This window comes from Gossypium arboreum, chromosome 10, assembly GCF_025698485.1.
Source record: "Gossypium arboreum isolate Shixiya-1 chromosome 10, ASM2569848v2, whole genome shotgun sequence".
Classification (NCBI taxonomy): domain Eukaryota; kingdom Viridiplantae; phylum Streptophyta; class Magnoliopsida; order Malvales; family Malvaceae; genus Gossypium; species Gossypium arboreum.
In genome coordinates, this window is record NC_069079.1 from 124,894,441 (window position 1) to 124,966,529 (window position 72,089).

General features: G+C 34.0%; 3 protein-coding genes and 1 long non-coding RNA gene across 4 annotated transcripts; 1 reads left to right on the forward strand and 3 right to left on the reverse strand.

Annotated features, from left to right (window-relative positions):
- Positions 1 to 1,315: 1,315 nt before the first annotated feature.
- On the forward strand, positions 1,316 to 1,888 carry LOC108488201 (uncharacterized). The gene has a single exon (XM_017792494.1). The coding sequence runs from the start codon at positions 1,316 to 1,318 to the stop codon at positions 1,886 to 1,888; it is 573 nt and encodes a 190-aa protein (XP_017647983.1).
- Positions 1,889 to 11,979: 10,091 nt separating this feature from the next.
- LOC128282272 (uncharacterized) lies at positions 11,980 to 14,399 on the reverse strand. Its single transcript, XR_008272493.1, has 3 exons — positions 14,190 to 14,399; positions 13,232 to 13,273; positions 11,980 to 12,225 (listed from the first exon to the last, which is right to left on the reverse strand). It is a non-coding gene; the product is annotated as an uncharacterized LOC128282272 (long non-coding RNA).
- Positions 14,400 to 37,241: 22,842 nt separating this feature from the next.
- Positions 37,242 to 43,109, reverse strand: LOC108488200 (ankyrin repeat-containing protein BDA1-like). The gene is made up of 3 exons (XM_017792493.1): positions 42,525 to 43,109; positions 42,224 to 42,432; positions 37,242 to 37,314 (listed from the first exon to the last, which is right to left on the reverse strand). Exons 1-3 carry the CDS (start codon positions 43,107 to 43,109, stop codon positions 37,242 to 37,244), a joined length of 867 nt encoding a protein of 288 aa, XP_017647982.1.
- Positions 43,110 to 48,355: 5,246 nt separating this feature from the next.
- Positions 48,356 to 50,364, reverse strand: LOC108488882 (ankyrin repeat-containing protein BDA1-like). Its single transcript, XM_017793160.2, has 2 exons — positions 49,673 to 50,364; positions 48,356 to 49,594 (listed from the first exon to the last, which is right to left on the reverse strand). Exons 1-2 carry the CDS (start codon positions 50,267 to 50,269, stop codon positions 48,668 to 48,670), a joined length of 1,524 nt encoding a protein of 507 aa, XP_017648649.1. The 5' UTR covers positions 50,270 to 50,364; the 3' UTR covers positions 48,356 to 48,667.
- Between the last annotated feature and the right edge of the window lie 21,725 nt (positions 50,365 to 72,089).

Consider the following 72,089-nt stretch of genomic DNA (forward strand, 5'->3'; position numbering starts at 1 on the left):
GGGCTTAATGGGCCAAAGATCGGGTTCATGGGCCAACGCGCCCAATTCGTAAGTATCTTGTGATAAGTGTTCGATAGTACGTAAATAGTTAGGATATGCATGAAAACCCTAAAAGCAGCTAAATTACTATAATACCCCTATGTATGGAAAATTACTGTTATACCTCTGGTGCAAAATTACCGTTATACCCCTAGGGTTAATTTTGACTGAAAAGCATGACGATCTGATTCTGTATGATGTATGCCATGATTATCTATCTGTTGCATTGGGACATGGGTTATATTATGGAGGAAGCGTCCAGGTGGCTGTGCCACAATTATCTGATCTGGTGTCTCTGCCACATATATCTGTTCTGGTGGCTATGCCACGATTATCTGATTTGGTGGCTCTGCTACATATATCTGTTCTGGTGGCTCTGCCATAATATCTGTATCTGGTGACTTCGTCACAATATCTGGCAGCCTCGCTGCGATTTCTGTGGTGTGTAGCGGTTGGGTGGTTCGAGTAGTCTCCCACATGGTGTAAAAATGGTGCGGGGTGTTATGGATGAATCTGGTTGGGTTTACGCATAAACATGTAATATCTGTTCTGTTCTTTTATGGGCCTATGGGATTTATTCTGAATTCTATTCTGGGCTAAGACCAACTTATTCTATTTCTATGGTTTGAGCTGATATAGGCTATGGTTGGGTTAATTTACACACTGAGTTTCCCCAAACTCACCCCTTTTATTTTCATCCACGCAGGTAATCCCCAACCATAGTGGGCTTGAAGCTGTGAGGGAATTCGGAGTGGCCACCCGTTCTGAACGTTTGATTTTCTTCTGGTGAACTAGACATCCTTTTATTTACGTTTGAAGTTTTGGGTTTTTAAATGTAATAAGGCCGCTTAATTATTTTTGATGGTTTTAATATGTATTACTAATATAGGTATTACTTATTTTAACTGTTGAAATTGGATAGCTTTAGGGCGCATTTTCAAAAACAACAATTGATTTCAAAATAACACGACAACAAGCAAAGCTTCCGCAATGAAAGTAGTTTCCAAAATTAATCACTTTTCTTAAAAATGACTTAATCAAATCGGTTTCCTAGAAATATCCATGACGTTAAGGTGTGGCAATGGCGGTATGCATGTCTAGGATTGGATCCGAAGGAGCTTGGTACTTAAGCGGTCCGATGGACTCACCACCTCTTTTACGGTTTCCTACCTGGTGCACAGCTTCCATTCACTTTAACCTATAATGAAATCATCTTTTAAAACACTCAGTAAGTTTTCTTTTTGGATCGGAAATGTTTTGAATGCTTCAATGTGGCATGTCGGAAATATCTTCTATCGCAGAAGGAGTTGATTTAAGACAAAGACGGTGGATCGAGCTTCTGAAAGATTATGATTGTGTTATAGACTATCATCCGGGAAGAGCTAATGTTGTAGTTGAAGCATTAAGCAGAAAAGCTGTAATTGAATTAAGAGCAATGTTTGCACGGCTTAGTATCACTGATGATGGGAGTCTTTTGGCCGAATTGAAAGTAAAACTGGTAATGTTTGATAAGATTAGATCAGCTCAGTTGGAAGATGACAAATTATTGAAGAAAAGAGAGATGGTACAGAATGGCACAGCAGAAAATTTTAGTATTGATGATTGTGGATGCTTGAGGTTTCGAAATCGAATTTGTATTCCAAATACTTCTATGCTTAAAGAGTTGATTCTACGGGAAGCTCATGATAGTTCATTTGCTATGCACCCCGAAGGCACGAAAATGTATCGAGATTTAAGAGAATTATACTGGTGGCCAGGGATGAAAAGAGACATAGTAGAATTTGTAAGTAAATGTTTGACTGGCCAACGGGTAAAGGCAGAACATCAGGTTCCTATTGGATTGCTTTAGCCTATTAATATTCCTGAATGGAAATGGGATCACATCACGATGAATTTTATTACGGGATTACCGTTGTCAACAAGCAAAAAGAATGCTATTTGGGTGATAGTTGATAGACTTACCAAGTCAGCACATTTTATAGCAGTCAGGACTGATTGGTCGTTGTAGAAGCTTGCAGATGTGTATATTCGAGAAATTGTTAGATTACATGGCATTCCGATATCAAAATTTCAGATCGAGATCCTTGGTTCACATCGAGATTTTGGAGACAGTTACATGAGTCGTTGGGTACTAGACTTAGTTTCATACAGTTTTTCATCCCCAAACTGACGGACAGTCCGAACGGGTAATTTAGGTACTAGAAGATATGCTTCGAGCTTGTATTATTGATTTTGAAGCAGGTTGGGAGTGATATTTGCCACTAGCTGAGTTTGTCTATAATAATAGTTTCCAATCTAGTATTCAGATGGCTCCGTATGAAGCGTTATATGGTCGAAAATGTAGATCACTAGTATGTTGGACGGAGTTGAATGAAAGAAAAGTAATTAGGCCAGAATTAATTCAAGAAGCAGAAGAAACAGTCAAAAAGATCAAAGATAGATTAAAGGTAGCTTTTGACAAAAAAAAGTCTTATGCCGACTTGAAACGTCGAGACATTGAGTATTTAGTTGGAGACAAAGTATTTCTTAAGGTTTCTCCTTGGAAAAAAGTTTTGAGATTTGGTTGGAAAGGTAAATTGACCCCACGTTTTATTGGGCCGTATGAAATAGTGGAAAGAATTGGACCAGTTGCATATCGATTGGCTGTACCTTCTGAATTACAAAGGATTCATGATGTTTTTCATGTTTCGATGCTACGAAAATATAGATCAGATCCTTCTCATATAATTTCTACAGAAGATATTGAAGTTCGACCTGATCTATCATATGAAGAAGAGCCGGTTCAAATTTTAGCACGGGAAGTGAAAGAATTAAGAAATAAAAAGGTTCCTTTAGTGAAAGTCCTATGGAGAAATTATAATGTTGAAGAAGCAACTTGGGAACCAGAGGAAACTATGAGAATACAATATCCTCATCTCTTCTCAGGTAAATTTCGAGGACGAAATTTATTAAGGGGGGAGAAATGTAATGACCCGAAATTCACGGGCACCGGAAAAGTGAGTTATAGGGCCTCCGTCTTAGTGAAATAAGTTCGAAAATAATTATCAAAAATATTTATGAGCCTAGTGGTGTGTCTAATTAGAATCTAATTAGGTGAATTTAGCTTAATTTAGAGAAATTAGTAAAAAGAACTAATTTGAATAAAGGGTAAAAGTTTAATTATAAAGCAATAGAAAATAAAAGGATTAAAATGGCAATTAAGCCATTGACTACAAATGAGGCGACATATTGGTGAAATAAAATCAAAGATTTTTTTAGGTTTTATATATTATAATGATTATTATTATGGTTTTATATTAAATTATTATAATTATTAATTAACATTATGGTTTTATATTAGATTATTATTATTAGCATTATTATTAAATAAATTAAATAGTGGATAATTGTATGGTAATAAAATATACATGTGTAAAAATTACATTGGTACATTTGTAATTTAAATACTTAATTACTTATAATTTAAGTAAAAAGATATTTGTTAAATAAATAATTAAATTATTAAAATTATGAGATTTTTGTTTGAGAAACAAATTAAATAGTGACAATGGTAATAAAATTATTGGTCCAAATGTAAAAATAAATATGTATCCAATTGTAATATTAGTATTTGTTATGAAAATAGATTAATTAAATATAAAATATAACATAAAAGAAATAAAACAAATGAAAAGCAAAAGAAAAAAAAAAGAAAAAGAAAAAAAGTTACAGAGAGCATTCGAAATAGGGGAAAGAAGAGAAGAAAAAGAAAGAAAAAGGGAAAATAGGGTTTTTGAAGCTTGGAGTTAATTTTGTAAGTCAATTAAGTCCTTTTTAGTTAATTTTGAAGTTTTAGAAGCTTTAAAACAAGATTTTGATGAAATTAAGTTGATAGTTCAAGAGTTCATATGTTTCCAAATATGGTTCATGTTGGACAAATTATGGAATTAGGGATTTAATTGAATGAATTCTAAGTTAGAATTGATAAAGGGTTAAATTGTAAAAGAAGCTATAAGTTTTGTGTTTTAGGAAATTAAATTCAAAGAAATTTTAAATTAGGGTTTTATAATGAACATTAGATTGTTAGGGTGAACACGGAAGAAAATTGAATAGAAATGAAGTATAAATTAAGTTAAACAAATAATAGAGTTAATTAGGATTAAATGAGAATTAGGGAATAAATTGAATAAAATTCAATTAATTATCAAATTAATGCTATAATTAATAATGTAAATTGTTATTATTATTTTTTCAGTAGCTAACAAGGAAAACGAGGCATCGGCATCCAAAGGAAAAGAAAAGATCGTTGAGGAGTAAATTCGTATTCCGGGTTGTATTACTATAACTCAAACTATTTATTAAATGTATATTGAATTTATAGTTATGGAATAATTAAGATAAGGTAAGTATTAAATTTAAATTTAAATATAAATATGTGTGAAAATTAATTTGTATATGAATTAAGATTATAAATATTTGAATTGATTGAGTATTGAAAATTTTTGTGTAAATGAAATTGAAATTAGAAAAAGTAAAATAATACCCTATTAATATATCGGACTAGATTTGATACAAATGGCATGCCATTGGATTTGTGATTGGATGAGGAGATTTGTAGTTCGGCCGAGAAGATGTTTCTGTTATTATATACTTCGGTTTATCTGAAGAGGCATTTAATGCCTTATTGGTGTGTTTGGGAGGATATATTATACTGGTGTGTTATGGAGGATTTACAATATTCCAGGTGTGTTTGGGTTGGATATTCTGGTGTATTTGGATGGAATCCAGTATACATCATAGTCCGAGCTTTGTTAATAGGGTAAATAATTGAAATGAAATTTTGAAAATGAGATTATTTATTTTAGCACTATTGAAAAGTACGAGAAAGAATGTATGAACTAAATTATGAATTGAGTTAGTATGAGAAAAATGAATTATGAATTTAAGATTTATGAAGTAAAATAATTATATATAAAAGTAGTTTAAATAATTATAAAATTTATGGTTGATGTTTGTAATTTATTAATGTTAAATAGTCTTGATTTATAGTAATACCACCGAGTATATCCATACTCAACATCGGTTGTTTCCGTGCCCGAGTTAGTAGAAGTCAAGTGTCCCTCGACATCCGAACAATCCCGACTCAACACAAACTTGGTGATATATATTTTTCTTTTGGGTAAATGTGGCATGTACATAGATGTTGTTTAGTCACTTGAATATGTATATTACTCTGGGTAGTGAAGGATGAATTATAAGATTTAGATGGTTAAATGGAATGGTAAGGAAAGTACATGATATTTTGATACATGAACATTAAGTTGTTAAATGAATGAAGTTTTTAATCAATTTTGAATGATGCTATGATAGTTATTAAGTTAAAATTTTGTTAATGATATAAATATTAGTTATATGAATGTGAAACATTGGTGTTGGTTGTTTTGGTTTAAATTTGCAGGAGGTTTAGGTAAAAATAAGCAGAAATGCTGCCGAAATTTTTATAAAAAAAAAATTTCAGAATACTCGAACAAGTCCCGTTCTACTTTTAATACGTGTTTGAACTTCGAGAGTCCAAGATAGGGACTTAATTATTATATTATACTATGAAAGTTATATTAATTGTAAATTATTCGTAAATTGTCTGATATGTCCAATAATTGTAGCACCCCAAACCCAGCCCAGAAGTTATGGCTGGATCCGGCATGCCACATCAAAAACGTTAAAAAAAATTTTGCATTCTAAGTCCAGAAAATCGTACTTGATGTTCAAAAGATTAATTTCATTATAGGTTAAAGTGAATGGAAGTCATGCACCGTAGGAAACCGGAAAAGAGGTGGTGAGTCCATCTGATTGCTAAAATACCAAGCTCCTTCGGATCCAATCCTAAACATGCATACCGCCATTGCCACACCTTAACGTCATGGATATTTCTAGGAAACCGATTTGATTATGTCATTTTTAGAAAAAAATGATTAATTTTGGAAAATACTTTCATTGCGGAAGCTTTGCTTGTTGTCGTGTTATTTTGAAATCAATTGTTGTTTTTGAAAACGCTCCCTAAAGCTATCCAATTTCAACAGTTATAATAAGTAATACCTATCTTAGTAATACATATTAAAACCATCAAAAAACAATTAAGCGGCCTTATTACATTGCCCAAAAACTTCAAACGTAAATAAAAGGATGTCCAGTTCACCAGAAGAAAATCAAACTTTCAGAACGGGTGGCCACTCCGAATTCCCTCACAGCTCCAAGCCCACTATGGTTGGGGATTTCTGCGTGGATGAAAATAAAATGGGTGAGTTTGGGGAAACTCGGTGTGTAAGGAAAACCCATTCAAAGCCCAAGTCACTCAAGCCTATTGGGCCAAAGCCCATTCAGTAATGATGGTCTTGGGCGAGCCCTTTCAGATTACAATAAATTGGGCCTTAGCCCTTATTCAGATAACAAGATGGCCCATAGGCCCATTTCAAAATACATGCAACATCAAGAAACATATGCAAGCCCATTTGGGTAATAGGTGGTCTTGGGCGAGCCCTTTTCATTACAATAAAGCGGGCCTTAGCCCTTATTCAAATAACGATATGGCCCATAGGCCCATTTCAAAATACATGCAACATCAAGAAACATATGCAAGCCCATTTGGGAGACTACTCAACCCACCAACCATTACACTCCACCCGTACCAGCCATACACTCCATGTGGGGAATAGCTCAACCCACCCATTAACACTCCACGATTCTTGACCTTTGTCGCTCGATTAACGATAAATTGAGGCAAAGCCTCCAATCGTGGACAAGCCACTTTCAGATACTTCCTCCGTCAATATCCCAATCCCATGCATCGATGATAACAACATGGCATGCGATAAATAACAACGATCAAACATGCATTTAAGTCAATTTAACCACAGGGTATTTCGGTAATTTTGCACCTAGGGGTATAACAGTAATTTTCCATACATAGGGTATTATAGTAATTTAACTACTTTTAGGGTTTTTCATGCATATTCCTACTTTTCACGTTCTAACAGAATCACGTACCGAGGGTTTTTACCGAATTGGGCCCGTTGGCTCATCATTCCAATTTTGGCCCATTAAGCCCAAAAATATCGAGGGCACAGAAATCATGCACTTTGCAATCCAAACATTGCAGCTTACCAAAAACATTAATCGATTTACCTCACGAGCATTCGACATTTCAAAATCTACAAAATACCGATTTTGGCATTTCGACTTTTAAACTTTTGCCGATCTAGACTAAGAAAGAGGGTGTTAGTTACACACCTGTTTGCGACGATATGCTGACGAGATTCACACACGAACCGCCTACAATTGGATTACTAAGACGTTAATCTAACTATTCAAATACAAACTACGTATTAACCCCTTACAATATTCAGTCAACCACACCTACATATCATAGTAAGCTTATAAGAAATCAATAAGCAACTCATTAACAAATTTTTGTCAATGTTTACCACATAATCATAATTTCACTGCAAGCTGTCTTTCTGAGCAACAGTAACTAAATCATTTATACCTGGAGCTACGAAATTCAAAATCAAGTGCCGTTAATTTTCCCTGAAAATAGACTCATATATCTTCTATCCATAAAATTTTCAGAATTTTTGGTTTGTCCAATCAATACCAGATTTTTCTTAAAGCTTCCCATGTTTCACTGTTTGACTAATCTGATCACTCTTCATTACGAATCAAATTTCTCATTGTACAGAATTCAAAATATGTTCTCGTTTATTTCATTAGAAACTAGACTCAATAAGTTTTAATTACATAATTTATTCAGCTTCTAATTCTTCTCCCACAATTTATGGTGATTTTCCAAAATCACGTTACTGCTGCTGTCCCAAGCAGATTTATTACCAAATCACTCTTTCACACATACCTTGCATGCATGTTATTTAAACATGTATATCACCAATCAATCATCACATATCTATGATTTTACTTAAGTATAATCTCCATTTCATCATTTGAAAGCACAACATGTTAGCTGATTTTTCCCTTTAACATCTAAGGCACATGCATGCTCATTTGTTTGGCTCAACTTCACCTATCTTCCATTTTTCATCAAAAGAACATGAAACAACAACCATTTCCTTCATTTTAATTCATGACTAAATGCTCACAACACAACTAAAAATCAAAATATACTTCAAGAGTTAAGGTAGAATCAAGAAGAATTCATGAACCTCAAAATAGAAGCAAGGTACCAAGAACTTACCTTCAATTTTCCTCCTCCTAATGACCAAATACTCAAGAGCTTTCTCCTCTCTTTTCTCTTCTCTAACTTTCAGCTATGATGAACAAAGATGGACAAAACTTTGATCTTTTCACCCCTTTTTCTTTTAATAAAACTTCATATTTCATCCATTTAATTTTTTAATACAAAAGACATGAAATTCTTATCATGAAACATTTACCTAACCCATTATCATGAAACATTTACCTAACCCATTATCATGGAACATTTACCTAACCCATTATCATGGAACATTTACCTAACCCATTATCAATTTGTATCAATTTGTACCATAAATTATGGATATCAAGTGCACATTTTGTCTACAACAACATGATGGCTGGCCACTTCGTGTAAAATGGGAGGTTTGTCATGCAAATCCTCCTATTTTGCACTTCTATTTATTTGGCCACTTCAATTTAGCCTATAGCATTTTCAAACATTTTCACATAGGTCCTATTTCATAATTTCACCCACTTTTTCTTATGGAACAAAAATTAACTAAAATTGCCGGGTTCTATCTTAAGCTTAGGCTTTCTAGAGGCCCACTAACATAATTAAACCTATGCCAACATTCACAAGATTTCCGAAAATTGGGGCGTTACAACTCTACCCTCCTTAAAGAAATTTCGTCCTCGAAATTTACCTAATCAAACAGATGAGGGTATTCTTTGTTGCAACGTCTCTTCCGCTCCCAAACTCGAAGTTTGCCCTTCCTTAACTTGTTGAAAACGAGCGACCAAAGACTCATCGTTCAACTATTTTTCCTTAATCTGATCCACCCAGTTGGCCTCACTTGCAACTCACCAGCAGACTTCCATCATCATACGAGACTCAGACGAGCAAACATTGCTCTCGGATCGAATCTGATTCTACGACTTAGAGCATCGCTACCACATTAGCCTTACAGGTGATACTCGATCGAACAGGCATAATCCTTAAGCAACTCAATCCATCTCCTTTGCCTAAGGTCCAGCTCCTTCTGAGTCAACAAATACTTAAGACTCTTATGGTCAGTGTATATAATACACCTTTCTCCGTACAAGTAATGTCTCCAAATATTAAGTGCAAATATTACTGCTGCCAACTCTAAATCATGAGTCAAATAGTTTCCCTCATGAGGCTTAAGCTATCGTGATGCATATGCAACCACATTACCCTCTTGCATTAACACGCAGCCCAAACCCACGTGTGATGCGCCACTGTACATAGTAAAATCATTCCCAAACTCTGGCTAAATTAACACAAGTGCTTCAGTCAGAACTTTCTTCAACTTCTCAAAAGCTTCTTGCTACTTCTTAGTCCATACAAACGGTACTCCTTTCCTTATGAGTTTTGTCAGAGGTGCTGCCATCACAGAAAAACCTTCCACAAACTTTTTGTAGTATCCTGCCAATCCTAGGAAACTCCGTATTTTCGACACCGTCCTAGGTGGCTTCCACTCCAAAATTGCTTCAATCTTTCGAGGGTCCACCTTAATCCCTTCGGCAGAGACCACATGTCCTAAGAAGGTTACCTCCCTCAACCAAAATTCACACTTGTTGAACTTCGCAAAAGTTCCTTCTCCTTAACACTCATGACACTATACGGAGATGCTCATCATGTTTCGCTTCAGTTTGAATATACCGGGATATCGTCAATAAAGACGACTACGAACTGATCTAAAAATGGTTGGAACACACGATTCATCAAATCCATAAATCTGCAGGAGCGTTAAATCACCAAATGGCATAACCAGAAACTCGTAATGACCATACCGAGTCCTGAATGTCGTCTTATGGATATCTACCTCCTTGACCCTTAACTGATGATATCCAGATCGAAGGTCGATCTTGGACAATACAGAAGCTCCTCTAAGCTGGTCGAATAGATCGTCAATCCTTGGTAGTGGATACTTATTATTAATCGTCAGTTTGTTCAATTGGCGATAATCAATGTACATCCGTATCGTACCATCCTTCTTTTTCACGAATAGCACTGGTGCTCCCCATGGAGACACGCTTGGCCCAATAAAGCCCCTATCCAACAACTCTTGAATTTGAGCCTTTAACTCCACTAACTCCTTCGGTGCCATCCTATACGGTGCGATGGACACAGGTGCCATTCCAGGCAACAAGTCTATTCCAAACTCAACTTCTCAATTCGGAGGCAATCCTGGAAGCTCTTTTGGGAAAACATCTTGGAACTCCTTTACGGTCCTAACCTTATCCACTGTCAGTCCCTCCTCTTCTGGCTGACTTACAAATACAAATTAGGCCTCACAACCTTTCCGAATCCACTTTTCGGATCTTAATGCCGTCACCACATTGGACAAATAATCCCTTCTCTCACCTATCACCATAACCTCCTCATCCTTTGTAGTTCTTAACACCATTCGTTTAGCAGCACAATCCAGAGTCGCCTTATGCTTAACAAGCCAATCCATTCCCAGAATGAGGTCAAACTCTCCGAACGGTAACTCCATCAGATCTCTAGGAAAAACCTTACCTTGAGTTTCTAAGGGTACATTCCTATACAGTTTGTCTACCCTAATCGAGTGACCCAAGGGACTTAGTACAGGTACCCCACTCACAATCTCCTCAGAGCAGTCCAAGTCGTCCATAATCCGTTCTGTGGCCTCCAACCAATATTCTGCCACATTCGGGGCTATACCAGACACGCCCTTAAAGATCTCCGTTCCGTTAGTCCCGAAGTCATTCAGAAATTGATCCCTGAATTTCATTGCCCGAACTTACTCCGGCAGCCCTTTCCAGAACACGAAGCATTGCCTGTGACAGGGCATCATCAACGGCACTGCGGTCATGAAACTCTACCTCTGTTGCCGGTGGTACCGGTGCATCCACCGCCGGCATATGTTTCGAAGACGAAGATCTCGCTTGAGCACTTCCTCGGCTCCGTCCACGGCCACTTGTACTCATATCGTATTATCTTGATTAAGAATTTTTATGCTTCAATTAATATTCTAGTGTTTATTACAGATGTTTTATGAATCAGATAGTAGTTCAGAGTTTGTTTTCGCAGAATCGAAGTCTAGCTACAGTTTCAGTCTCTTATCAGATTTTCCTATGTTCAGAATCATCCTATCTAGAGTATCCTAGTAGGGTTTCAGTACAGACAGATAATTCAGGAAAATATTCAGAAAAATTCAGAATACTTACAGACTTGAGCCGGAGATTCGGAATGCCACCTTCTAAAGATCTAGATTTTGAAAATCAAGTTTTTCGTATTCTTTAAAAAATTTTCGTTTTCAAAAATCTTTGTTTTTGTAAACCCATTCCACAGCCGAGTTGTTGCAACCTAGGCTCTGATACCACTAAATGTAGCACCTAAACCCAAATTTGAAGTTATGGTTTGGATCCGGCATGCCACATCAAAAACGTTAAAAAAAATTTTCCATTCTAAGTCCAGAAAATCGTACTTGATGTTCAAAAGATTAATTTCATTATAGGTTAAAGTGAATGGAAGTCATGCACCGGTAGGAAACCGAAAAAGAGGTGGTGAGTCCATCGGATTTGCTTAAGTACCAAGCTCCCTTCGGATCCAATCCTAGACATGCATACCGCCATTGCCACACCTTAACGTCATGGATATTTCTAGGAAACAGATTTGATTATGTCATTTTTAGAAAAAAATGATTAATTTTGGAAAATACTTTCATTGCGGAAGCTTTGCTTGTTGTCGTGTTATTTTGAAATCAATTGTTGTTTTTGAAAACGCGCCCTAAAGCTATCCAATTTCAACAGTTAAAATAAGTAATACCTATCTTAGTAATACATATTAAAACCATCAAAAAACAATTAAGCGGCCTTATTACATTTAAAAGCCCAAAAACTTCAAACGTAAATAAAAGGATGTCCAGTTCACCAGAAGAAAATCAAACTTTCAGAACGGGTGGCCACTCCGAATTCCCTCACAGCTCCAAGCCCACTATGGTTGGGGATTTCCTGTGTGGATGAAAATAAAATAGGTGAGTTTGGGGAAACTCAGTGTGTAAGGAAAACCCATTCAAAGCCCAAGTCAGCTCAAGCCTATTGGGCCAAAGCCCATTCAGGTAACAGTGGTACTGGGCCAGAGCCCTTTTCAGATTGCAATAAACTGGGCCTTAGCCCCTTATTCAGATAATAGTATGGCCCATAGGCCCATTTCAAAATACATGCAACATTAGTAAACATATGCAAGCCCATTTGGGTAACAGTGGTACTGGGCCAGAGCCCTTTTCAGATTACAATAAACTGGGCCTTAGCCCCTTATTCAGATAACAGTATGGCCCATAGGCCCATTTCAAAATACATGCAATATCAAGAAACATATGCAAGCCCATTTGGGAGACTACTCAACCCACCAACCATTACACTCCACCGTACCAGCCATACACTCCATGTGGGAATAGCTCAACCCACCCATTTAACACTCCACGATTCTTGACCTTGCTGCTCGATTAACGATAAATTGAGGCAAAGCCTCCGATCGTGGACAAGCCACTTTCAGACTTCCTCCGTCAATATCCCAATCCCATGCATCGATGATAACAACATGGCATGCGATAAATAACAACGATCAAACATGCATTTAAGTCAATTTAACCACAGGGTATTTGGTAATTTTGCACCTAGGGTATAACAGTAATTTTCCATACATAGGGGTATTATAGTAATTTAACTACTTTTAGGGTTTTCATGCATATTCCTACTTTTCACGTTCTAACGAAATCACGTCGAGGGCTTTTACGAATTGGGCCGTTGGCTCATCATTCAATTTTGACCCATTAAGCCCAAAAATATCGAGAACGAAAATCATGCACTTTGCGGTCAAACATTGCAGCTTACCAAAACATTAATCGATTTACCTCACGAGCATTCGCTTTTCAAGAATCTACAAAATACCGATTTTCGGCATTTGACTTTTCGCTTTTGCCGATCTAGACTAAGAAAGAGGGTGTTAGTTACACACCTGTTTGCGACGATATGCTGACGAGATCCACACACGAACTGCCTACAATTGGATTACTAACATGTTAATCTAACTATTCAAATACAAACTACGTATTAACCCCTTACAATATTCAGTCAACCACACCTACATATCATAGTAAGCTTATAAGAAATCAATAAGCAACTCATTAACAAATTTTTGTCAATGTTTACCACATAATCATAATTTCACTGCAAGCTGTCTTTCTGAGCAACAGTAACTAAATCATTTATACCTGGAGCTACGAAATTCAAAATCAAGTGCCGTTAATTTTCCCTGAAAATAGACTCATATATCTTCTATCCATAAAATTTTCAGAATTTTTGGTTTGTCCAATCAATACCAGATTTTTCTTAAAGCTTCCCATGTTTCACTGTTTGACTAATCTGATCACTCTTCATTACGAATCAAATTTCTCATTGTACAGAATTCAAAATATGTTCTCGTTTATTTCATTAGAAACTAGACTCAATAAGCTTTAATTACATAATTTATACAGCTTCTAATTCTTCTCCCACAATTTATGGTGATTTTCCAAAATCACGTTACTGCTGCTGTCCCAAGCAGATTTATTATCAAATCACTCTTTCACACATACCTTGCATGCATGTTATTTAAACATGTATATCAACAATCAATCATCACATATCTATGATTTTACTTAAGTATAATCTCCATTTCATCATTTTAAAGCACAACATGTTAGCTGATTTTTCCCTTTAACATCTAAGGCACATGCATGCTCATTTGTTTGGCTCAACTTCACCTATCTTCCATTTTTCATCAAAAGAACATGAAACAACAACCATTTCCTTCATTTTAATTCATGACTAAATGCTCACAACACAACTAAAAATCAAAATATACTTCAAGAGTTAAGGTAGAATCAAGAAGAATTCATGAACCTCAAAATAGAAGCAAGGTACCAAGAACTTACCTTCAATTTTCCTCCTCCTAATGACCAAATACTCAAGAGCTTTCTCCTCTCTTTTCTCTTCTCTAACTTTCAGCTATGATGAACAAAGATGGACAAAACTTTGTTCTTTTCACCCCTTTTTCTTTTAATAAAACTTCATATTTCATCCATTTAATTCTTTAATACAAAAGACATGAAATTCTTATCATGAAACATTTACCTAACCCATTATCATGAAACATTTACCTAACCCATTATCATGGAACATTTACCTAACCTATTATCATGGAACATTTACCTAACCTTTTATCAATTTGTATCAATTTGTACCATAAATTATGGTTATCAAGTGTACATTTTGTCTACAACAATATGATGGCTGGCCACTTTACATAAAATGGGAGGTTTGTCATGCAAATCCTTCTATTTTGCACTCCCATTTATTTGGCCACTTCAATTTAGCCTATAGCATTTTCAAACATTTTCACATAGGTCCTATTTCATAATTTCACCCACTTTTTCTTATGGAACAAAAATTAACTAAAATTGCCGGGTTCTATCTTAAGCTTAGGCTTTCTAGAGGCCCACTAACATAATTAAACCTATGCCAACATTCACAAGATTCTCGAAAATTGGGGCGTTACAATAATGCTTCATAACCTCGTCCCGGCGACGCTTTGGTGTTAGGGGGTGTTACATTTTCAAATTGGGTGACCAAATCAGAACGATGGCATAGTTGAGTGGCCGTTTGTATAGTTTACCTTAATTTTTTAAAATTTAAAAATATTTTTATAATTTTTATACTTTTTAAAATAACTTTAATAGTTTTTAATTTTTAAAAATATTTTTATATTTTTGAATTTTAAAATTAAAAATTAATTAATTTCTTACATGACAATCCAATGTATATCATATCAACAAAGTTAACAAACGCTAATTTTTCTATCCATTTTGGGGTGATTTAATAAATAACACAAATGTAAGGGATAAAAAATAAAAATTTAAATTAAAGGCTAAAATGACTTTTCCTGTAAAGATGAAAGGTCAAAAATTATTATACCTAAATTTTATTATATAATAATAAATTTTCTTTTATATATATTTGATGGAGGAAAATGGAATTAGATGAAATTGAATCAAGATTTTCATATTTACAACATATCACTCTTGCTTGAATTGAAGGGTATAAGAAAGTAGAAAAAAGGCAGCTTTTTGTTTTGGATATTTGGAGGAGTTTAAGGTTTTCAAATTTTAAAATTAAATTTATTCGAATAAAAATATTGAATGATTTCGAAATTTATGAAGAATTTTAAGAGAGGATTTCGCTTGGCTCAAATTCTTCTTTTTGTTTAATTCTAATATATTTTCAATATTTTATTTCATTAAACATATTTATAGATTTACAAATCCAATGATTTACATATTAAATATTTTTGTATTATTTTATTTTTAATATATATATATATATAATTATTCTTTTTAATAATTAGTTTTAATTCAAACAATTAGGATTGCTGACATTTTAAATTAATAAATTAAAAATTTTTAAAATTTTAAAATTATTCAATCAAACACACCATATTCTTTAAAGTATAGTTGAAATATTTAGTATTAATGTTATAAAATTACAATTAAATAAATAAGAAATAATAGTATAAAGCTGTGATACATATTACTCTTTTATCTCTTTCCAATAAAAGAATAACAATTACCGAGATTATTATTTGCTAATAAATGGTGGGATAAGACTTGAAATTAATGATATTGAAATCAAACGGAGCTTTATTTTGGGTTAATTGTAGGTTGGAAAAGTTAGTGTTACAACATTTATTAAACTGTTTTATGCATAATCGACAAAAATGAAGTAAGAACCAGCATCCTAGTAGTTCAATCGGGTATCTGGAGCTAATACCATCAACATCATTATCAATACCAATGAAAGGATCTATTTTAAAGAATAAACCATAACCTACAATTAAAATACTTCCTTTTAAGTACTCATCGGATAGAATAAGGAACAACGACAATCCTTGAATTACATCTCCAACTATTTCTCCACCTAAAATGGAAAAAAAACAAAGAAAATATCCAACATCCCACTATCGAAACACTGAATTTTGACACCTGATATGCGATGCACATGAACACCATTAAAATGAAAATAATTGTTGAAAATATACAGAGTATTCCCGATGTTAGAAAGATAGGGGCTATGAAAGATATTGATTGATCGAAGCACATTGCAAGAAAGGCAAGTAGTACCTGAGGTGCTATCCTGAAACCATGGGGAAATGGTTTAAGCAGGGCTAGTATTAGGAAAAAGGTTATTATGAAGACAATTTAAGTTGGAATATAGAAATGAAGAAAACTAGATTGATCCATGACTGATTTCCCTGGTATTGTTGAATCATATGATCCTTTGGACGTTGAGGTATTTTCACCTTGCCAAACACCACCAGGGGGGCTTAGACTGGCTTGGTAGGTTGCAACTAGAAGTAGTCTTAAAATTACTAGTAAGGCATTGCGGTCCTCGCCTGATATATTATCTATATTGTGAAAAATTAGTGATGATGCCTGTTGTTCCAATAGGGTTGGAAGCGTGTAAATTATTGTACTAAAAAATCACACAAAGTTCAATTCTCAGGAAAGAGAGGTGGATCACAAAGATCTCTTAAGTACCAAGTCTTTCCTTAGTCAGAATATCCCTTCTATCGTAATTTAATAACACAATTAAATACTACTATTATACCCTCAAATATTGAAAGAAAAATAGGACAAGAAAGAACACAAGAGATTTAACGAGGTTCGGTAAATTATACCTACGTCCTCGGGCACTAACACCAGATGATAACTTCACTATCTCCAAAATATTACAAACAAATAGAATTCCTTAAGAATTCTCAAATGGGAGAAGAGAGAAAACTAAGTGAGAAAGAATAGTTAAGATGTTTTGAAATGAGAAATGGGAAGGCCTATTAATAGTTAAAATTCAAGGACCAAACCATAAATAGTCCATTATCTCAATGACCAAAAAAGAAATTATCCCATGTCAAAATTTCAAGTCAATTTTAGGTGCAAAATCTGCACCTCCTATTCTTGACATTTTAGTCAAAATTGATGGCTACCCTTTAATTTTCATGCAAATGTTGCAAAACCATGCAATTTTCAACAATCTCTACCTTGAAGATTTGATTGGTATAATCACATCTTCACACACTTCCTTCAACTCCCCAAATCCAATAAAGCTATCTTTTGTAGTGCCTCCAAATGCGCTCATGAGCGCCATACACCTGAAGGTGCTCAAATTCTTAGGATGTTAATCAAGTTCAAACAATGATTGAACTTGATTGTTGTTACCACCTGTTGTAGGCCAATTTTGGCCCACTTACACCTTAAACCCGAATGACCCATTTTAACCTAAACCCACTAACCTAAAATAAGACCCAATTACCCATTAGCCCAAAACCAAACCCAAACTAATTAAAAGAAAAAGAAACCTAGCAACCCAACCTAACCCTAGCCCAAACAAAATCAAAAAAAAAAAAAAACCCTAGCCTTCCCCCTAGCTGCCACTTCTGTCCCATCACCTCTGTCAACCCCCATTCCACCGTTCCACCACCACCTGTAAAACAAAGAGAACACGCAAGCAGTAAAAACAGATTAGAGAGCAATGTAGACGGCTATATAAGCCGAACAAAGTAATGTAAAAAGGGGATTTTTTTATAGGATTCGGACAAAAAAATTGAATACAAAAGGAAGAATAGATTCAAATACTAAAAACATAGCAAGCTGATCAAAAACCAATTCATCACACAAAGGTCTTGTTCTTTTTAGTTTATTTTTTATCTTTACTTTCTTCTTTCGCATATATACGCCTATTTCTTTTATTTTTCTTTCAAAAAACACATATATACATAGACATAGATAAAAAAAATAAAAGTAAAAAAATAAAAAAAATAAATTTTTTTACCTTTTTGGCCATGTGTACAGTGGCTGGCGCCGTTGCCGGCAACTGTGGATGGCGGTCGGGTCGAGGCCGGATTTCCCACCAGATTTCCCACCAAAAATCGCCCAGCTCTCCCTCTCTCCCTTTTTTTTTTTCTGATTTTGAGTTACAAATGATTTTTTTCTGATTTTTGAGCTATTTATAGTGCTTAAAAACGACGCCGTTTTAACATTAAAACCCAGGGTACAAAATGACGTCGTTTTGCCCTGGGTCGGACCAATCCGACCATACCTGCTAGGACCCGCGTGTTTTTTTAAGGAAAGGGTAATTTCACTTTTAGCCCTTCCGCATTTTCATACTTTTACAATTAAGTACTTTTTCAATTTTTAATTTGGCCCCATAATTTTTCACGGTTTTCAATTTAGCCCCCACTGATACGCTGCGTTTTGATGGGAAGGAGTAATTGCTGTTTTGATCCTCCTAGGTTACGTGCGTGTTGTATTTTGATCCTTTTTCTTTATTTCTTTTTAAAATTGCCCCAAAACTTCGCTTTTGTTTCAAATTTAGTCCTTTTTTCAGATTTAAGTTTATTTTCATATTGTCTCTGCTATTTTATTTTATTTTAAATATTATTTATATTATTCTCATGATTATCATTCTTATTATTACTGTTATCTTTATTCCTTTTATTATTTATTATCAATATATTATTACTATAGCTACTATTATTATTTCTAATATATATATTACGTACATATTTTAATATTATAATATATTTATGTGATATTATTAATAAGTTGTTTTTAACATTATTAGTATTTATATTATGTATATATTATGTAAATATTCTAATACTATATTATATATATATATATATATTCATATTATTATGTATATATGTTTTAATATCATATTTTTATATATTGTTATGTATATACTTTAATATTGTTAGTTATATATCTTTTATACTATTGTACGTTTATTTCTAATACTATATTGTATATTCCTAGCACCATTATTTTTATGTATATATATACATACTTATGTAGCATGTGAATAGTTTTTTATATACGATTATCATTTCTAATATAGGTATATATTGTATATATTTTATATATATATATATATATATATATATATATATATTATGTACATATTTTAATGTTTTCATGTATATATTTCTTATACTATTCTATGTACGTATTTTGATTATCTTATGTCCATATTTATTATTAATATATATTTTCTTTCTTATGTTTTTATTATTTCTAATGTATTGTATATGTTCATTTTATATATATTATATATACATCTATTATGTATATGCTTTAATATTATTATTATGTATACACTTTCCATTTCTATTATTACATATATTAACACACACATAATATATATATATATATATATATATCTAGCATTATTAGTATTTTTTTTAATATTAAGTTTACGTCACATTACTTATTATTCTTATATGTTTATATGTGTTCGTTCTTATTTCGCGTTTAATAATATTGTCATCATGTTTAATATCGCATGCATTGTTATTGTTTTAATATTATTATCGTAGTTATTATTTGTTTCGACGTATTTCTAACTCTGTTATGTTTTGTTACCTCCCATTTTTTTATCATCTCGCTATTCACCGCTTTAAAGATTTTTATTCATGTTTTTTATAATTTCAATAAATAAGGCAATGTACCAATTTAACATTAAGCCATCGATTTCATCGCTATGTTCGGTGAAATTCGCCGGCTCGTGTTAAAGACGAAACACCCTTCTAAAAAACCGAAAACTAAAAATTCTCATTTTTTAATTAGATCACGATTAAATGTTAAATTGAATTCTTTAATTAGATCACGATTAACTGTTAAATTGAATTCGTACTTTTGAAAATCAAGATAACACGAGTTTAATAAAGATACCAATTTTGGGCGTCGCGAGGGTGCTAATACCTTCCTCGTGCGTAACCGACTCCCGAACCCTATTTTTCTCTGGATTTTCACGTAGACCCAAATTTGGCCTTCATTTTTGTTCAAGAATAAATTTTCTTTTCAAAAAAGATGATTTATTAGGTGTCCGATCTCACCTAGAAAAAAGATCGGTGGCGACTCCCTTTTTAATAAAACCGAAAGTTGGTTTTCAAATTTCCAATAAGTCACCTCAATTAGCGATAGAAAGCAAAAAAAAAATTACGTCGCTACAGCTGGCGACTCCACTAGGGACCCACTTTTGAGAGTCGAGTCGAATTAAACACGTGTTGTCAAAATTTTTGAATTTCCTTGTTCAAATTAATATTTAGTCGTGATCCTCAAATTTTGTTTTCAAAAAATCACGCATTTGCATCATGTCGTAAATATTTTTCTAACTTGTTTTATCTTTGCTTTTCAGCTCTAAGTTTTTATAGTTTTAGTTTCGTAGTTTTAAAATAAAACGTAAAGGTTTGTAAGTTTCTCCCCACGCACCGCGCACTTGCATTGTTGCATAACATGAGCTCTCTACCCGGGCTCCGTCCGTTTAAGTGGAAGTAAACGTTATGCCTTCGTGAGTTAACTCGTCCCTCCGCACAGGCCTGTGAATACTTACGGATTACATATGACTTATGCTTTCGTGAGTTAACTTGTCCCTCCGCATAGGCATAAGTAAATGTAATCCCTTGAATTGAACTCGTGAGCCTGTGATGGGCTACGACCGAGGCTTCGTACTAATCTTAGTAGATGACAGTACGGATAATTCGAGTACCTATCTAGAACCAAAACCGCATATAGTAAACCATATGAGCCACCTAATTAGCGCCATACCGAACCTTTGTCCGTTAATAGTCACCAAAATAAGTACATGGGAGAAACGCCTCTTACCTTTTATTTCTTTGACATTTACACTTTTTATTTGGATTTTTCGTAATTCATATTTGTTGTACTAACCAAGATATTTGTCTTTGTTTTTATTTTGCATCATACATCATAGGCATCATATCAAGAGGGTGTTGATTAAAGATCGGTTGCCAAAAACGGGTTTCTAATGGAAGTGTCGATTATACAAACAACCGAGAAAAACACTGTGGTCCGAGATTGGTCTCTAAGAACCCAGAAAGAAAAAAGGGACAGTCTAATGGAAGGATGTATTCCCAACCTACTCGAGCACGTAACTACAAACGTTCGTCAGAATAACCTTGATGACTTGACTCGGATTTGGAGATAGTGGGATTCGGACACTAAAGGCATCTTCACTGAAAGGTATGGGGATATAGCCAGCCTGATCGCCGTCAACATAAATGAAAGATTGATTCAGGCCATGATCAGATTCTGGGATCCGGTTTACCAATGTTTCATTTTCAATCAAGAAGATATGACCCTAACTGTGGAAGAGTACGCTACTTTACTTCGTATTGATAATGTGCAATTCTACAAGATTTATGTAAAGGAGCCGAAACCGATGACTTTAAAAAAAAAGCTGGTAAAGTTGACTGGCTTGACCGACACATGGGCCGAGAAAAAAATAAAGAAAAAGAATGAAATCAGCTGTATTTCGTGGTTTTCCCTGCGGGATTTAGTCCTAAATCATCCCGATAATTTGAAGAGAAAAAATCTATTTGCGTTGGCCATTTACGGATTGGTGGTCTTCCCAAAAGTTCTGGGACATATAGAGGTTGCAGTAGTTGACTTCTTTGAAAAGTTAAAACAAGGAATCAACCCTATCCCAACTATTTTGGCCGAGACCTTCAGATCCCTAAGCAGTTGTAGGAGGAAAGGGGAAGGACGCTTTATCGGATGTGCGCAATTGCTTAATGTTTGGATTTTGAGTCATTTCTGAAAAGTAAAGCGCACACCGTACCACATGTTTTCAAAAACCTTCACCCCGTTGGAAGCCTATCTTGAGAGAGAATGGCCAAAGGATGTCACCGAAGAGCATTGGGTTTCAATTTTTCAGAACCTTCGAGCTGAAGATATAACCTGGAGAGCACCGTGGATCCGCCCTTCGGTTCTATTATACAAGGTTGGAAACCAAGATTGGGTACCACTGCTCGGATTATGGGGAGGAGTAGGTTATGCTCCGTTATTGGCCCAGAGGCAGTTTTCTTCACGACAATTCATACCCGCCACTGGAGGATTAGCACAGTCCGAATTTGCTTTCGCAGGTGAGGGTTATATGAAAAGGGTCTGAGATACGGCGAAGTCTTGGAAGAAAATTTATTTGATGGAATTGGCTCTATACACTGATACTTTCACCCAGGATTATGATGTATGGAGAAAACAATGAATGAATAGTCAGCAAGTCTCGTCGATGAATTATACCTTCCAGAATCCTTTCTCGAAAGAAATGCCATCCGAGCTAAAAATGGCAAGACTAGAATTTGAACGAGAAAAAGCCAAGATTTCACAGGACCTTAGTGCTCTTCAAGAGGAAAATTACCAGCTAAAGATTGATGTTCAAATTGAAAGATCTAGAGCCGAGAAAGTTCAAAGAGAAGCTGAGATCGTAAGAAATGACTTAAGAGATCTTCATCTGGAAAATAAGAAATTAAGAGGCACTATAAAGAATAGTGGGCTGGGCAAGTCATCAGCGGAATGGAAAGAAGAATTAAGCTACATCAAAGGTGGAATGGAATTCTGGAAAGGGAAAGCAAAGAAAGAAGAGGGAAAAACTGCAAGGGCTATGTTAGAGCTAAAAAAGAAGAATGCAGAATACGAAACCATGTCTACCGAATTAATAGCTAGTCGATCTGAAGGTTGAAAGCTAAGAGAGAAAATACGGGAATTAGAAGAGACGCTGCAAGCTCGGCAACAACAGCTAGATACTCTCCTAGAAACTTTGCAAGAAAAGAATAGTTAGTATGATAGAGATACTCGCGCCTACGGAAGAACCCTCTATGAAAAGGACGAGAAATTGAGCTATTTGATCAATGAAATTCGTAAAGCAGCCATGCACGTGGTACAACTATCAGATGAAGCCGAAGTTCTCAGTTGCCAGTTCCTCCCAAGCCGAAGATCAAACATATCAGAATTCTTAGAACGAGTGAAAAAATATAGCGATATAGCCAGAAAGTTTGTATGATGACGACAAAATGTTTTGAAAAAGACTCTTTTGATAAATGAAATGCCTAAATAGGGGCTATCTTGAAATCAACACCAAATTCTTGCATATGCATTCATGACTAACATTCACTTGACATTTATTTATTCATTCATTCATTGCATGAACATATCACCCTAATCATTCACTGAGGCTAAAACCGTATAATCCGCAGCTGCGACACTACAAGCCTGGAATCACGTCACTCATATAGGACGTGTTGACAAGTTAGAGTGATGGAGTGTAACACCCCAAACCCGGCCCAGACGTTACAACCGAATCCGGCGTGTCACATTGAAGTGTTTTTCGAAAACCATGTTTTCATTGAAAACCCTTCTTGATGTTTAGAAACTTTCATCGTTTAAACTTGAATAAAACCTTAGCCTTATTTTTTTCCAAAACGTGATTCATTGTAATAATCAAAACATTGTTAACAACCTTGTAAAATCTTATGGGAAACTTTGAAAACTTGTAAACCTTTGTAGTGGCGTAATCATGTTATTTTAAAAAACAGTTAAGTATCAAACCTTCTTTGTCATGGCTTAAAGTGAATGGATACTACGCACTGTAGGATTCAAGAAAGAGGAGGTGAGTCAATTAGACTGCTTAAGTACCTAGCTCTTCCATGATCCAATCCTAGACATACATACATCCATTGCCACACTTTAAGCTTATTACTTGTCCACGAACAACAAATTAAGTTTAAGTCTATTTAAAATATTTATTTCCTTTGAAAACATTTACGCTATGGAAGCTTTGCTCGGTTATCGTGATATTTTAAAATAAGTAACTTTTATAAAACGCGCCTAGAGCTAACCAATTTAATAACCCAAAATATTAAAAATAATAAAAAGAGCGGCCTTATTACAACTTTAACCAGAATAAAAATAATCAAAATAATAAATGCAAAACTTATTTTAAAGAAAACAAAACTTAATCTTCGTGGCCACTCTGAATCCCGCCCAACTCCAAGTCCATCGATCTAAGGCTCACCGCAAAGATGGGAAAAAGGGGGGTGAGTTTGGAAAACTCAGTGTGTAAAGTATCCCAACCAGAGCCCAAATCAGTTCAAGCTTTACTGGGCCTAAGCCCTATTTAGAATTTAGTGTTAACTGGGCCTTAGCCCATATCAATATTAATCGGGCCATAGCCTATTACAATATCGAGCATCTTGGGCCTAGCCCATATCAATTATCGATGCGGGCCGTAGCCCTATTACAAGTCGAGATATATTGGGTCTTGCCCATATTAACACAGTTGGGCCCATTTTAATACAGTTGGCCCATAATAAAATAGTATCATATGATTAATGCATGATAACCCCATCCAACCCTGCACTTGCCTCCGTCCATCCCTACACTTCCTGTGGGGAATAAATCACCCACGCCATCCCTACACTTACAGGTGTTAGCACCGATTGCGGCACTAACTATAATCCGTAGCAAAGTTGCTTATATCGGAATATGTGGCACAGCCACCAGAACGGGTTCTTCCTCCATAACAAAACCCAACCCCATGCAACAGATATACATGTCATGGCATATAACAAACAGAATCAGAATATCATGTATTTCAGTCAAAATTAACCCTAGGGGTATAACGGTCATTTAGCACCTAGAGGTAAAACGATAATTTTCCTACTTAAGGGTATTCTAGTAATTTAAATATTTTAAGGTTTACATACATATTCTAACCATTAACACATTAACAGAAGCACTTACCGAGCGTTTTTACCGAATCGGGCCTGTTGGCCCACTAACCTATTTTCGGCCCATTAAGCCCAAATATACCGAAGTGCATGAAATTATGCACTCTGCAATCATACTGCTTGCGATTATCAAAATTAACAACCAAACCACCTCACAAGCGCTCGCACGCTCGCAAGTTCATAAATGTCGGCTTTTCGGCTTTTACCGATCTAGTCTATGAGTGGGTGTCGTTTACACACCTAATTTGTAACGGTACGCTCGCGCGATCCACTCATGAGTTGCCTACAATCAAGTTACTAAACGTCAGTCTACATGCCAAGAACAAACTACGTACTATTCCCCCTTACCAAATTCAGCCAACATCCCTTACCCTAGAGTTCTTACTTTTTTGCCGAAATATAGATTAGATCTAGAGATCCAATCCGAATCAGTCTTCACACCCTTCACTGCACGCCCCCTTTTCCACGCTAATTCTTATACAATGAAAAAGAAAAAAAAGCACCAACACCCTTAGTCCAAACATTAGCCACCCTTAAGGGGTTTCGGCTTTTATCTTAAACCATGAATAACTAACACAAGTGATTCGAATACTTACCAATGGTTGTTCTGCCCAAGAGAGTGCTCTTATCTATGATTCTAATCCCGATCTACCATAGTCAGAAGAGACAGGTTCAAGTAGCCAATGATTCAGCTTCCTACACCCCAGATATGAAGGTTTTCGGCTTTTGAAAGAAAAAGGGAAAAGGATAGAGATTCAGCTATAGCAAGATTCAGCTTTTTGAGAAATAATGAAGAAAGGAAAATAAGGGAAAAGATAGAAAGAAAGGAGTATGGGTTCGGCTATGGAGAAAAGAAAATATGAATGCAAGAGAGGCGAGAAGAGAGGAGAAACAATGAAGGTCGATCTCAAAAATAACCGTAGATATGAATGGCCCCAACCTAAATCTATTAGTTACTTAAAAATACCCAAGACTAACACCAAAATTTTAAGAGATTTTTCGGCATTTAATTGCCTATAGCCGAATTGGTACTCTGCGATAAATCTTATTTCGACATAAATTCCTTCCCAAATTTAAATTCCATACTTTTCTCCTAAATTTCAGCCCCCACCAATTTAAATCTTATCCAACTTCCTTGCACCATCAGCTGTAGTCCACCGCTTGACCGACTCAAGCCATGGCTAGGAGAGTTTCGATCAAACTCGACTCTCCCCACGTGAGCAGCAAAAATCCAAGCCTTCCGTCGCGAGGTGAGGCTTGAACCCCTGCACTCCGTCTACTCTTGTGCCTTCGCCTCTTCTTGCCCACCGCACCATGCTTCTCTCTTTACTTATATATGGTCACAATTAATTATAAACCTTACTTTGAAGCTCTAGGTTACTTAAAACAAAAGGAAATTTTTGCTGCTTTGTACATCTCGAACTCGCGACCTCTTAAACACACACATAAGTTGCTTGCCATCGCGCCACGTGCTCTCCTTGTGTCAAACTTCATTCGCAACTTCCTTTAAGGCCTATTCCAACCGCAACTCTGCATACTAAAAAACCCAATTTATGCTGCCGTGCCTTGAACCTGTGCACTTCCCACGGCCTCCTAGCGTGCTTAGCCACTAGGCCGATGCTTGCTTCGACATGAATTAGCTGAACAATTAATAAGGCCTACAGGACAACCTTTGGTTTTTCTAAAATAAAACTCACATTTGTGCACGCAGGAATCGAACCCCGCTCCTTCCTATCGCTAACATGCCTAACCATTAGGCCGATTCCTCCTTATGTCCAGTTTAGCCCAACTTATTAATAAACCTTAATGCCCAGATCTCTAAAGGAGCAAAAATAATAATTTTTGCTAAAGTCTTGGTCCAAAATTTTCCCACACTTTAAATACATTGTAATTTATTTAAAACTAAAATAATAATAATAATAATAACCATAATAATGAAAATTTCAAATACGATAATATATATATTTTCCTAATAATAATAATTATAATTTCCATAAATCAATAAAAATAGATACGAGAAAATTTTCTAATAATATGTTAATTTAAACACTAAATTAACAACAATAATTTTATAAATATATTTGTATCTAATAATTATAATGATAATAATTTTCATAAAAATTAAAATATTAGTAATAACATAAATATTTTATCAATATATATTTTTTAAACACTAGTAATATTTAAAACTTCTCAATATTCAGGTTTTCTTCTATCCGAATCCCAGACTCAAAGCCCAACTCTTCTAGGCCCAATTTTTGGGGCGTTACATGGAGGTTGAATTTAACGAAAGGATTGAGATGGAAAGAATACAAAGGGTATTACAGGAACAGTTGGCAAAGTCACAACAAGAAACCAAAGATCTGATGGTGAGATCTCGAGAAGAATCGCTCAAACAAAGGGACCAAATGGCCAGGATGATGGAAATGATGTCGGTTCTGGTAAAAGGAAAGGTACCTATGAACCCTGACATTGTGGAACCACAGTCAAGGGTTAACCTCGATCAGGATCCGCCCTATCCTCCAGGATTTACTCCACCGCACGCCCACACAACACAAAAAGGGTACGCTCAATGGGAACCTATAGGCCTGGAGCAACGACCTGCGCCACCTGCTAATCTAGGGCAAGGAATATTCCTATCAAACCTAGGGCCTAGTCCTACTGATCCACCCGTTTCAGATTTGGACGATCCAGCAGAGATAGCCAGGTTGAAATTGGATGATCACGATGTAAAGGAGAAATATAGAAGCCTAGAGGAAAGGCTCAAGGCAATAGAAGGCACTAAAGTCTTCTCTGCACTGAGCGCTAAAGAGCTCAGTTTGGTACCCGATTTAGTTTTGCCTCCAAAGCTTAAAGTACCAAATTTTGAAAAGTACGATGGGACAAGATGCCCAAAAGCGCATCTCATCATGTTTTGCCGGAAGATGACCAGCTATGTGAATGAAGATAAGCTGCTCATACACTATTTTTAGGATAGCTTAGTCGGATTAGCTCTTCGATGGTATAATCAGCTTAATAGAGAAAAGATCCGGTCATGGAAGGATTTAGTGTCAGTATTCTGTGAATAGTACAAACACGTATCCGATATCGTGCTTGACCAAATAACTCTACAAATGATGGAGAAGAAACCAATGAAGAACTTCAGGCAATACGCTCAAAGGTGGAGAGATATCTCGGCCCAAGTGGAGCCTCCACTGACTAAGACTGAGATAACGGTCCTTTTCATCAACACGTTGAAAACTCTATTCTATGATAAGTTGGTAGGAAGTGCCACAAAGGACTTTGCGGATATTGTGATATCCGGGGAACTTAATGAGAACGCCATCAAGAGTGGAAGGATAGAAGGTTCTGACAGTTCAAGAAGGGCAGCACCCGTAAAGAAAAGAGAGCCAGAAACCCATATGGTGGGAGTTGGAAGCCGCTATACTCCAAACTCATACCCAAACCAACCACGACTGCGATATCACTTATCCCCAAACATCTATTTTTCTCCCCAAAACCCGTACTACCAAGCACCACCTCCTTCCTACCTCGTATATGCCATGAACAACCAAAGACCTGTCGCCACATTCTTACAAAGCACTGTATCCGCTCAAAGCCAACCCAGAAACGAACCAATACCAGCAAGGCCCAATTTTGAGAGACCGTAATTTACTCCTATCCCTGTGTCATATGGGGAATTGTACCCAAAACTTTTGGAGAAACAATTGATATCTCCTCATTATATGGCACCCCTGAAACCCCCGTACCCGAAATGGTACGATCCTAACGCTAGTTGTGTATACCATACTGGAAACCAGAAGCATTCTACGGAGAATTGCCTTGCCTTTAAGAGGAGAGTTCAATGACTCATTGATGCGGGCATCCTGCGAATCGATAGTGCTAGTAATGCAACTGGAAACCCGTTCCCTGATCATGCTGAAGGGAATATGAACGCGGTAACGGAGGAGGGTAAGTGGCAAACAAAAAGCTATGTTTCTGAAGTAAGGACGCCTCTGTAGAAAATCTGGGAGGTATTGGTTGAGAAGGGATTACTCTGTCGCACCAGCAAAATTCTTGGAGAAGGAGGTCAAGGTTTTTGTAATTTCCATGGTCTTGAAGGGCATAACATTCAATCCTATGAAGAATTTAGAAAATTATTACAAGACATGATGAATAATAAGGAGAATAGGATTTTTAATAAAAGGGAAGAGGCCGATGAAGGAGAAGTATGTGCCTCTGACAATCAATCGTTAGGTCTCCCGTATAGCGCCGATCGACCATTTGTAATTTATTATGATGCAAGGAAGGAACCGGTGAGACCAAAGATGATCATTGAAGTACCATCTCCTTTCCTTTACAAGGACGACATGGCGATACCGTAGAAATACGACATCAACATCGTCACACCTGAAGGTGAAAAATCCAAAGCCACAACTGGAGATGTTGGGGAGGTAGGCCATTTTACCCGCAGTGGGCGGTGTTATTCTAAAGAGATTGAGCCGATAAAGAAGAATAGTGACTGGAAGCAAAAAGGAAAGGCAGTGATATACGAGGCCGAAGTCAAGCAGGAAATTCCATCCGTGCAAGAAACTAAAAAGCCTGTGGATGAGGAGGAAGCACAGGAGTTGAATACAATGTGGTGGAACAACTGAATAAGCAACCAGCACGAATCTCGATTTTATCTCTACTGTTAAATTTAGAGCCACACCGGAACGCTTTGCTGAAGGTGTTAAATCAAGCTTATGTAGCAAACAACATATCTGTTGAGAAGCTTGATAGGTGGGTGAATAATTTGAGCACTGACAATTTCATCTCTTTTAGTGATGATGAGATACCGCCAAACGGTAGAGGCTCAGTGAAAGCACTGCATATTATGACTCGCTGCAAGGGATACATAACACCGAACGTGCTCATCGATAATGGGTCGGCACTCAACGTCATGCCTTTGAATCTGTCCTATTTAAGGCCCTATCATTCCATAGTAAGGGCATTCGATGGGACAAGGCATAAAGTCATGGGAAAGATTGAGATCCCTCTAGAAGTGGGCCCCTACATTTATAATGCCGAGTTCCAGGTCATAGACATCACACCCTCGTATAACTGCCTTTTGGGAAGGCCCTGGATCTATTCTGCTGGAGCAGTTTCGTCCTCTCTCTATCAAAAAGTGAAGTTTATCATGGATGGCTATTTGGTCACTATCGAGGGAGAAGAAGACATTGTCGCATCTATCTCTGCCGATGCACCATACCTGGAAGTGAGCAAAGATGCAATAGAATATTCCTTCCGATCCTTTGAGTTTGTCAATACCACTTTTGTCGCTGAGGGAAACAGAATTCTGGTGCCAAAACTATCAAGGAATACCAGATTGGGCGTTAAGATGACTGTGGGAAAAGGAGCCCGAGCAAGGAAAGGTTTGGGAAGGTATCTATAAGGAATAGTCAGGGCTCTAAAGCCAGTGCACCACAAGGCCCCATATGGTTTGGGGTTCCAACCAGACATGCGTCAAAGAAGAAAATAATGGAAGAAAGATTAAGAAAGAAGGATCGCAAGAACCTTAGGCCGAGAATTAGAATGGGAGCCCATAACGTACCCTCCTTTGTCAAAAACATTTACATCTGCAGGAATGATATACCCTGGGCAAAATAATCCACGAAACACGCTGTTATTAATTGAAAGGGGTCTCAGAATGTCAATATAAATGTCATTGACAAAGGAAATGATGCAATTAAAGATGTTTCAATGATACGCCCTTGTCCTCCTAGATTTGTTTTGAACAATTAGACTGCTGTGGATCTCCTTGTAGTTTCTAAGTCTTCTCCAGAATAATGCTCAATGTTAACACTCTTCTTTTTGTGTGCCCCTAAGTAATAGTAGGGATTCTTTTGTAAGAGCTTATGATTTGCTCTTTATCATTTAAATAGAAATTGGATGCATTTTGTCATGGTCTTTTCATTCTCATTAAATTCATAATTTTTTTCCTCTTCTCACAGCCTGTCATTGCATATATCTCACATCATGCCATGCTTGTTGGTCCCAATACTTTGATGCTCCTCTATAGTTTTCTTTTCCATTCAATTTTCAGGTGCTCAGATATCAACGATATGAACAAACCCGTTACAAATCTTGAAATCAATTTCGAGAAGGCTATTTGTTTAGGAGAGTTCGAAGCTGAGGAAAATGTTGAAGACTGTATCTCGTCTCCTGACTTACTAAGAATGGTAGAACAAGAAGATAAACAGATTCTACCTTATCATGAATCTGTTGAGATAGTAAACTTGGGAAATAAAGAAAAGAGGCAAGAAGTGAAGATTGGGACTGCCATTTCAGACAACACTGAACATGATTTGATCGCTTTGCTTCATGAGTACAAAGATGTATTTGCATGGTCGTATCAGGACATGCCAGGATTGGATGAGGACGTAGTAGTCCATAGACTCCCACTGAAACCAGAATGCAAACCCATTCAAAAGAAGCTAAGACGAATGAGACCTGAAATACTGTTAAAGATAAAAGAAGAAGTCAAGAAACAATTTGATGCTGGCTTCCTACAAGTTTCCAAGTACCCACAATGGATAGCTAACATAGTCCTAGTACCGAAGAAAGATGGCAAGGTACGAATATGTGTGGATTATCGCAATCTGAATCGAGCAAGTCCTAAAGATAATTTTCCTTTGCCACACATCGATACATTGGTGGATAACACAGCCCTGCATTCATTGTTTTCATTCATGGATGGATTCTCGGGTTATAATCAGATAAAGATGGCTCCTGAGGATATGGAGAAAACTACTTTCGTAACGATGTGGGGAATATTCTGTTATAAGGTGATGCCGTTCTGATTAAAGAATGCTTTGGGGCAACATATCAGAGGGCCATGGTGATGTTGTTTCATGACATGATGCACAAAGAAATAGAAGTCTACGTCGATGATATGATCGCCAAATCCAAGAGGGAAAGAGAGCATATTGGGAACCTCAAGAAGTTGTTCGAAAGACTGAGAAAGTTTCAGGTAAAGCTTAATCCAGCCAAGTGTACGTTTGGAGCTACCTCGGGAAAATTGTTAGGCTTCACCGTCAGCGAGAGAGGCATTGAAGTTGATCCAGATAAGATAAAAGCCATACAAGAACTACCACCTCCGCATGCAAAAAGAAGTGAGAGGATTTTTAGGGAGGTTGAACTACATCGCTCGGTTCATTGCTCAACTTACCAACCAGTGTGACCCAATTTTTTGAATCCTTCGAAAATATAATCCGGGAGAATGGAACGAAGAGTGCCAAGTGGCTTTTGACAAGATAAAACAGTATCTGTCTAGTCCTCCAGTGCTAGTACTGCCAACTCCAGGAAGACCGTTAATATTGTATCTGACTGTGTTAGAGAATTCAATAGGTTGCGTACTGGGGCAACATGATGAGTCAGGGAAAAGAGAAAAGGCGATTTACTATCTCAGCAAAAAGTTCACAGAGTATGAGGCAAAGTACTCGTCAATTGAAAAGTTTTGTTGTGCTTTGATTTGGGTAGTTCGGAGGCTCAGGCAATATATGTTGTATCATACGACATGGTTAATTTCAAAGCTGGACCCAATAAAGTACATGATGGAATCACCTGCACTCTCAGGAATAATGGCACGATGGCAGATCTTACTATCGGAGTACGACATCGTCTATGTGAGTCAAAAGTTGATAAAAGGAAGCGCAATAGCTGACTTCTTAGCAACTCGAACAACGGATAAATACGAGCCATTGAGATTTGATTTCCCGGATGAAGACTTGATGTGCATTACAGAAAAAGAGTGTGAGTCATCAAAAGAGAATTCATGGAAGATGAGCTTGGATGGTGCATCGAATGCATTGGGGCATGGGATTAGAGCAGTCTTAGTATCGCCAGAAGGGAACCATTACCCGTTTACTGCCAGGCTAAATTTCTTCTATACCAATAACATAACAGAATATGAGGTCTGTATCATGGGACTTCGTGCAGCTATGGAACAAAACGTCAAAACTTTAGAGGTATATGGAGACTCAGCGTTGGTGATTTACCAAATCCGTGGAGATTGGGAAGTAAGGGATCCGAAATTGGTTAAATACAGTGATCTAGTGGCAGAGCTGATTAAAGAATTCGAAGAAGCAACTTTTAATTATTTTCCACGAGAAGAAAACCAATTGGCTGATGCCCTAGCCACTTTGGCTTCAATGTTCAAATTGAATAGAGAAACAGAAATAATGCCTTTGCAAAATGAGCATATATGAAGTCCCTGCACATTGTTTCAGCATTGAAAAAGAGCCAGATGGACGCCCATGGTTCCATGATATCTTAGAATATGTCAAGAATCAAAGGTATCCCGAACAAGCAAATGAGAACAACAAAAGACTAATCAGAAGAATGGCAGTAGGATTTGTTCTTGATGGGGACATTCTGTACAAAAGAGGAAAAGATAAAGTGCTCTTGAGTTACGTAGATACTGTTGAAGCTAGAAAAATACTTGAAGATGCCCATGAAGGAATTTGTGGGACACATGCCAATAGTTTTACTATGGCCAGGAAGATCATGAGACTCGGTTACTACTGGCTGACGATGGAAAGCGACTGTATTAGCTATGCACGAAAGTGCCGCAAATGTCAAATTTACGGCGATGAAATTCATGCAGCCCCTTCGCCCCTTCATGTCATGACTTCTCCGTGGCCTTTTTCCATGTGGGGCATGGATGTTATAGGGCCAATTTCCCCAAAAGCTTCTAATGGACATCGATTTATTTTTGTGGTTATTGATTACTTCACAAAATGGATAGAGGCCGCCTCGTTTGCTAATGTGACAAAGACTGCAGTTTGCAGGTTTTTGAAAAAAGAAATCATTTGTCGATATGGTTTGCCTGAAAGAATCATTTCAGATAACGCTTTGAATTTGAACAACAAGATGATGAAGGAAGTGTGTAAGCAATTTCAAATAAAACATCATAACTCATCACCCTATCGCCCGAAAATGAACGGAGCTGTTGAAGCAGCCAACAAGAATATTAAGAAGATTATTAGGAAAATGACCGAGGCATATAAATACTGGCACGAGAAGCTACCATTTGCTTTGTATGCATATCGCACATCTGTACGGACATCTACGGGAGCAACTCCTTTCTCTCTGGTCTATGGAATGGAAGCTGTGCTACCTATCGAAATTGAGATCCTTTCTCTACGAGTCTTAATGGAGTCAAAATTAGAGGAAGCAGAATGGGTTCGAGCTTGATATGACCAGTTAAACCTCATCGAAGAAAAATGTTTGAAGGCAATTTGTCATGGACAAATGTACTAGAGGAGAATGATCACGGCCCATGACATGAAAATACGGCCAGGAGAATTCCACGAAGGAGAACTTGTGTTGAGAAAGATTCTCCCAATACAAAAAGACTTGCGAGGAAAATGGGCACCAAATTGGAAAGGACCATATGTCATAAAGAAAGCCTTCTCAGGTAGAGCTTTGATTCTAACTGAGATGGATGGGAAGGAGTTACCGAATCCAGTGAACTCAGATGCTGTGAAGAAATATTATGTCAAAAAAAAAAGAAAGAAAGAAAGAAAGAAAAGAAAAGAAAAGAAAAAAGAATCAAGGTGAAAACCCGAAAAGGGCATCTTGATTAACACAAAAGATTAGGATGAAAACCCGAAAGGGCGTTCTAATGAAGCAAGCACTGGCTTAAAAAGCAAGGCGTTTTGAACGGTGGGTCAAACAGTGAGACTATAGTATTTGAAACATTTCTGAAAGCTCGAAATCTTCTACGCAAGAAGCCATGCTCAAAAAGATTCTTGATTGAGGAAAGTGGAAGAGTTCATGCGTTGAATATTTAGAGCATTTGTATCCGTTGAATGCGATCCTTTTTCTCTTTATGACATTTTTTTACTATCATTGGTTAACTTTCTTTGTTTGCTACATTTGAAATAAATAAATGTGAGGTACCCCTTTTGTCCCCACCTGGCCATTTTCATGTATCTCATTATGTGGTTTATTTACATGATAAATAGTGAAATGACATACTTTAAACAAAAGAAATGTTAAGCATTACCCGAATAAGAATTTGATAAGTAGAAGAGCCTCAAAGCAAGGACAAAGTTCAACTAGGGGAAAAAAAGTGATATCTGAGAAACGCAGATTGTTTGTGAAGCTTGAGGATGGGTACAGGGCCTAAAGAGAAAGTCAAGAGCCGAAGTAATGAATGCAGATCATCGCAAAAATCGTGACAAAAAAGGACATACGACAAACATGCCTAAGGCGCATAGCATAATCATGTAGGCATAAAGGCATTTAAGACAAACATGTGCATATCATGATAACATCATGCATGACATATACAGGTACTTCAATAGAGCAAAAGGATGTGATGATAGTTGTACTGAATCAAAGGAAAAGACACTTGAGTTCCACCGGATGATATGTTTTGGTATTCTAATGTTTTATTTCTGTTTTCAAAAATCAACTCATATTGCGAGAGGTGAGTTGTGCCTTAGGGCACGCTAAGGTATTCTCAATTTCTGCTTTTCAAAAATCAACTCATATTGCGAGAGTTGAGTTGGGCCTCAGGACACGCTAAGGTAATTTCAATTTCTGTTTGTCAAAAATCAACTCATATTGCGAGAGGTGAGTTGAGCCTCAGGGCATACTGAGGTATTTTCAATTTCTGCTTTTCAAAAAAATCAACTTACATTGCGAGAGATGAGTTGGGCCTCAGGACACGCTGAGGTAATTTCAATTTCTGTTTGTCAAAAATCAACTCATATTGCGAGAAGTGAGTTGAGCCTCAGGACACGCTGAGGTATTTTCAATTTCTGCTTTTCAATTTCCACTTTTCAAAAAAATCAACTCATATTGCGAGAGGTGAGTTGAGCCTCGGGACACGCTGAGGTATTTTCAATTTCTGTTTTTCAAAAAAAAATCAACTCATATTGCGAGAGGTGAGTTGAGGCTCAGGGCATACTGAGGTATTTTCAATTTTTGCTTTTCAAAAAAATCAACTTACATTGCGAGAAGTGAGTTGGGCCTCAGGACACGCTGAGGTAATTTCAATTTCTGTTTGTCAAAAATCAACTCATATTGCGAGAAGTGAGTTGAGCCTCAGGACACGTTGAGGTATTTTCAATTTCTGCTTTTCAATTTCCACTTTTAAAAAAAATCAACTCATATTACGAGAGTGAGTTGAGCCTCGGGACACGCTGAGGTATTTTCAATTTCTGTTTTTAAAAAAAAATCAACTCATATTGCGAGAGGTGAGTTGAGCCTCGGCTCACATGCTGAGGTATTTTCAATTTCTGTTCGTTAAAATCAACTCATATTGCGAGAGGTGAGTTGAGCCTCGGCTCACAGGCTGAGGTATTTTCAATTTCTGTTCGTTAAACTCAACTCATATTGCGAGAGGTGAGTTGAGACTCAGGACACGCTGAGGTATTTTCAATTTCCGTTTTCATGTTTCAAAAATCAACTCATATTGCGAGAGGTGAGTTGAGCCTTGGCTCACACCCTGAGGTATTTTCAATTTCTGTTCGTCAAAAATCAACTCATATTGCGAGAGGTGAGTTGAGCCTTGGGACACGCTGAGGTATTTTCAATTTCTGCTTTTCAATTTATGTGTTTTAAAAATCAACTCATATTGCGAGAGGTGAGTTGAGCCTCGGGTCACACGCCGAGGTATTTCCAATTTTAGTTTTTCAAAAAATTAACTCATATTGCGAGAGGTGAGTTGAGTCCTAGGTCACACACTAAGTTCGCAAGCTGAGCTATTTTCGATGTTTGTTTCTCAATAAAGAATAAAGATTGGAGCTGATTGAAGACACCAGATTTTGCCTCTTTGAAGTTGCAGTGGAGCTGATCGAGGATATCAGATCTTGCCTTTCTAAAGTTGCAGAAGAGAAGACTACAAACCTTATCTCACTGAAGCGGTAGAAGAGGAGATTGAAGTTGTAGATCTTATCTTTCTGAAGTTACAGTGAAGCAGATCAAAGCCACAAATCTCATATCCTTGAAGTCACATTGGAATAGATTAAAGCTACAAGGCATATCTCCGAATTTGTAGTGGATTGAACTAAGCTACAAGATGCGGTGGACTAGAAAGACACTACTTGGATGAGAAGAGCGCTAAAGAAATCCATACTTGGCAAGACCGGGCAAAATTGGCCTTTCTTTATGAGCAAAGAGGGGCAGCTGTTGTAGGCCAATTTTGGCCCACTTACAACTTAAACCCGAATGGCCCATTTTAACCTAAACCCACTAACCCAAAATAAGACCCAATTACCCATTAGCCCAAAACCAAACCCAAACTAATTAAAAAAAAAAAAGAAACCCAACAGCCCAACGTAACCCTAGCCCAAACAAAATAAAAAAAAAAACCCTAGCCCTCCCCCCTAGCCGCCGCTTCTGTCCCATCACCTCTGTCAACCCCCATTCCACTGTTCAACCACCACCTGCAAAATAAAGAGAACACGCAAGCAGCAAAAACATATTAGAGAGCAATGTAGATGGCTATATAAGCCGAACAAAGTAATGTAAAAAGGGGATTTTTTTTAGAGGATTCAGACAAAAAAAGTTGAATACAAAAGGAAGAATAAATTCAAATACTAAAAACATAGCAAGCTGATCAAAAACCAATTCATCACACAAAGGTCTTGTTCTTTTTAGTTAATTTTTTATCTTTACTTTCTTCTTTCGCATATATACGCCTATTTCTTTTATTTTTCTTTCAAAAAACACATATATACATAGACATAGATAAAAGAAAAGTAAAATAAAATTTTTACCTTTAAATAACCACAGTGCACGCAGTGGCTTGCCAATCTTTTAACAACGTCGGACGGCAGTCGGGTTGAGGCCGGATTTCCCATCGGAAATCGACCAACTCTCCCTCTCTCTCTTTTTTCTGATTTTGGGTTCCAAATGATTTTTTTTTTATTTTTGGGCTATTTATAGTGCTTAAAAACGGCGCCATTTTGACATTAAAACCCAGGGTACAAAACGAAGTCGTTTTGCCCTGGGTCAGACCAATCCGACCCGACCCGCCAGGATCCGCATGTTTTTTTAAGGAAGGGATAATTTCGCTTTTAGCCCTTCCGCATTTTCATACTTTTACAATCAAGTACTTTTTTGATTTTTAATTTGGCCCCATAATTTTTTACGGTTTTCAATTTAGCCCCCACTGATACGCTGCTTTTTGATGGGAAGGAGTAATTGCTGTTTTGATCCTCTTAGGTTACGCGTGTGTTGCATTTTGATCCTTTTTCTTTATTTCTTTTTAAAATCTCCCCAAAACTTCATTTTTGTTTCAAATTTAGTCTTTTTTTCAGATTTAAGTTTATTTTCATATTGTCTCTGCTATTTTATTTTATTTTAAATATTATTTATTTTATTCTCATGATTATCATTCTTATTATTACTGTTATCTTTATTCCTTTTATTATTTATTATCAATATATTATTACTATAGCTACTATTATTATTTCTAATATATATATATTACTAGAGCAGAAGGCCTTAAAAAATGGGAGGGTTCGGGTAAAAATATAGGCCCGAAGTGTGGGTTTGGGCAAAAAAATAAGGCCCATTTAGAAAATGGACCGGCTCGGTAAAATTTTTTGGCTCGAGCCCGGCCGAATTATATACTAAATATATATATTTTTTTATTTTTAATCATATTTATATTTTAATTTTAATTTTAATGTAATCAATTTTTATTATATTTTCAATTTGTGTATTGTTTTAAGAATTGTTTTAATATATTTTTTATTTATTTCTTGTTTTAATATTTGTTTTAAATGTATTTGATGATTTAATATATTTTAAAATTTTTATTTAATGAAATAAGTTAAAAAATTTAATATGAGTCGGAGACGGACTCGGGCCTGGAAAACGGGCCTAAAATTTTTTGTGAGACCGGATCGAACCTGCCCGCCCGCCCATGCACACCTCTATATATTACGTATATATTTTTAATATTATAATATATTTATGTGATATTATTAATAAGTTGTTTTTAACATTATTAGTATTTATATTATGTATTTATTATGTAAATATTCTAACACTATATTATATATATATATATATATATATATATTCATGTTATTATGTATATATATTTTAATATCATATTTTTATATATTGTTATGTATATACTTTAATATTGTTTGTTATATATCTTTTATACTATTGTATGTATATTTCTAATACTATATTGTATATTCTTAACACCATTATTTTTATGTATATATATACATACTTATGTAGCATGTGAATAGTTTTTTATATACTATTATCATTTCTAATATAGGTATATATTGTATATATTATATATATATATATATATATATATATATGTACATATTTTAATGTTTTCATGTATATATTTCTTATACTATTCTATGTACGTATTTTGATCATCTTATGTACATATTTATTATTAATATATATTTTCTTTCTTATATTTTTATTATTTCTAATGTATTGTATATGTTCATTTTATATATATATTATATATACATCATTATGTATATGCTTTAATATTATTATTATGTATACACTTTCCATTTCTATTATTACATATATTAACACATATATATATATATATATAGCATTATTAGTATTTTTTTAATATTAAGTTTACGTTACCTTACTTATTATTCTTATATGTTTATATATGTTCGTTCTTATTTCGCATTTAATAATATTGTCATCATGTTTAATATCGCATACGTTGTTATTGTTTTAATATTATTATTGTAGTTATTATTTGTTTCAACGTATTTCTAACTTTGTTATGTTTTGTTACCTCCCATTTTTGTATCATCTCGCTGTTCACCGCTTTAAAGATTTTTAATCATGTTTTTTTTAATTTCAATAAATAAGGCAATGTACCGATTTAACATTAAGCCATCGATTTCATCGCTATATTAGGTGAAATTCGTCAGCTCGTGTTAAAGACGGAACACCCTTCTAAAAAACCGAAAACTAAAAATTCTCATTTTTTTAATTAGATCACGATTAAATGTTAAATTGAATTCGTACTTTTGAAAATCAAGACAACATGAGTTTAATAAAGATACCAATTTTGGGCGTCGCGAGGGTGCTAATACCTTCCTCGTGCGTAACCGACTCTCGAACCCTATTTTTCTCTGGATTTTCATGTAGACCCAAATTTGGCCTTCATTTTTGTTCAAGAATAAATTTTCTTTTCAAAAAAGATGATTTATTAGGTGTCCAATCTCACCTAGAAAAAAGATCAGTGGCGACTCCCTTTTTAATAAAACCGAAAGTCGGTTTTCAAATTTCCAATAAATCACCTCAATTAGCGATAGAAAGCAAAAAAAAAAATTTTACGTCGTTACACCACCTTGGTCATCATATCTGCGGGATTATCTACTGTTGGAATCTTCTGAAGTAGAATTTTTCCTTTTTCAAAACATCTCAACTATTCTTTCTCACTTAGTTTTCTCTCTTCTCCCATTTGAGAATTCTTAAGGAATTCTATTTGTTTGTAATATTTTGGAGATAGTGAAATTATCATCTGGCGTTAGTGCCCGAGGACGTAGGTATAATTTACCGAACCTCGTTAAAACTCTTATGTTCTTTCTTGTCCTATTTTTCTTTCAATATTTGAGGGTATAATAGTAGTATTTAATTATGCTATTAATTTACGATAGAAGGGATATTTTGACTAAGGAAAGACTTAGTACTTAAGAGATCCTTGTGATCCACCTCTCTTTCCTCGGAATTGAACTTTCTGTGATTTTTTAGTACAATAATTTACACGCTTCCAACCCTATTGGAACAACAAGTGGTATCAAAGCGCCAAAGGTTAATCTTAGTATGCTTTGTGGTTGCAGTTTAAACTGATCTTCCACATCAGAAAAGATTTCCTTAGGTATATTGAAAGATTGTGGAGATAACAGACGGTTTAGGAACTTCAACATCGTCCATATGGACAAGACCAACAAGAGCAAATGCAAGATTGGCCGTGGAGATCTTTGATGGCACGAGCCTTTTCGGTATGTGGCAAAGTGAGGTTCTAGATGCCCTTTTTCAGCAGGGTCTAGACATTGCCATTGATGAAAAGAAGCCAAATGATAAACAGGAGAAAGATTGGAAGGCGATCAATCGGTTGGCATGTGGCACAATTCAATCATGCCTTTCTCGAGAGCAGAGGTATGCTTTTTCAAAGGAGACTTCTACAAATAAGTTGTAGGTGGCACTTGAAGAAAATTTTTTGAAGAAAAACAGTTAGAATAAGCTCCACTTGAAGAAAAGACTGTTTCGTTTCACTTACGTCCCAGGTACCACAATGAATGATCACTTCACCAAATTTAATCAGTTAGTCACTGATTTGCTAAATATGGATGAGACATTCAAAGATGAAGATTTGGCTTTGATGCTGTTGGGGTCACTTCCTGAGGAGTTTGAGCTCCTAGAAACTACTCTACTTCATGGGAAAAGTGATATATCTCTGAGCAAAGTCTGTGCGGCCTTATACAGTTATGAACAAAGAAAGAAAGACAAATAGAAAAACTCAATCAGAGACACAGAAGCTTTAGTAGTTCGTGGCCGTTCATACACTCATAGAAAAACTCAGAAGGGGAGATCAAAGTCAAAGTCCAGACTTGGGAAAGATGAATGTGCCTTTTATCATGAGAAAGGTCACTGGAAGAAAAATTGTCCAAAGCTGAAGAATAAGGGAAAAGCTGTTGTAGATGCTTGTGTTGCAAAGCATGATACCAATGACTCTGAACTATCACCGGTTGCATCATCATCATCGTTCCATTCAGATGAGTGGAAATTGGATTCGGGTTGTACCTATCATATGTCCCCTAACCGGGAGTGGCTCTTTGATTTAGTAGAACTAAATGGAGGAGTGTTTATATGGGCAGTGACAATGCCTGTAAAACTGTTGGGATAGGTTCAATCTAATTAAAAAATAGGACAAGAAAGAACATAAGAGTTTTAACGAGGTTCGGTAAATTATACCTACGTCCTCGGGCACTAACACCAGATGATAACTTCACTATCTCCAAAATATTACAAACAAATAGAATTCCTTAAGAATTCTCAAATGGGAAAAGAGAGAAAACTAAGGGAGAAAGAATAGTTGGGATGTTTTGAAATGAGAAATGGGAAGGCCTATTTATAGTTGAAATTCAAGGACCAAATCATAAATAGCCCATTATCTCAATGACCAAAAAAAAAATTATCCCATGCCAAAATTTCAAGTCAATTTTAGGTGCAAAATCTGCACCTCCTATTCTTGACATTTTAGTCAAAATTGATGGCTACCATTTAATTTTCATGCAATTTGTCAACAATCTCCCATGCAATTTAATGCTGCAAAACCATGCAATTTTCAACAATGCCTTTGTCACATGCTTGACGATTTGTTTCTCCAATTTACATTTAAAGTTTGAAACTTCTGGAATAAAGCAACCACGCAGAATAGTAATGCTTTCCCTATTATGTTGTTGTTGTGCTACATCCATTACGGTCCAACCAGCCTGATTGTTGGCATGCTTATCGGCTTTGCAGTTTAATAGTAGTTTAAGCATCTGTTCCAAAAAGCTACGTTTAGTTAATCTTATATATGAAATACAAAAGAACCTAATCAATACGGACTGCTATTGAAGTAGATGAGTCAAACCTCGGGTTGTTTATGGAAAGCAGCTAAGTGCAGTGCAGTGTTTCCATCTTCATCTATTTGGTTCACCACTTCCCGATCATAGTCTGTCTTCCAAAGTGTTCGAATTAGGACTTGGAGAACATCCAGTCTGTTGTTTTCTACAGCAATAACGTGCAAAGCATTGCGATTCTCAATTGTAACATCTTGTATACATTGAGGACAAATCTCTAAAATTCGATCCAACATGCCATCATGATTTCCAGCTTCACTTATGAAGTGCAAGGGAGTCTTACCGTTCTTTCCTTTGACACGAACAAGATCTTTATCAATTTCCAAGAAACGTAGAGCCATCTCTTTATGCCCTTGTTTAACTGCAATGTGAAGTCGGCTCAAGCCCTGATGGTTTTGCTTCCTAGCAAATGCTGGCTTTAGGTTCATAATTTCCACTGCAAACCTAATGCATCCTTCGTCTGCAGCAATGTGTGAAGAAGTATCGACAAACAACACCTCATCAAAGTGCCTCAAAACATTTCCATCTCTTTGAATTAAATTGTACAAATCAGTAACATTTCCTGTACGAGCTGCTGTTCTCAACGTTTCATCCATGTGAGGTGGAAGGACCAATTGACAGAAGAAAATTTGAAAGAGCTTAAGCCCACTTACAATGTTTACTAGAATGAGTGAAGACTAAGGTGGTCTGTGAGATGAAGTAGGTCTTTCACATGTTCATACTCCAAAGTTTAAAATAGGAATCATTTATCAAGAATTTTCTGCAGCTTTGCTTGTAAAGAAGGCAGAAAAAAGAATCTTTCAAGTCCGCGTGCTTATTATTTTAAAGAAAGTTACATTTGTCAAAATTTTAATTGATATTCTTGCCGTTTGATAAGTAATCTCTCATATTATTATTTATGTTATAAGAGAAAAGATAATATGAAATTATGATTTCATATTATTTCTCTCTCTTCTTAATAAGAGAATAATAAATTAAATATCTCTTGAAGAGAAAAAATTGATTTATTATTCTTCTATTAAAAATAGATAGGGATGATGTGGAATCATAATTTCATACAATCCATAATCATGTTATAAAATCTGTTAACACTTGAGTTAAACTAAACTTGTATAAATTCAAACACAAATCAGTACTCAACAATTTTAGGCTAAAAAATCACCTAGTTCTTTTTTTTTATCCAATTGAGTTTTTAAATTTAAAAATCGTACCCAGTAGGCTTTTTGATGAATCAACACATTTTGTACATATATTATATCATGTGTATTGGATAACTCTCGTGACACCATTTTATTTTATACCTTATATCATAATGATTTTTTTATCACCGAATGAGTTTTAGAAAAATCAAGAGAATATCAAATTTTAAAAAAAAATCAATTAAAAACAAGAGTAAGATATTAATTTTTAAATTACGTATTGATTAAATAATTATTACATCATATTTTATAAAAAGAATTAAAATACTTAAACTGTAATTTATATAGTCTACATTAAAGAATGAGTTAGTATAGGAAAGGTTATAGCAATGGATGTTTAATCTTTTTGGTGCTGTGATCTAAGCCAACAAAGGAACAATAGAAAAGACAGAAATTGAGCAACAAAATATATATATATTTATTATGTTTTTGAAGGTTTCATTAACCTGGAGTTATTATATTATAAAACTTTTGGGTTTATGGATGGCTTCGTACTTTAAGGTTAAAAAATTGTGTTCATCCATATGATCTAGTTTTATCCAATGATAAAACTATGCCTTTTGTATGCCCGTACTCCAAATTTAAACAAATAGCATCTACAAATCACTAGCATTGAATATCCCCTCTACCGCCACCCCTGTGGCTATCAATAAGTTTAGAATTAAGTAGCTGTGGTTTTCTCTTGTAAGGATGAGAACACAAGTTTCAATCTAAAAAAAATTATTTGTTGGAATGATTTTATAGCTACCAAGTTTCAATTAATGAGATCTGTTGAAACTTTTTTTTTTTTTGGTTATGAAAAGAAAATACACATGTATCATATGTCTAGTGAACACATTTAAAATTAATTTGTAAAAATTATTTAGACATCTGTTGAAATAGATACAAAATATACTAAAGGTGCGACTGAAACAGAATGAAACTTTAGACTTTACTTAATTTTCGATTAGAAAATTGAAGTGTTACAACATTTGATTATTAATCTCCTAATATGATATTAATCTCTAATGTTAATCTAATATTTATCCTAATATTGTCGTCAACACCAAGAAGAAGAAGAAGAAAACAGAAACTCTATCTTATTACCTAATCGAATTTTGAAAAATAAATAAATCTAAAAATTATTTAAAATTCTAATTAGGTATGAATTTATTGGTATGTTAAAATCACGCTAGAAACGTGGATTCAATTATTTGGTTAAAATAATTTAACAGTGTTATTGTAACTGACTTAAGTTTTTAATAATTAAAATGAAATGATGTTTTTTTAATTAAAATGAATGTTTATGATTTATAATGTAAATTATCTAATATTCATTATATTTAGTGCCACTAAATGAGAATTACAAGTTAAAATAAGATAAAATCTTTAGTAGTATTTATTAATATTAAGTTTTGTTTTTTTTATCTTTAATGCACATATGGGAAAGATATAATTTTAAATTCTTCTATTTTTTAAAACTTTTTAATAATTGAAGCAAAAAATAAAAAGAACAGGTTAAATTGATAAATGTTGCAAAGGTTAAAGGGCTAAATTTGTTATTGTATCTAGTTTTTTAATAGAGTTAATGGAAAAATCAACAGAGAGATTGAAAATGAGCAAATCGAAAAGTAGAAAGATCAATTTTGAGCAAATAAAAGGAGAGAAACTAAACCCGCACAAATTGAGAATCTAGGGACTATCCTTACAGTTTGACCTAAAATATAAAAAATTAAATACATAAATATTATTTTTGTAATTTCTAAACAAAGTTAGCACTTTAATGTAGGGGTGTTCAAATTTCAGTAAAAACCGAATTAATCGATTGAACCGATCTAGTTCGGTTAATCGGTCGGACAACTAATCTAATTCGGTCAGATGTCGATTAATGATTTTCTGAAAGTTCGGTTGTCGGTTAATTCGATTTAAAATTAGGTAATTAGCTGAACTTAATAATTAATAATACAATTATTTGTAATTTTAATTCAGTTAATTCAATCAAATAAACCTTATCAATTTATTTTAACAAAAAAATACAAATTTTGATTAACTTTTTTTTAAAAAAATTCCCGTAATTTTTCCTACAATTAGCTAGGGATGAGTATTCGATCGAGTCGAGTCGAATCGAGTCAAAACTTTTCGAGTTAGTCGAGTTGACAAATCCTATTTTTGCAACTGAACTCAATTTGAAATTTTTTCGAATCGAATCGAATAGAGTCAAAAAAATTCGAGTCAAATTGAGTCGAGTTAACGAATCCTATTATTTATACTTAATGTTGCATTTAGATGGACTAATTATTTAACTAGTAGACGAAGTACAAGATTATTTAACTACATGAATAATATAATGATTTAGTCTTTTAACTTAATGAGTAAACATTTATCAAAATGACGTAGTTTTACCTTTTAACTTAATTATTTTGAATTTTAACTTTTAATAAAGTAAACATTTATCAAAACTATATAGTTTTGTCTTTTCTTATTCGGATTTTCAGATAACTCGAATTGTGTAATTCATATTCAAGTTAAACCGAAAAAATTAATTTTTTATTCGAGTTGATCCGAATAACTTGATTAACTCAAATAACTCGAACTATTTAATTCAAAATTTGAATTCTTTATCGAGTTTTTCGAATCGAATCGGATTTTGCTCACCCCTAAAATTAGCGTATACACGTAATTTTTTTTATTTTTTGCATTTATTGGCAAATTAATCGTTAATATATCCTTTCATTCTTTAATCTTCCCTATTTTCTTTCCTTTAATTATATTTATCCAAATATAGGGTTAATGTTTAATTTTTTATTTTAATTTAATTTTTACCATTATCCTTTATATTTTATCATTAAAAATTCAAAAAAAAATTTAATAAATAGTATAATTATAATCGAAATTAATTTTAAATGATATATAAATATATATTTTAAATTTAAATTTAATTCTCAAAAACTTAACTTTTAATATTTAATTTTTCTATTTATCGAACAACTTTTAAGTATTGCACTCACACTCGTAAATAAATAAAGGCCTTGTGTAATTAAGAAAGTTGAGAATGGGTTACTCCTCACATGGTGGAATTGGGTACAATAATGAAGGAAGGAGAAAAACACTAAGGAATATCCAATAATTGGGAGGCAATGGCATACCCTGCGCATACTATTTACTATCAGTACACGTCTTTTGTTTTCTTCACTTTTTCTTGTCCTGCATTATTTGGATTTGTGAGCAAAATCGATACTACTTATTTATCAGACTCACTTGAAGAGAAGAGTATGAAATATCATCTCTCGAGAGAGTAAACAAACTCTTCACAGGTATCACTTAAGGAGAGATGTAGAATTTTAGATTACATTATATTTTTATCTTATCCATTATAAAATTTAGAGTTTAGAGATTAAAAAAATGAAAAATAAAATTTTAATAATTTCTTTATTAGCACGAGTTATATTAAAAAATTTATTTATTACACATCCAATAAAAGAGTTAATAAAAGATTTTGAAAATTAAAATTATTAAAAAAATTGTGAGCTATATTTTTCACTTTCCACATGACGATCATCAAATTCATGCTTATCCATAGGTAGTGTATTCAGAACGATAAAGGTAATCTTTACTGCTAGTCTTTCTTTTCTTTTTTTTTTACTTTTGAATACTCTTCTCTTGCTGCTTTCATTGAAATAATGTTGGATTTTACTCTTGAATACCATTTAAATTTTTTAGTTTATATATTAAAATTATAACCATTTTAATTATTTAATTTAATCAAATTATATAACTTGTTAATATATTTTTAAGGATTTATAGTTGAAAGGAAGTAAAATAATAAAATTCTGTTCAAAATTGTTGAAGTTATAAAATAAAAATCAATTCAAAAATAAAATATCTTTTGCTTAATTCTAATTGAATTGGTGTCACAAATTAATTGAACATCAATTCAATTAGGGAATTACAAAAATATCTTTTATAATTAAAATAATTAATATTATTCAAGGAATTTTAATCTTTTATGCAAATTATTATCAATAAAAATATCAATATAATAGAATTTGAAGTAAAACTCATAGATAAATTCAAAATTTTTACTCTATTCAATCAAACATTCACCTCTAAATATTATATCTTTTGAATCTTCATGTTGGTAAAGATAAGAAGGAGAAGTAATCCTTTACGTGTATGTGTGTTTTAGTGTTTCCTTTAATTGTGTGGCTAATTAAGTGCCTTTAATGACTTCTAAGCAATCATATCCATTTTATTTACAGGTCGCTTGTATGAAGGAACTTTTTGGTCATGATCGGGAGATCCGACTTTAGCATATTTACAGAGAAGGAAATCTTGTTTCAGATTTCTTGGCCCATATGGGATCTGGTTCCGGTTTTGATCTAAGTTTACTACGAGAGCCACCAGGAAATGCTCTCTCAACTTCAACTATACTATGTGATGATATTGCTGGTTCTTTGCCCTAGCGCCTGTGCTCGTTTGTGGGTAATTAGTTGTTAAGGCTTTTGCCTCTTTCTTTTATTATAAAAAAAAAAAAAAAAGCTTGGCACCATGGATCGACCTTAGCTAGAAAAAATCTTCAATCACCGAATTGCACAAAATTCTAACTTAAATTCAAATGCAGCAACCAGGATCGTTCATCAATCCACAATATCAGCAAATCTCAATTCAAACACAAAAATAACCGGTGAAATAAATAGTTCAACCCATAAACATTGACCACAAAGGGAAATTTGAAACACTTACCACCATTCCCCTATCAGAAAGTCTTTCCCACATTCAACAACTAGAAATCAGAGCTCACCAAAATGTCTATTCTTTTCAATCTGAACAGACTTTACAATAATTTATTGCTCATCATGGTCATCAGCCTATAAACCCAGGAGCATTATTAACTTCTAAATCCAAAACACTAATATCAGCATCCAACCCTACAATGATAGTCTTATTGACTCATTTAAACAAGTTCCTTTGTCAATCTACATTCCGTATTCGGTAATCTCCAATATGAATTCAGAATTTAGGATAGCTGGAACAAGAATAACAGCAAAGATGCAAAGGGAAACGACTTGTAGGAGGAGGAAGAACCTTCTTTTGGGTACAAACCTGTATAGCATATAATAGGATGTCTTGTATAATGTCACGAGAGCTAGTACCGTTGCCAAGCAGTAATTAGTAATGCTGAGACTAGGATAGGAAACGGATCCAGGAGACGAAAGAGAGAACAAATACTGAAGTGCGAGTGTCCGTATGGAAACAGCAACTAAAAGCATGTAACAGGTCCCAAACAAGGAAAGTGTTATGAGAATAAACAAGCAGATTGAACGGCTGGGTAGGAGATAGGCTGTTAAAACAGTTGCTGCCCAAAAGGTTAAAGTGTTGTATAACCAAAACATTGTGGACACGTCTAGTAAATTTTTTAAATCTTCTTCTTTAGAGGGAGCAGGACTTGGTGCGGGTCCAGTGCTGGTTGAACCTAAAGATGCGTCATACTTGAGATGGAAATTCGGGGAATTCTTTGAAATGGTATCCGGCTGCTTTGGAGGGTTCAAAGTGGCAGTGTAAGTGGCTGTTATAATTAGCACTGTGACTACTAAAAATGTGTTACGCATCTCATATGGGATTCCCTTCTTTCCACGACTTGCTATTGTTGCAAATTTTTGAAGAACTGACACCTTTCCTTTTAAAGATTCGATGTGGAATGAAGAGATAGAGGTTTTGGGAAGCGAGGAAGAGGAACCACTCAAACCTCCTGCTTTGCTTATCATGTCTTTAATGGACTCCTTATAGTCCACTTTCCCTTCATCCAATGGGTATTGTGATGGGATATCAAGTGCAGTCAATCCCTCCACATTTTTGGCATTGATATGGTCACCACACAAGCGTCCCAACAGTACTTTTACCACCTGTTAATTAGAATATTCATACAAGTAACCTTTGAGTATATTTATACATAAATAATTTCACTAGCAAAATTATCATACCTGAGGTCTGTTTCTGATAGTAGCAACATGTAAAACAGTGTTGCCATCAATGTCTGCCCAACTCAGTAGTTCTTTCTCCCACCGGTTGGCAGCTTTATGGCGGCTCCTTATAAGCCACCCCACCAAGACTTGGAAAGCTTCAAACCTGTCATTTTTTACGGCAAGATGGAAAACCGTCTCATCTCGAACAGTCACATCTTCAATAGCCTCGGGGCAAACCTCAAGGATCTTGATCAAAAAATCAACATTTCCATTTTGAACCACATGATGCAAAGGAGTGAAGCCCTCCCGCCCTTTGACACGAACAAGGCCTTCATCAAACCTGAGGAGTCGAAGCACTGCTTGAGTTTTTTGATTTTGCAGAGCCAAGTGCATGGGGCTAAACCCAGCTTGGTTTAGCTTTCTTGCAAAAGATGGCTTTAAGTTGATCATCTCCATCATAAAATCAATATGCCCTGCAGAGGCTGCTACATGCAAAGGAGTATGGAAAAAAGGTACATCATCGATACGCTGTAAAACATATGGATCATTCAGAATTAACTCATACAAGATGTTTATGTCTCCTGTTTGTGCAACATCTATCATCTTCTCATCCATAGCAAGGTGCGGAAATTTGCACAATATAGAAATGAAGTGAAGAAAAAAGGCTTTAGCAGACGATGTGATTATGTTAAGGATATAATGAAGTGTTTGATTATTTTTTCCAGATGAAGTGTTTGACATTTTATAGCACTTCATTATTTTGGATTTATATGTGATGTCAGCCTCTACACGTATGCACGTGAATGTCACCTATTAGAAAGAAATAGTAATTATAGTTAGTAATTAAGTTCATATTTAATATACATTTTTAATCTAATTTTTTAATTTAATTTAATTTTAGTTAAAACATTTAAAAATTTATTTAATATATTAAATAAATTAGATTAGAGAATATATTGAATATGGATGAATCTTGTATCATACTAATTTATGTCTCTAAAATTAATAAGGTGTCATTATTTTATTAGTGCTTAAAAATTAAAATTTTTAGAATCATCCTAATATAAGCTATTCCCTTAATAATAATATTTGGTACTTCCACGAGCAAATTCAATGGTTGACAAATATCGTATAAAAGTACAGTAAAATATTTTTTTTGAATCAACTGATACTATTATTGATTTGAAGAAGCATTAAGTGCGGTCACCAGTCTTAAAAGAAGGAAACAATAGTTGTCATCAAATAATTGGTCACCAAAACGGTGCCTTGAAAACTCAAAAAGAAAACAGAATTAAAAAACTGCTCAAGAAAAACTTGCAAAGAAACTGAAACGGCAGAAATGAAAACTTAACTCTAGTAACACTTCTTCTCCCACGATTAAAACCAAAACCACCCTTGTATCAGCCATTGAAGAGACCGGTTTTCACCCAAAATTAAACCTTTCTAGAACCATAGTCTTTGTCAAGGTCACGAGTTCATCGGGCAACTAAAATCCACTGAGCCTGGACTCTACCTCTCCATCTAACCTCCATAGACACTGTTTCTTCTTTCTTGATTCACCAGAGCCTCCATTGCATACGGCACCTCCTCTATCCAGTATCAGGGATGCTCGAATCTAGCTCCTTCCTTTGCCATCGCGTGAACTGCTTTGTTGGCTTCCCTTGGTACATGTTTGAAATTCAATCTTCTGAAATTGAAAACTCTCCCTTTGATTTCTTTAATCAAACTGCTAATACTCGATCTATTTTCTTCTGCAGAGTTCAGTTTTCGTATAATAGTTAGCGCATACCCTTCGACGCAAATGTCTTGAAAACCCATCTCTTCTGCCATAATAACGACTTGTAAACACGCCCTTGCCTCGGCCATAAATGGGTCTGAGAAATTTTCCCATGGAAAGGTACAAGCTGCCATCGTCAAACCTTCTTTATTTCGTGCAATGATTCCTGAAATAGAACATCTTGTGATTCGATTAAATGAGGTGTCAAAATTAATTTTTATGGTATCATTATCCGGTGGTTTCCAGACTGAATCTTTACTTGCATGTGTATTCTTTAAGATTTCCCCCATACAAGAAATTTCTGCATAGTAAGCCTGATAAACCCAACAACTTCATGCACCTGCTCTCTTACTTCTTCATGATATAATTTGTTGTGATTATACCAAATAGCCCAGTAGGCGATAGATTTGATTTTTCATGCTTTTAAACTCTGACTTTCAAATTCTGCTGCTAACCATATTTTCCAATTGGCTTCTCTGTTGTATGTTGAAAATAACGTTTCCAAACCCCGCAAAACCTGTTATGTGAAGGAACAATCCCTAAAGAGATAGTCCATCGATTCCTCCTCAGATTGACACACCAGGCATAAAGGGTTAACAATCAATTGACGAACTTTTAAATTATGCAAAGTGGGTAAATAATTGTTAGCAATTCGCCACATAAGAATACGAATTTTACTTGGCACCTGAAGCTCCCATAGTTTTGTAAAGAAATTAGTAGGAATTTCATTATGTATTCTAGTACCCCCTCTATAATTAGCCATCTGTAGCCGCTCCTTGCTGTATATATCCCAATATTACCCCCTCCCCACATAAGTGTGTCCCATGGTCTATTGCTTGCCAATGGAATTGTGAGAGTGCACTTCAACTGCTCCTCGCCGAATATTGATTGAATGATGTCTTGCTTCCAAGTATTAGTTTCCAATACTTGAGTGATCTGATATCCATATTTTGACATCTTATTCTGCCACTGCTAGGTCCTGGAAGCCAACTATCGTTCCATATATTGATTGAATCCCCATTACCAATTCGCCACCCCATCCCCACCTTGAGAAGTTGTCTGGCTCCCCGAATGCTACACCAGGTATATGAGGGGTAAGATCCTAACTCAGCACTCATAAAATCTACTTTTGGGAAATACTTAGCTTTCATAACGCGTGCAAACAAGCAATCTGGTTTCGTGATAATTTTCCATCCCTGCTTCACTAATAGGGCCAAATTAAACTTTGATAGATCTTTAAAACCTAACCCTCCATTCGCTTTGGGGATACACATTTCACTTAATTTACACCAATGAATACCTTTATTTGTTTTACTGTTACGCCACCAAAATTTACACATTAAATTCTTGATCTCTTGACAAAATGAAATCAGTAGCTTAAAGCATTGCATTGCAAGGTTAGAATTGCTTGTAAAACAGTTTTTAAAAATACCTCTTTTCCCCCGCTGATAAAAAACGCATACTCCAGTTACTCAATAATTTGACACAACGTTCTTTAATAGCCATAAAAGCATGCTTTTTCCGACGTCCTACCATGGTTAGCAACCCCAAATATCTTTTTGGATTGTTAGATATTCTCACTCCCAAAATCCTTCCCACCTGTGCCTGTATTTCAAAATAAACATTGCCACTAAAATAGATAAGAGATGTCAAAATTGACCAATTTTCCCGAGATCATTTCATACTCTGAATCACACATTTCATATAGAATGCCCCTTCACTTGAAGCCTCACCAAACAGCACACTATCATCCGCAAAAAATATATGTGACACTGATACATTTCCACTTCCCACCATTGTCCTAGAAAGCCTCTCATCCATCTTGGCTAGTGTAATTAACCTGGAGAAACCTTCTGCGCAAATGAGAAACAAGTACGGACTTAATGGATCACCTTGTCGTAGCCCTCGTTGAGGTCTGAATTCTTCTCCCTGCCCCCCATTGATCACCACTGTATATGCCACACTAGTGATACATCTCATAATAAGTGAAATCCAGCCCTCATAAAAACCAATGCTGTGCATTATTTTTTCTAAAAAAATCCATTCAATTCTATCATATGCTTTTCTCATATCTAGTTTTAAAGCAAAGATTTTCTTCGTTGTTCCTTTTCTTCTTTTGAATGAATGCAAAATTTCATATGCCACAAAAATGTTGTCTGTGATTTGCCTTCCCGGTATAAATACTCCTTACGTATCTTCAATGCATAAATCGAGCACCTGTTGAAAATGATTAACAAGTACTTTTGAGATAATTTTGTATATCACATTGCAAAGACTAATGGGGCGAAACTTCTTCATTGACTTCGGCGACTTCTCTTTTGGAATAAGGACAATACTTGTTTTATTTATCTCTTCTACATTTCTTCGGCCAGTAAGAACATCCAAACAGTATCTAGTAACGTCCTCCCCTACTATATGCCAGTATTTTTGATAGAATATTGCAGGAAAACTGTCCATTCCTGATACTTTAACCGGTGCTATGAATTTTATAGCCCCAACAACTTCTTCTTCTTTAAAGGCTGCCACTAACATATTATTGTGTTCCTCTGTGATGCATGGAAGAAAAGACTCCAACAATCTATCACAATTACTTACATCTTTAGATAAGAACAAATCTTTGAAATACTCAGTAGCCAAATTAGTGATTCCATCCATATCAGTGATTAAGTTCCCAGCTTCATTTTCTAACCCCTTAATCATATTTTTCCTTTTGCATTGTGTCGCACTCTTGTGAAAGAATGTTGTATTTCTATCTCCCATACGAAGCCAATTAACTATTGCTCTTTGTTCCCAGAATAGCTCTTCCTTATCCGTTTCGTAGTTCAACTCTAATTTAATATTTGCAATTTTCTCCAAAGATTCATCACTAATTTCACCAGCTCCTAATTCAAACAATCTGTCATTTAATACTTTCATTCTTCATTCTTTTAGCCTTTTCTCCTTTTTTTCCCAAGTACGCAAATTTAATCCCTGTAATGACCCGAATTTTACCGTTACCGAAATAGTGTATTTTCGGGTCTCCGTTTCTGAAAAACGGATTCATAAATATTTTTAATAAATATTTACGAAGTAAAATGAGCGGTTAATTAGAGTTTAATTAAGTAAATTTAGTTTAATTAAGAGTACTTAGGAAAAATGACTAAATTGAATAAAGGATGAAAGTTGAATTGTAGATTAAAAGAAAATGAAGAGGACCAAAATGGAAATTATGCCATTTGTCCTAAGTGAGGCGGCATAAATATAAAAATCTGAGATTTTTATGTGTTAAAATATATATTAAATTATTATTATTAAAAGTAAAGTAAATAAAAAGGAAATAAAGGAAAGAAACAGAATGAAAAGAAACAGAATGTGGAAATGAAACAGAGAAGAAACAGGGGAGAAAGAAAGAAAGAAAAAGAAAAAGGAAAATTTGGGTTTCAAGGCTCAAAGTTTAATTTGGTAAGTCAATTAAGTCATTTCTTCTTAAATTTTGATGTTTTAGAAGCTTTGGAACAAGACTTTGATGAAATTAAGTTGATATTTTGAGAGTTTATAGATTTTCAAGTATAGTTCATGTTGAATAAAATAGTGAATTAAGGGTTTAATTGAGTAAATTTCAAGCTAGAATTGATAATAGGATCAAATTGTAAAGTAAGTTATAAGTTTTATGTTGTAGGGACTAAATTGATGAAATTTTGAAATTAGGAAAGTATGCTGGAAATTTAATATTTAAATGAGAGTATGGATGAAATTTGAATAGAAATAGAATGTGAATTGAATTGGAAACGTAAGTGAAAATTAGTTAAGATTAAATTGAAATTAAAGTAGAAATTGAATAAAAATTGTATTAATTAGATATAAATTAGTAGTGAATTAACGAATATGAATTGTTTTAATTCCCGTAGTTAATGTTGTCTCAAGAAGTTCCGGCTAAGTAAGGAAATAGCAAAGTCGATGAGGAAAAGCTTGGAAAAGCTCGGAAAATACGGTTTGTATTTTTATAATCCAAACTTAATATTTAATTATTGAATTTATTATATATTATGTATGGTAGGTGCATTGATTAGATTATTTGAAATAAAATGAATATTGATTGAAATTGAAGGGTGAATTTAATTAATAATTGTTGTATTTTAATTGAATGTTATGGTAAATAATTAAAGTATGAATTATTGGTATTGTGTTTTTATTGAAATGATTTAATTTGAAAATGTGGTGAAATAATTATGAACATGTGTTTATTGTAGAATTTAATTATATGAAAATAAAAAGTGAATTGAATTGTATTAAATTATGAATTAATGTGAATAATTGAGAGATATATATATATATATATATATATGAATTGAATGAAAATGTATGAGATTGTGAAAATGTGTGAATATATGTAATTATTGGAATGGTATATTAAGGAAAGAACTATTGAATTGAGAAAGTGAATTATAATTGATACTAAACTAAGATAGAAATTATACTGAAAAGTGAATTAAATACCCTATTAACTAGTCGGGCTAGTCAGATATAGTTGGCATGCCATAGGATATGGAAGAGTACGGGTTTTGCCGGCTTACTAATCAGGCACTTATGTGCCGACTCATCACATCATATCTTATCATATCGATTCGCACTTTGTGTGTTGAATATCGTTATCTTATCATTATCGATTCAGCACTTTGTGTGTTGAATATCATTATCATTCTCGTTCGGATTTGTTCGATGAGGTACTCTGTGTACCATATTGCTATCTTATCTTATCGTTTCACTTGGCCGATGAGGCACTATGTGCCGTCTTGGTGTGTTGGTTGGATCCGTATATCATCGAGTCCGAGTCATGTTAATAGGGTAAATAAAGGTATAAAATAACTGATTATTTCTAAATAATTGATTCTTATGGATAATAGATCATTCTTGAATAATCAATATTCTTGAATAAATGATTATTCTTGAATAACGATTGTCATGAATAAATGATCATTCTTGGATAATAGATTCTTGAATAACGAATATTCTTGAATAAATGATTATTACTGAATAACTGATTGTCACTGAATAAATGACTGTTACCGAATAACTTAATTGCTACTGAATATCTGATTTTACTAAATAATTGATTATTACTGGATAACCGATCAATTGATCGTTACTGAATAACTGGTTATTATTGAATAATTGATTGTTACCGAATAACCGATCATTCTTGAATAAACAATTGTTCTGATTGTTAATGAACATTACTGATTGATTAATTGCTGTTGAAATTAATAAATGATTGAAATTTAAAGTAGACCAAAACATTGGTTAGAAAGTGAATGTTTGAATACTAATTGAGTTTGAATAGTTCGATATATATATATAAATTAATAAGTTTTATAATTGCTTAAGTGTTCAGATTATGGAAATACCACTGAGTATACATACTCAGCGTACGGTTTGTTTCCGTGCACAGGTTAAGTAAAGATAGTACGTTGAATCAGCATCCCAGGACGATCCCGAATTCATTAAGGTAAAGTATGTTGAGTATTGATAGTGACATGTACCTAGGATGTCTTATGTGTGTGTCATTTTGAAATTGTAAATGTAAGGATGAAATGATATTGTATGGATTTAGTGAATAATAGTGGTGAATGAATAAATATGGCATTGGCAGTTTTGGGTTACTGTAGTAGTATAAATTTTAAAATTCACCATAAATTGTGGAAATTGAATTAAGGGCTAAATAAAATATGAGATTAAAGCCTGATGAGTCTAGTTTCATATAGAGGAAATGATGCATGCAATTGGATTTTATGTTATGAGATATTTAAATTGTTGTGAGATAGAGTCGGAATGACTTAGAGATCCTCTGTTCTGATTTTATAAAATCATTAGAAATTGTACAAAAAAAATTATGAGTTTTAATTTATATAGTTAAAATCCTTATCGAGTCTATTTTCAATAGGAATAGACAGGAACGTCATCCGAGTCCTGAATTATGAGATAAATAATTTTTAGTAAAGAGATGTCAGAACTGTTGGACAGCGAAACAGGGGAAACTTTTAGAAATAAACTGTACTAATTGACTAAACCAAAAATTCTTAAAATTTTATGGAAGAAAGGTATATGAGTCTAGTTTTAAGGAAAATTAACGGAACTTAATTTGGAGTTTTTTAGCTGCAGATATAAATATTTTAGTGACTGTTGCTCAAGAAGATAGTTTTGACATTAGCATAAGAAAGTAATGGAATTGTGTGTAATTATTCTGTAAACTCCGGTAATGCTCCATAACCCTCTTCCGGGATGGTTTGGGGTTAGGGGGTGTTACAATCCCAATTTTTTTAGTTTCTCCAACACATCCGGATTATTTGAGTTCCAATCATTTTTTATCCGCTCCTCAAATACTGTATTCAAAATCCAATCTGCGTTAAACTGAAAATGCCCCTGTGTTGTAGATGACTGACTTTATACCCTAGGAAAAGATCCCACTATTCTGTGTTAGCAACTCCTCTATCTTGCCTCTCCCTAATATTGTTATCAACTAGGCGACCTGTTTCCCAAGTGTACCACTGTCCAGAAAATCCCAAATCATGCAACTCACAAAATTCAATTGCCTCCCTGAATGCAGCCATCTGTCTTTCCTCCTGGATTCTTCCCCCATTCTTTTCAAAAGAGAAAAGAATTTCATTAAAATCTCCAGTAATCAGCCAGGGTTTGCTATCCCCACGCTTTAAGAATCTTAATAAATCCCATGACTCTCTTCTTTCCTGCTCCACTAACACTCTGTAGAACCCTGTAAACCTCCATTTATCAAACTCATCTTCATTCGCCACCTCAACATCAATATGAAACTTTGAAAAGCTTTTCAAAGTTAAATTCAAGCCCTCTTTCCATCCTAATGACAATCCTCCTCTAGTACCAACTTCCTCTACATCTATTCCATTCAAAAAACCACATTGCCTTCTTGTTGCTTCCATTCGTTTACTTGAAACCTTTGTTTTTATAAGAAACAAAATTTGGGGCCGTATATGTCTCAACTTGTTTTTGAGATGTCGAACGGTTCGTGGTTACCCCAAACCACGAACATTCCAACTGAGGATTTTCATTGTGCCCAGTCAGCCACCTTATGAGTGAGCGCCGATATGTCTTCCTCCAAACCCCCTTCCGATAAACTCCTACAATCACCCGAAATTCCCCTTTCTAAATTAAACCTCTGCCTCTTTTTACCATCCACGATTTCCATTGACATGTCTTCCGATTCCTCTTCTAGCCCCTTATCCCCAGCTGTTTCGGAATAACGTGACCCCTTGTATTCATATTTTTCCTAATCTGTCGTGTAAAACGTCCCCATGATCCTACTTCTCTACGCACCTCACTATTATTTGTAACCTCCACCCCAAATTTTCTTACGCTTCTTTCCCCGTCTATTTCCATATCATTCCATTTCTCTATTTTTAACTCCTCTCTTAGCCATTTGTTCACAAATTGACCTCCCCTTCTTGGCGCAACTCTTAGTGACAAATCCCATCCAAATTCCACTTGCTGATTCCCTAATCTTAATCAGATCTCACAATAACTTTCACCATGACCAAGCCGACCACAGATAAAACAAAAAAGTGGCAACCTTTCATACTGGAATAAAACATAGATAAATCTGTTTTGCCCAATACCAATTCGCTTCTTCCTTTTAAGTGGTAAACGAACATCAATTATAACCCTAATTCGCAAGAAATACTAACCCCTCTTGTCACCAATGATGTGTCATATTCCATAAATTTACCAACAAATCTCCAAGTTGATGTGCCATTTCCTTTGATGTATAACCAACTTGTAAATTGTGTACCTGGACCCAAAAGACCGTGTGCGAAAGAGGAACTAAATTAGGTTCTTCATCCCCTACTATTTTGTGAAAGACAATAAGATGACGGTTAAAAAACCATGGTAGACCATCCAGGACTCGATTCAAATCAATCTCACAGTAAAATCTAAATAAAATCCTCTTATCCTCCATCTCTGTGATAGTCACCCCTCTCAACGAATGCCATAAATCAGCTAAAGTATTTTTCAATGAAGAAAAATTCACAATGCTGTCAGTAAGAACTCTCCCTACCAAGCACAGATCATAAATCTGTTCCACGGCATTATCTTCTCCCAAAACCATCATGGGATCTTCCTCTTCATCCATAATATTAAGATTAGCTAGATCTGTATCCACCAGATCAATATTAGCCATGCTGCACCTTTGTTTCCTATCTACCAATTCCTCTCCAGGCGGCAGCAAGACCCAAAACCCTAGAAAATGCTATTCGTGCTACAAAGCAGACTAAAGAAAAAACCCTAATTCGTGCTACAAGGCAGACTACATGTGTTTTAAGTACATTAGAATATTAAAAAATATTATTTAGTGACTTACTTTTTAAGAACATTTGATAATTCATAAAGAAAACAAATAATAATATTTTTCAATAAAAAGGTGTGAAAATGATAAGTAGATAAGAACTATTTATTACCGACAACATGTTTGGATTACAAAGAAGAAAAAACAAGGAAAATTAAGTAAGATGAGGGAAAATTAAGTTAAGTAAAGTTGTTTATTTTTATCGTATAATTAGATTTTAATTTTGTTATTATATGTTATTTATGAACTATTAAAATTAAAAAGTAAAAGTAAAACAAATCATTTTCTTACCTTTCTACAGCTTTAGCAAAATAAGTCCACAAGCTCGCTTCATTCAAAAAATTAAATTGTTTAATATATATATATATATATATATATATATATATATATATATATATATATATGGACTAGTTTTAGCAAATGGAAAATATAGAAAAACTACATTAAAAGAAATAAGGAAGGGAGAAAAACAGAGGGAGAAGCAGAAGAGAATGAAAAATAAATGAAAGTTAAAAGAACATAAAAAAATTAAATTAAATTACACAAAATAAAAAAAATATGGGGATCAGTTGTATAAATCACCCTAAAATTTTTGTTTGAAAGATGATTTAACATGTCACATCAGCTTATCGTTTCACTGTTAACGGAAATTAACAGCTCAGTGACTAAAATATTACAACGCGATAACGTAAGTGACTAAAATGTAACATTTCAAATATAAATGACTAAAATGTAAGTAAAAGTAACTATTTTAGTAATTTACTCTTAAATTTATCCAAACATACGCTTAATGTAAACATTTTTCAATTATTTTTATTTTATTTGATTTTTACCATTATCCTTTATCCTTATTTTTAAAAAGTATAATTAATAAATAGTATAATTATTTTTAAAATTAACTTTAAGTAATACATCAAATAGATTTATAACTTAAATTTAATATTTAATTTTATAAATTTTTTATCAAACAACGTTTACTCGTAAGTAAATAAGTAAATAAAGGCCTTGTGTAATTAAGAAACTTGAGAAAGGTTTAATCCTCACATGGTAAAAATTGGCTACAATAATTAAGGAAAGAGAAAAACACTAAGGAATATCCAATAATTGGGAAGCAATGTCAATCAGCATACCCCACACATACTATTTACTGTCAATGGTGATGGATATATTGTCTACCTTACATGGATTTTGTTTTCCTTCTTATGTTCTTGTCCTGTATTATTTGGATTTGTGATCCCAAGCTATGTAAAATTCCAAAGTCACTATGTGATCACATTTTAAAAAAATTATTTATTATCTATTAAGTATTAGCTTGATTTGTATAAGTATTGTTGTCAATGCAGGAGAACATGAGGTGCTAAAGTGCATTATTCTCTTATTCATGAATTGGGAAGGAGGTATAAATAGTTCTAGACATTGTCTAAAACAAAAAAGAATAGATATGATCAGAATCTATATTGAGATTTTTCAAAAAAATATATTTATTACATATGAATTAAAATAAATCTCTTTATGGGTAGTTCAAGATTGTTGAAGCTATAAAACAAAAATTCAATTCAAAAATAGAAATATCTTTTATTTAACAAAATTTAATCATTGATTGAGGACCACTTTCCAATAAAGGGGAGCGATGGAGTACATCATTGTGGTAGTTGAAACAGCGAATTCCCCAACTACATTATAATACCTCGCTCCTTATACAGGAGTTGCTTTGGCTGAATATTTTATGTATCGTGAACGACACACCTTAATCATTTATGATGATCTTTCCAAGCAAGAATAGGCTTATCGCCCAATGTCTCTTTTATTACGAAGGCAGCCGGGTCGTGAAGCTTATCCAGGAGATTTATTTATTTGCATTCGTACCTTTTAGAAAGATAGAAATCACTTTAGTTTAACAAAATTTAATCATTGATTGAGTTAATATTATGAGTCAATCGAACACCAATTTAATCGAGAAATTATAAAATATCATTTCATAATTAAAATAAATTATATTATTTGAGGATATTTTAGTATTTTTATGTCAAAAAATTAATAAATATATTAATATAATGGGATTTGAAATAAAATATTAAATTTACCACTCAATTAAAACTTTATTTTGTTATATTTTATACATTTTTATTTTAATATGTATAATTTATTATTTTCATCAGTTGTATATAGATATATATTAATTATTTTATTGATTGAGTTAATATTACAAGTCAACTCGACACACTAATTGACAATTGAAAACAATACTTTGATAAATAACTATAGTGCATTTAATTAATATTTATGAAGTCTTCCCTTGGTTGACCATAAAAGGTATTTATTAGTGAGCCCTACACACACATCAAAATTACATATCATAAACATTGATTTAAAATTAAACTATATAATAATACACCTTTTGGAATCTTCCTATTGTTGACCATAAAAGGAGAAGTCATCCTCTTCTGTCTTTTGTCTCCTTTAATTCTGTGTCTAATTATGTCAAAACAAGGTTTCTTTTTCCTTTTTTGGTAGAAATTAAAATAAAGATTATTGTAGTTTAAAATTGATTCGATTTAAAAATTTGATAAAATTTTTAAATTTTGATTTAAAATTAAAAATAAAGATTATTTAAAATTAAAATAAATTTTGATTTAAAATTAAAAAATTAAATTTTTTGGTAGAAATTAAAATAAAGATTATTGTAATTTAAAGTTCGAGTTATTTGAGTTATCAAGTTATTTGGATCAACTTGAATAAAAAATTAAGTTTTCGATTTAACTCGAATATGAATTACACAATTCGAGTTATCCGAAAATTCAAATAAGAAAAGGTAAAATTTTGCCATTTTGATAAATGTTTACCTTTTCTAAAGTTAAAAGACAAAACTACATTATTTTCATAAATGTTTACTCATTAAGTTAAAATGCTAAACTATTATATTGTTTATGTAGTTAAGTAATTTTATACTTCGTTTACTAGTTAAATAATCGGTTAATGTAAACACAACATTGAGTATAAATAATAGGATTCGTTAACTCGACTCGACTTGACTTGAAAAGTTTTTACTCGATTCAATTATATTCGGAAAAAATTCAAATTGAGTTCGGTTGCTAAAATAGGATTCGTCAACTCGACTAACTCAAATTTTTTTGACTCGATTCGACTCGACTAGATCAAATACTCACCCCCTGAGAAGATATAAAGTAAAGGAATAAAGGTCTAAAATATATGAATTATGAGTACTTATTACACTTGACCAATTACTTTTCTTCAAACAAAACAAACACTAATGCACATGAAAATGCAAATTCACGTGCAACCTAGATATGCATTCCAATGCAATGAATAAATAAATAAATAAATATTATTTAACCATGGAGTTGTCTCTCCGTAAGTGCCTTTGTTTAATATCTTTGGCTAGATGTTTTTAAATGTTATTTCACCACAGAATGATTTGAATAACATCTTGACTTAGTAAAATTGAACATTAGGAACAACTTAAAAGTCGAGGCAACTTGAGAGTTTTGATCCCCTTTTGGTTCTTACACCTAATTATAATTCTCATACAATAAAAGTACGTGATTGAGTTGAATGAATGGTGGTTGTTTGACATAACCTATAGAAAGTGAAAAAATAGTTGAAAATAAATCAAGTACTAAAACTAAAAATTTATGAAAGAAATTCTAGTATTATTGATTTTTCATGAGGCCCAAAGCTATTTGGAACAAAGATAAAATCAATGTGTATAGGCTTAACAAAATAGCTATCATCTTGCATTGTTATTTCATCCTAACCTCTTCCCTCATAACTTCATGTTCTATTTTCTATTCGACTTTATCAAAAGTCTCAAGAATTTCCACCTCGTCCTTTTTAACTTCAATGAAACTTTCTAGGGAAGGAAGCTCTATCATGAATGACTTCAGTTTTAGTCAAAGTAAAACATAGTTTTTTTTAGGTTTTCTCGACTACTTATGCATCAAACTTTTAGGCCATTTTGGACATCTTCCTAATGTTTTTGGGCTTCAATCTGTGAAATGAGTTAAGATAGATCTTTCAAGTCACATTAACATTTCATTAATGATTTAATAAATGAGTAATAAAAGGATTTAGGGTTAATGTACAAATTTGTCACTATACTTCACTTTGATTGATATTTGAGATTAAATTTTATTGCTTTTATTTTAATTTAATTGAATTTTGCCACTAAAGTTAGATTTTTATTGAATTTTCTATTTAATTTAAATTTAAAATAACTTGAAGGCTAAATTGTATAAAAAATAGTTTTATATTTCACTTTAATATTTAATAATAATAAGTTAATTAATAATAGTTATTTTATAAAATAAATTTATTTTTTTCTCTTTATGAGATATGGAGTCATTAAAATAGAAATTCTAATTTAACTTGTTAATTTTAATATTTATAAGTTAAATTGTTGTTAACTATTAAAATAAAATATTTGAAAGAATTTTTCTTATTATATATATTATGTTTTAAAATTATTAAATTAATATTGAGTGGTAAAAATTAATTAAAAATTAATTTGGTGAAAAATTTTAATAAAATTGAAATTTATAGTAAAATTCAATCACATAATAGTTGATTGATAAATTTACACAAAATTTAAAATATAGCTATGAATATCAATGAAAATAAAGTATAGTGGCAAAATTCAAAGTATAGTGATAAACAATGCAAGTTTAATGACTAAAAGAAACGAAAAATAATATATATGATAATTTTTTAATGAAATTGAAAAATCAAATAAATCATTATACGTAATATAAACAAAATCACCAAGATCCTTAAACGTGGCTTAATTGTCAATTAGACAATTTAGGATGCTACAACATTGATGCATAATCGACAATTTGGAGATAAAAGGATGAATAACCAAGCTCAAATAACTTCTGTAGGTTTTATTGTAAATAAGTTTGTTTTTTAGAAGAATGGGATGAAATTTAGATTATGAAGAGAAGTAGAGCAGTACTTCTTCCTTCTCCGCATAGTGGTTTTGCCTACAATAATGAAGCAAAGGGAAAAACACGAGGATGAGATGCATTGAATTCCCCTCGCATACCCAATACGTACTATTTACTATTTCTTTTCCTGCTGAAAAGTTGGTATTTTTTTTTTTTTGCTCATTACTGCCTTTACAACTTGTAAAAGCAAATATGGGAAACACAAACAAGATTAACGAATCCTACTTACTGAGGCCACACATCAACAATACAAAACTGACCTCCCAAGACCAAAGTTAACAAACAACACTGCAGAAATGACCACCCATAAAGTACTACAAAACATACTCAAAACCACATAGCATACACATGAAATCTGACATTATAAATCAACTCACCACCAAGCCTTAAACATACTAGTTCTATTAGCCCCTGCAATAGCTAGAGAATCTGCCATTTCATTTCCATTCGCCACAGTGGCTGAAAAAGATAAGTCTCCCACCCTGCTCCACCTCCTTTCCAGTTCAGCAAATATAACTTGATGCGACTAACGTCTCCTTGTTTTCTCCAGAATCCAACTACCTATTTCAATAATAAAAGAACCAGTCCTCTTCCAGCCGATTTCAATAATAATATCAAGAGCAATGATTATAGCTCCCAATTCAGTTGACTCAGCATCACCAGCATCAATTGGACCTGAAAATAAGGCTCTAACAATTCCATCCTCACCTCTCAACACTCCTCCACCACCCCGAACACACTCATCAAAAGCAGCCCTGCTCTACAATAAAGCCCTCATCTTTGCATGGAAGACCAAGGTATCCATTGTCAACATTTTATTGTCAAACACCATTTCATTTCTCGCGAGCCAAATTGACCAAACAGCAGCCGCAATTGCAATCAACCACAGACTTTTACAAGATCCTAGAATTTTCACTTTGAAACAGCATGAATAAAATTCTTCAAAATTATTCACCCTTTTCCATCCGATGTCCCACCAATTAAAAATCCGCTTCCAAAAACCATTAATAAAAATGCAATTAAAAAACAAATGGTTCGTCTTCTCCCGCTCCCTGTTACATCAAGGACATACATTAACAGTATCAAGAATTTTCACCCCTTTCTTAATTAAAAAATCCTTCATGGGAACTCTGTCAATTGCTATTAACCAAAGAAAATAATGCACTCTAGGAGGAACTTTCAGCTTCCATATTCTATCAAATGCAAAACTAAAATCAACCCCCACCCCATCCACCATTAACTTAGTTAATTGCTTCACAGAGAACTCACCATTTTTATCGTGTTTCCATAATATCCGGTCCTCCACCTCCGGGATCAATACCACACCACCCACCCAATCCAAGAGACGACTTATCATCCCCCACTCCCTATCTAGCAAATCTCTAACGAAAAACCCTTCCCAATTAACATTACAAAATCCGCCTTCCAAAGAGTAATCAAAAACTGAACCATTTTTGAATTTAGCTAGACGAAAAAGTCTAGGGAATTCAAATTTTAATGGACAATTACCACACCAATGATCCCCCAGAACAACGTATCTTTTCCATTCCCTACCTTCCATTTGAAATCTTTATCTCCCATCCACCTATTCACTCTAGCATCAAAAGAGTTTTCCACAATCCCTCTCCAAACGGTCGACATGTCTTTCAAATTATTCACACCAAATCGCCATTGTTTAGCGTTAGAACCATACTTTGCTAAAATCACCTTGCTCCATAGCGCATTTTTATCCACCATCCCTCGCCACCTCCATTTTGCTAATAATGCTTTGTTCTTAATCTCAAGGTTAACCACTCCGGCTCCTCCATTTTCTTTTGGTCTGCAAATCTGCTTCCAATTGACTTTCGCCATTTTTCATTTTCCATCCAACCCACCCCACAAAAAATTTCTCCTAATTTTATCAATTCATTTAATTACAGACACCGGGGCCTGAAATAACGACATAAAATAGATTGGAAGAGACGATAACACTGCGTTTACCAACACTATCCTAGCTGCCCATGACATACTTCTACATTTCCATCCCGCCAATTTCTTTCTAAATTTCTCAACCACCACGTCCTCCTAAAGGAATACCCAAATAACAAATAGGTAACACTCCAGCCTTACATTTACATAAAGCTGCCAAACTGTATAGAAATTCCTCATTAACTCCAAACCCCACAATACACGATTTTTTGAAGTTAATACTCAACCCCGAAAAAGTCTCGAAGCAACGGAGAATAAATTTCATATTTTCCACTACCATTTCCTCTGCCTTTAAAAATAAAATCGTGTCGTCCGCAAACTGTAAGTGTGAAATCGTTTGACCCGGAAGAACTCCATGAATCCCTTCAATAAATCCCAATACCTCCGCTTTTTCCATCAATAAGTGAAGCACTTCCGTGATAAGAATGAACAGGAATGGAGATAAAGGGTCTCCTTGGCGTAATCCACGACCAAATTTAAATTCTTTTGTAGCCGACCCATTAACCAGGATAGCTGCTCTCACTGTAGTAACACATTCCATCAACCAACCAATCCACCTGACCCCAAAACCCATTTTTTGAAGTACCAGCTTTAAGAAGTCCCAACGAACACAATCGTATGCCTTGGAAAAATCCAGTTTAAAAATCAAATTTCCTACATCTCCTTTCATTTTTTTCATTGAATGAATTACTTCGTTAGCAATTAAAATTCCATCAAAGATTTGCCTTCCTTTAATAAAAGCGCATTGAGTCTCGCTCACCAAATCACCAATAATCATCCTAATCCTACGAGAAAGGATTTTAGCAATGATTTTATATAATGAACTAACCAGGCAAATCGGGAGAAAGTCAGAAATCTCGCTCGGATTATCCAGTTTGGGAATTAAAGCAATAAACGAGCAATTTATGGAACTTTCCAGCTTCCCTGTCCTATAAAAATCTGACATCATTGTAAATAAATCCTCTTTGACCATTTCCCAACATCTTCTAAAGAAACACATATTAAACCCATCCGGACCCGGCGATTTAGATTCATCACAACTCCATACAACTTCTCGAATCTCCTCTCTTGAGAAAGGAACCTCCAGCTTTTCTGCTTCAATCTCCTTTAATTTCCTAAAATCAAGCTCCATCTCCATCTCCCAATTCCTCGAACGCCCTTGAAAATGTTTTCTAAAAAATTCATACACTCTTTTTTAGCTCCTTTGGATCATTACACCAATATCGATCAAATTTCATTCTAAAAATAGTCTTTCTTTTAACGTTTATCTTCACCGCTTTATGGAAAAAGGCCGTATTTGCGTCACCTTCTTTCAACCACATCATTCTTTGGTATTTTGGAATTATCGTTTTCAGGTCTACAGATGTTCTTGGTGCTGTGTCTGTCTTTCTTTGGTTGGTTCTTACTTTCTGAATCTGGTTCTACTGTGGTTAATTTCAGGGTCGATTTGGATAGTTAGGATACAGAGCTTCAGGCAATTGATGTTCAAAAGGTTCGATGGCATTGCGGATATGATGATTTTAAGTTTATTGTCGCCCCATCAGTTGGTTGTTTGGGTGCATAACTAAATTTTAGTATTATTTTATTTTCCATAATTATATTTATTTAAATTTTATTTGTAAAAGTATTTTACTAAGAATTTAAGTAGGATTAAATTTATTTTAGTTTTATTAAATAAATGTTAGACTTTGAGAGTTCAATTACAAAAGGAATTTTTTTCCGCTCTTAATATAATTGATACTAAGCTAGGAAATAAAGATTATTCGTTTTTGTTTGTTTAAGCGTAGTTTTGACTCCTGTACTATAATTAAATTACCACTTCGTTGTCTTATTTATTTTTTATATAAAAAATTCTCATCTAATCAAATGTTGTGACTTGTGAAAAGTTCAAAATTCCACTAAAATATATAATAAATTCATAAAATCGTAAAAAAAACTCTAAAGAAATTAATAAAATTTTATAAGCATAAATTTCCAAAATTAAAATTAAATTTTTAAAGTTTCATATATTTATAGTTTAAAATTATATCATTTTCAAAAATAGATTATGAATTTTTTAGGTTTTTAAAATATTTTTCTAAGTCTTAAGATTTTATTTTTGCATTTTATGATTTCTTTTTGGATTTTTAATGGTTTTAAAATTTTTATAATATTTTCTAAAATGTTTTAAGTATTTTGATTGTGCGAGGCTTTGTGAATGAAGCGAAGGGTATCTTTATTGTGGGGAACTTTTAATTAGCTCAAAATGAAGTGATTTATTAGGTCGTGTGGTTTGCGAATATGTGTTAAATATGAAATGAAATGTTGAATTTGAAAACAATGGTGTAATATTGCAGGGATTTCCAACATTATCATAAATTTTAGTGAATTTAGAGACGACATCAGAGGTCCACTGAGTTTTGTTCAAATCTAGGGATTTCATCGTCATATAGGGTCGATTTGGATAGCTAGGATACAAAGCTTCAGATCGCTGATGTTCAAAAGGTTTGGTGGCCATGGGTATATGTTGATTTTGAGTTTATTGTTGCCCCATAAGTTGGTTGCACTAAAAAAAATGGGTCTTACCGATGCTAAAAATTGTTACTAAAATTTTATTGTAGCAATAAAAGTTGTTTTGCGGGATTGTTGTGTATATCTTTGTTATCTAAAATATATGCAAACTCTACTTAATTGCACAATATTTAAATACGGTCTATTTAACCACCGATTTAAGTACATTAAACACAAATTAATAATCTAGAAATATCAACCTAAGAATTAAGTACACATAATTGAGAACAACAAATTAAGTATTTATTGCATAAAATAAAAAACAAATGATAGAATCCATCATAGGGTTCATCTCCCTAGGTATTTAGAAAATTAGTTCAAGCTTGAAAATAAAAAAACATCCAAGATATAGTATAACCAAAAGAAATACAGAAATTTACAATAATCTCCTAAGAAATCAATTGAGAATCTTCAATCTTGACAAAAATTTGCTTCCAAATTGACTTCAATGGTATTTTTCGAGTTGTTTTCTTGAATATTTTATGATGACTCTCTCATATCTTTTTAAATTTATCATATATACGTCTTAAAATGCCCAAAAAACTTAAAAATTGTGATTTTACGTTGTTTGTGTGGCAATTCCACAAAATCGACACGGCCTACTACACACCAGTGTAGGTCACACGACCGTATAGTTTGCTCATGTGAAATTTAAAAAATGCAAAAGATTCCCTATGCACTAGCTATTGGGAGTCTAATGTATGCTCAAGTATGCATGCGTCTAGATGTTGCGTACATTGTTGGGATGTTTGGCAAACATTTAAGCAACCCTGATATAAACCATTGGATAATAACCAAAAGGGTTATGAGGTATCTTTAGAGAACAAAATATTACATACTCATATATTGGATGTTTGATAAGTTAGAGAACATCAAGTATACAGACTCCAATTTTGATGGAATATTGATCCAAAAATTTGCCACTAGAGTGCAAATTGGGACAATAATTAGTAGTCTTTTATTCCAAAAACAATATAAGCACATCAAAGTTAAAGCACATAGACTTTAAGTTCATGGTTGTTAAAATAAAAGTTTAGGGTGGTTAGATGTCTATAAAGTATATTGAGACAAACTCCACGATTGCGGATTCGCTTACTAAGGGACTAACACCCAAAGTTTTTTTCATGAGCACACTGTTGATACGAGTGTAATGGCATTCACTACAGCAAAATAGTTTGTGGCGTTTTGATAAGTGCCACAAAAAATGTCGCTATAGATAACGCCGATAAATTTTGCGGCGTTTATGTGGAAAAGCGTCGCTATAGAATATGATCTTTAGCGGCGCTTTTCCCACAAATGCCACTAAAAATATGACCTTTAACGGCGTTTATGGGGAAAACGCCGCTAAAGAAAATAACCTTTAGTGGCATTTTTAGTAAAAGCTTGCTAAGAGTCATGTTATTTAGCGGCGCTTGTGGAAAAACCCACTAACTTTAGCTGATTTTTACCAACCCATTTTCATTCAGATAGGACCCAAATTGTCAACATAATTTCCTGTAATATCAAATCCAACCAAAAACTGCAAATCTAAATGATACTTCAAATCCAACAAAAGAAATATGTATATGATCTAAATTAGTAAATGAAATAACAAAATATATTATATTCAAAAGTTATATTCTTAAAATATTCTCACAATAAGAAAGCAAATGTCTAAGATGGCGGATTCTGCAACTGCTGAAACATCTTCATCATATTCTGAAGCTATAGCTGGAGTTCTCACATGAAGCGATCACTTCATACTCTGCCATTTTATCCTTTAGTTTCTCTTAATAAATCAATCAAAGAGTTAGAGTAATCAAAACAAATGCAACATAACTTAACATTATTTGCTTTACAAACGACGAATTAAACCATTATAATTAAACATGATAAATATTTAAAATAATTCAATTTTTATTAAGTAAATATACCATAATTTTTGCAGCTTCAATAGTCATAGGAGATTCATCTTTCTTTCTATGTGTAATGTCAAAAAGCTAAAAGCATCCAACTTTTTGACCAGACAACATTTCCTACAATATAGTAGGAAAAATATTATTTAGTAGAAAGTAATTAATATTTGACACAATTAATAAGTTCAAAATACCTCGTCATCAGCTACACAAGCAAAACTTTTCGACCCAGCTGTGTGCGAGAATTTTTGTTTTTTCCTACTTGTAGTTCCAACTCGCTCACGATCCTACATTATGAAATTATTATTTCTTATATAGTAAATACTATAAACCAAAATAATTATAAGAGTTTGGAAGTACGTAATACCTCTCCTTTCTTTGAATTCCAAAACCTAATTGCATCTTCCCATTGGTACTTTAGCATACCCAACAGGACATTTCGCAATTTCTCTTCGAGACTTATATTTTTCTTAAAATATTCATTTTTTAAACCACTTTTATGGTCTCTCCATTTTTTTCCTAATGCCTTCTTCACATAATTATCCGAGACCTCTAAAGCAAATCTCTCCAGCAAATAACACAAGTGTAGAAAGTAAATATAAATGAAACTTAAACCAAAGTATTATAAATTATATTCACGTTATTACCTTAATATTATTGAGAGCTTGATTTTTGTTACCATCAGACATATGTTGCCATGACTCGTAGTTGATAGGCAACAAATTGGTATTTCATGCTATAATGCCCAAGTATCCTGCTAAAAGTCAAGCTTCTGATCCAATAGGCTGACCATGACTGTTTCTAGCTACTTTGACACGCTTGACAGAATTTAACTCATATAAATCTTTTAATAGTGTACGTCCTCGATTTTTGCGCCTCCCACCACTTTCAGCTAAAAAAAAGGTATATTATAATATAAGAATTTGAA

Excerpts from the sequence above, each read along its gene's own strand:
- LOC108488200 (XM_017792493.1), bottom strand. The coding sequence starts at position 43,109 with ATGGATGAAACGTTGAGAACAGCAGCTCGTACAGGAAATGTTACTGAT. Across the intron at positions 42,433-42,524 it reads CTTTCCATAAACAACCCGAG|ATGCTTAAACTACTATTAAA; the intron begins GTTTGACTCATC and ends TTTTTGGAACAG. Across the intron at positions 37,315-42,223 it reads GCATTGTTGAAAATTGCATG|GTGGTGGTTGAACAGTGGAA; the intron begins GTTTTGCAGCAT and ends TTTATTTTGCAG.
- LOC108488201 (XM_017792494.1), top strand. The coding sequence starts at position 1,316 with ATGTCGGAAATATCTTCTATCGCAGAAGGAGTTGATTTAAGACAAAGA.
- LOC108488882 (XM_017793160.2), bottom strand. The coding sequence starts at position 50,269 with ATGGATGAGAAGATGATAGATGTTGCACAAACAGGAGACATAAACATC. Across the intron at positions 49,595-49,672 it reads CTATCAGAAACAGACCTCAG|GTGGTAAAAGTACTGTTGGG; the intron begins GTATGATAATTT and ends TCTAATTAACAG.